Genomic DNA, 72,089 nt, shown 5'->3' on the forward strand with positions numbered 1-72,089 from the left:
GATATAAAGGAAGACATGGATATGGTGTAGTATACCAAATAGGTTGGAAAAGAATCATATGTATTTGAAAATCAGAAATGGGGTATACGGTAGAAGGTAAACAAATAATGACATGGGTATACCCTAAAGGGGGGAAGTGGATAAGAGAAATACAAGCGTGAGATGAAACCAACTGATATTACAATATGTTAATGTGAATACTTAAACTTCGAGTGAGACTCTATGCTGGAACGAGTCAATAATATCTAAAAGCCAGCAAAGGGCGGATAGAAGCCAAGATGATACCTGAGACAGTGCTGAGAATTATTGGTAAAGACCTCGAATGGTATGAAATCATAGAATGGGTGCATACAAAAGAGATGAATATGACAAGAGAATAAGAATGAGTAATTTAAAGGTATTATAAAGGACAACAAGGCTATACCTGACTAAAGGTTAAGATGTCGAAAAACAATTATTGGCAAGTAATATTATGCCATACATGTAGCAAAGAAGAAAAGATATGGAATATCTCCCACGGTAGAATATGAGGGAACTTTAAGGGTAAACAAAGGCAGCAAAACAAGTGTGACCAAAACAGACTACAAGTGGGTGTTAGTACAATGACACATGTAGAGCAGAGTAAGCCAAGAGCAAGAAAGACTATGATTAGAATTGACGCACTTTCTACAAATTATACAAGAATAGTTATGCAACCTATGAATATTGGTATGCTAAGAGTGAGATAGAGTGGTTACTCAAATATGATGGGTGGTAAGAGAACTAGAAAGAAGATCTGAGTAAAAGTGCAGTAGAACATGCCTAGAGTGTTACAAGTTGGATTAAGAGAAATTATGCAATAGCTTAAACAAAGTTGAGTATCAGAAGCTTGATAGCCTATTACAGGGGATGGACATCCCGACTCAGAAATGGAAAGCAATTAATATGGATTATAGTATAGGATGACCTCGCATTCTACGGAAATATGAGTTCATATGGGTTATGGTAGATAGGTTGACAGAATCAACCCATTTTCTTCTAGTTAGGAAGACATATTCAGCTGAGGGTTATGTGAGATAATATATCAAGGAAACAGTAAGATTTCATGAAGTTACCACGTCTATTATCTTAGACAGGAAATTTCAATTTAAAGCTAACTGTTGGAGATCATTCCAGAAGGGATTGGGAACACAGGTGAATCTTAGTACGGCATTTCTCCCTACGATTAATGGACAGGCCCAGATTTGATCCAGTAAGTTATTTATAAAGTAAAGCTTATTCAGAAAAAACTATTAATAGCCCAGAGTCGACAAAAGTCATATGCAGATAATCGACACCGACACGTAGAGGTTGAAGTTAGAGATTGGGAGTTCTTGAAAGCCTCACCAATGAAAGAAGAAATGAGATGCAGAAAGAAAGGGAAACTTATCCCAAGATACATTGTCCCTTACCAAATTATTTGTAAGGTAGGCAAGATTACCTATGAGGTGGACCTACCATCTAATGTGGAAGTGATATATCTAGTCGTTTATGTGTTAATGGTCCGCAAATATATAGGTGACCCTTTCAAAATCTTCCTCGTGGAGGAGGTCCATATAACAGAGGAGTTATCCTACGAGGGACAACCTATCTCCATCTTGTATTGTCAAATTAGAAGGTTGCAAACCAAGGACGTGGCTTCCATTAAAGTATTAAGGGTGAAATAAGAATAGAAAAGGATGACCTGGAAACCAAAAGGGAGATGGGGAAGAGATATTTGTACGTGTTCCCTATGTCCACAGGAAGTATAAAATCCTAAATTAGTTGTGTCGATGAATAGAAGTCCTATGGATGACAAATATTACAGAGAATTCTTAAAAGTCCTCGTAAGACCTGATGAGACGAGTTAACATTCAAAGATGAATGTTCTAGAGGGGGAAGGATGTTATGCCCCGTACTTTTATACTTCGGAATGTTTTCTTATGTTTCTTAAAAGTTGCCATGTGACCCTAATTATCTATAACGTTATCAAATAACTTTAAGGAAGGGAGGATGTGATGCCCTATAATAGTGAAGGTTGGAAATAGGGTTATAAGGATTTGAAAGGAATTGGAGGCCAAGTAATGAGTAGTTGTAATCAACCTACTTGCATAATCTACCGACTTGAATGTTATACATGATTAAGCTACTTGAGTACATATCGAGCTTACGTAGCAAAGATTACATATGTTTTTAAAGATGAGATTACAAACCCATAGAATAAGAATACGGAGATGTAGCACCTACTTGGACTAAATAGGTGATGCACCTACTTGGACCAAGTAGGTGACACACCTACTTAGGGTAGACCCTATGCTTCTATATGGCAACTTTGGATTGGATGCATGAGTGAGGTGGCACCCTAGGGGTTAGACATGTATCACCCCTATGGGCTTCCACGTGTCACCTCCTAAGGAGGTGTATATATGTATGTTGTGATGACTATTAAGTCATTCTTCATACAAAATTAAAGCCAAAAAAAGAAAAGAAACCCTAGAACAAGAGAGAGAGCTATGACCAAGCATGGCTGCCAAAGTAAGCCCTCGATTTTGCTCCATGAATTAATTATCTAAGGTATCCCTCGGGTAAATTAAGGTATTTAACAATGTAAATTTCTCGTTGGGGCAGCAAGAAAGTGCAACGAACAGTCCACCAATTTTTAGCCGCTTTAAGGAGCTTTCAAGGTCAATTTTCAGCAAGGTATGGCGTGATTATCTTCTCGCACATTGTAGTAAAGGTTTAAGCATGTTATGGATGTGTAAATATGATTTGGAAACGTGAAAATATGCATGTTACTATTGAAGAAGGTTGCAAGTCGTATAGGGACTGTTTGACGTATTCTAGTTGGCTTAAAGTTTAACCAGTGTTGTTGTTATTGTGGTGTCATATTTGGAGGTGGGTTTTAATGTTGTAGGGCTAGAAACATTTTGAAATACGGGTATAAGTGCTTCTGATTGCATCCACGTTATGCTCCATTTCGTGTGGTTAAGATTTTGGGAAATAAAGATTAAAAACCTTATTTTGGTGTTGTGGTTTTGGGCGAGTTATTTGGAGCTTGTATTGCGTTGTATAGAGGTGTTATAATTGTGTATAGATGCTGATTGTTGTTGTTGTTGGTGTGTCTGTACTCCTAGGAGATTACTTGGAAATTCAGATAGGGCAAGTTAAGTGAGTGGGCTTGGAATTTTTGAAAGAAAAAAATAGACAAGAGAGGCCCAACCATAAGAAGTGGCCATTAACCACAAAAAAAACCCAAGCCCATGTAGTTCATCTATGAGATGAATAAATAAAAAAAGAGCTACCTAAGTCATAAAATTGCCTAGAACTCTCTAGATAATTTGAGAAAGGTGAAGAGCAAAAGAAAGAAGAAAAAACAAAGAAGAGAAAATCGGCCAAGGCTACCAAAATTTTGGTCCTTGAAATCTTGTCCCAAAAATAATTTTCTTTTAGTATTCTTACTAATTCAAGGGTCCTCTACAACGTGGTGTAGTTATTTCGGAGGATAGGGTGCTTGTTTCATCAATTTAGCATCTTTGTCAAGTGAAGGAGTTGTGAGGAAAACGTAAGAATTAATCTCATATTAATATGTTGTGAATGTTTGTTTCCATTATAGAGTGTAGAGATGGGTAGACTTTATGGAAACATGAAAGTTTGTATGGTGTTATAGCGCTATGTATACATGTTCTTATATGGGAAAGATTAATTAAAATTTTCTTGTAGTATTCTAGTGTAGTTATTGTGAAATTTATATTGGAAAATGGAAGTTGAATGAACTTGGTTGAAGTTGGAAAAGTGAAATGGATTGTAGTGAATTATGTTTTTTTAGTATGATTTCATAATATTTTGGAAATAAAATGGTTAAAGTGTGGAGTGTTGTTATTGATTATGAACTTGAAAGAAGAAACTGAATTATAATAGCTTTAATGCATATATGGAGATTTTGGGTGAAATATGGAAGTGGAGAATATTGTATAGCTTGCTTGGAATATTCTTGGCCTATGTTTGAATGAGTTTAAATAATATATGAACATGGAAATATTCATATTGACTTAAACGTGCAAAGTTAGATTGGAAGTTGTTGCACTATTTGAAAAGGAAATCAATTTATGTTATGGTGCATTGTAAATGGATTGTTGATGTTATTGGTGTTGTTGTTGGCATGATTGTTGACATTATGGCCGAGTTGAAATCTCGGGGATGTTGAATTTATAGGGGAGGTGCTGCTCAAATTTTTGTAGGCAAGTGAAGGTTTAAAAATTGAACTCTTAAATGTTCATAACTTACATTTTGTAATTGTGACCATTTGTAGATTTTGGAGAAAATGGGATTTGAGTTTGAGTGAGCGGAAGAAGCGGATATGGTATGTAAAGCTTTACCTTTCCTTCCCTTGGAATGTCTTAGGTGTAATATTTTTGGATACGAGCCTCGGCGATGACTCTACTCTTTGGAATCTACGCCTTAAGTTGTCCCTTTTTCATTCAATAGAATTGAATTAAATAGTTATGAATAGTTGGACAAATTGCCTAAACCTCTAGAACTTGTACAAATAGAACCCGACTATCTTAACACTCTCAAGAGTAATATTATAAAGCTTAACACACATAATTTGTGTGCACCACCTCATTCGACTGAGGTGGGCCCACTATTCTCGAACTTTTCTTTGTTATTCCATTTGACTTATGTTGAGTAGAATTGAAAATATTAAACAACTATTATTTTAATTAGTCTATTTAGCTCCATAATATATTTTAAAATATGGAGATGATTTTAGATAGATTATTTTGACATAGACTAACGTGACATCAGAAAGACATGTTCTATGATTATTGTTCAATTTCGTTTATGTGATTTGTCATCAAAATTATGCTATTGAGTCTTTGTAAATATTTTGTATTTCATATTGCATTTAGTTTCTCACTACTCCGCTCGTACATACTATTATGATATCGTTCGCCAAAACCCGGGCCGGCTTTGTAATCGGGCGCCCTTTAATACACTCGACAGTATGATGTGTTACGGGTTCCAAGACCTCGCCATAGGGCCGAGTACTATCTATGGTGTCATGATGTGATATGAAATATGATATGTTATGATGATATGACCTGTTGTGATGATATGATGTGTTCGAGATTTATACGGGGATTTAGAACCTTTTAGAGTATGATATGCTGCGGTACCAGCGTCAGGGTGGTGACCACGTTCCTAAGCCTTATGCATGATTTTTATTTACATTATGTACATATATTTTTAGTACAGATTTTGATGTCCTGGTTTGGTATGGGCTCCTTGCACCTTTCCGTTTAGCTACTATTTATATTCTTTATACTGGTGCTTTACATATTCAATACACATTTCGTACTGACCCTCTTTCTTTGGGGGCTGTATTTCATGCTCGTAGGTACAGACGTTCGTGACCCGTTAGCGTAGGCTACCTACCTTCTGCTACTACAGAGTACTTCTTTGACTCAGAGCCGCACTTCGGTATATAGCTTACCTATGTACATACTTTTATATATCTAACCATTTGGGTATGGTAGGGCCTTGTCACATCATATACTTCCGTTATGTTCTGTAGAGACTTGTAGACATAGGTGTGGGTCATTGGTCGTGTATATTCATTCTCTTATGACTTGTATCTTAATGTGGTCCATTTTGTTATAACGGCCAAAATGGCCCATATGTTTGTATATATGCACGTATCTGGTGACGCACCTTCAATCGCCCTTTTTTAGTTTGATATGTTATTTTCTGCACACGCAACTCATAAATGTAATGATCGCCTACTGTTTTGATTGCAACAAATATTAAATTGAATTATTCTGTAGTATGACGATATGGTATGTGAGTTTGGGTATCCAAATAGGATGCTAGTCGTGGCCCACGGGGCTGGGTCATGACAAAAGTGGTATCAGAGCAGTTTATCCTCATAATGTCTACAGGTTATGTCTAGTCGAGTCCTGTATATCGGTGTGTTGTGCACCACATTTGTAAATAAGAGGCTAGAGGACATTTAGGATGTTATCTTTTTTTCTTATCTTAGATCGTGCGATAGAGCCGTCTATCAGGATAATCTCTCCCTAACAGACTATTATGTGTGCGGCCCTACCTACAAAAGAAGCTTGTTTCTGACCTCTTTCTTGTAGGTGGGTACAGGCGGTGGTGGAAAATGAAGAGACCAGCGCTAGATAGTATAGGAGGTGCGGAGAAAGCCCCCAAGGTACACATGGGACCTTAGGCTGCAGGACCAAGCAGACAGAGCCCAGTTATTTGATTAAGACTGATCCTTCTGAAGAACCTGATTATGTTATAGAGACCGATCCCTTAGAACACCCAACAACAGGTTCCCCGGAGCATCTGGTGAGCAAGGAAGTGGTTTTGGAAGCCACGCCGATGGTTCTTATGATAGAGCACTATGTCAGGCCAGCTCCTACAGTAAGTGTTACGATATATTCTATCCCTTTATCTTGGTCGTCGGTGAACTAGGAGTTACCTGGCTATCGATGTCTTTTGGATTCCTACAAGGAAGATGATCAAGGACAGACAAGCAAATGACATCCAGATAGAGATGGAGCATACTTTACCTCCTAGGTCACCGGGTTGAGCTGGGGACTGATCGATCACAGGTATAGGGGAGTGATAAGTATAGTTTTTGCTGGCTATATGGGGCAAGTTGTCATTTTTGTTTCGGCCTAATATAGGAAGCCCTATGCGGCTGGGATATGAGATGTTATAAATGTATGTATATATTGGCCCTATGAGGCATTGTGAATATGATATGAGATGATATGGATGTATATATACATTGGCCTTGCATGGCATTGTTGGTATTTTCTGAGTGCAGGTTTGGGACAGTAAGAAATATAGAGGAAACTTTGTCGAAATTTTCAAGAAAATAAAGAATGAACTATAAGTGTATCATACGGCTTGGAAGTTGATACCAAGTACCCCTATTAAGATAAACTGAAGCTATAGGGGTACCTTCCGTGTTGTTGGTAAGGGGGGCCCCATGTTTACTTAGGAAGTGTTATGTTGGAGGAAAAATCCTGTTGGAGGGAAAGGTATCCAATAATTGGATTCCACTTTAATAGGAAAAGTACAAAACCCTCAACCATTAGTGGTGAATGAGATAAGTTGTTCACGACTCAAGAATGAACCATTGGTGGAGACCTTAAAGGAAGGAGACGATCATACCAGCACTAACGCACCAGATTTCATCAGAACTCTGAAGTTAAGCATGCTTGGGCGAGAATAGTACTAGGATGGGTGACCTCCTGGGAAGTGAAAGGGGAAAAGAAACACAAGAATCCATACCTATTCCCTATACCTACAGGTAATCCCAACCTTTGGAATTTTGATATTGAGTGGTCAATAGAAGTATATGTTATTGCAGTGGAACTGGAAAAAAAGTAGGAAAGGGAGAGGGTAATTGCCCGACAATCCACTCACAACGGAATGCCGAAAATAATCTTTAAAGCTTTGGATTACTACGGGATAATGGTAGAGGAGTGTCGATAAACTCTAGTTGGCTGATTCTTACGAACTCGGCAACAAATTAACAAAATTCGGTCTCAATTCAGAGAAAAAATTTACATCAAAGGCTCCTCCAAAATCGGGGTATATGACAACTATAATGTTTTCATAGATATTGCCAATGAAGATGACTTCAAAGCTAGTTGATTCAAATGGTTTATAGATATTGATGATATGCAAGTGTGGTTAAAAAAGTGGTCCCCAGACTTCAAGCCAGAAGAGGACCTCCCTGTTGCTCCAGTGTGGGTGCTACTTCCAGGTTTGCCCTTTCACGTGCATAATTGGCATTGCATTAAACTAATTTTAAGTTTAGTCGAGATGCCCCTTACACTCGATGCAACGATGAATAGTCGTACTAGACCAAGTATGGCTAAAATTAGGGTGGAGATCGACTTACTTAAAGCTCTACCTCAAAGTGTGTGGGTTGGTGTAGAGCATGATAATTCACTGTTTACAAGGTATGTGCAAAAATTGGAATATGAAGGTGTGCCTAAATACTGTAGACATTGCAAGAAAATGGGTCACTACATATCTATTTATCGTGTGATTGATAGAACCAAAATTAACAATGAGGCAGGGAAACAAAATGATATACATAATGATGTGCCTGGGGAACCAAATGACGAGAAAAAAAAATGGAGACACTAGCATGAACAATTCTGTCAATAATGACAAGGAAGATATTCAGAACAACAATAGTTAGGAGGAACTAAATGAGGAGGAGAAGAAGTATGATGCTTATTTGGAGCAATGAAAAAAATCCTATATTATTCCATGTTAATACGGTCCCTTCGATATAAGACCAAAACAAAGTCAAGAAAAGAAAAGGCAAGGCCAAGAAGAAGAAGATGCCTAAGAAGAAAAATATAATTCTTGTTAAGGCTCTAACAGCTCCCAACAACATTAAGAGACATAAAAGAAACAAAACTAATCATGAGGAGGAACAATGCAAAAAACTGACAATATGAATGTGGAAGAACGACAAATTGATACTAGAAGTTTGGAACAAGGAAAAGCATGTGAGCAAGATAGTCAAACTGTGCAATCACATGTGAGTGAAACTCAAATTGAAATAGAAAAGAATATGGAAGGAGTGGAAACTAGGTTCACTGAATAATATAAAGAGCATGAATTAGAAAAAGGAGACATACAGTCTGAAAGCTTTCCATCAGAGATCAAGAAGGCTAAACCTATTAACCTTTTTGTGGAGATCAATTGTGATAAAAAGGAGGAAAAACAACAAAATATGGTTGTTCACTCAATGGAATCTATAACCATGGACAACAGAAAGAAAAACAACAGCCAGGGAAACAAATATACCTATAGTAACGAAACCAGGGGAAGAAAGAAAGAAAAACAATCAAGGAAGACTGCAAGCTCTATCGAAGGAGTCGATGGAAAGCAGATCTACCAATTATGTTTTACACCAAAATAGTGCTCAAAGCATGAGCAAAGTTCAATACTACGACATGAGAAGCAAAGGAAGACCTACAAACAGGAGATCAGATTCCCATAAAAAAAGAAAAAGACAAAGCGCCCCACCTCTCTATATCCATGATTAATGCAATATTTTGGAATATAAGGGGGATCTGGTCACGAAAATCTTATTACATACTTAAACAACTTGTCAACATCAATAGAGTGGCCTTTGTAGCAATCTATGAGCCCTTTATAGATATGAACAAGATCAGTGGTTACAAAAAATATTTTGGATTCCACTACTGTCAGGCCAACTCCAATGGCCAGATTTTGTATTTCTAGAAGAATGTTGATATCACTAAGATTGTCACTAACTCTAATCAATAAATTACTCTTAAGCTTAGAGACACATGTAGTGATGAGCGTATTTTTATCACTGTAGTGTATGCTAATCCAGAGGAAAGAGAGGAATTGTGAGAAAGTATTGTAAATACTAGAAACTATGTGGATGGCCCATGGGGTATGAGAAGAGACTTTAATGTTATAATAGATTCGGAAGAAAATATTGGTGGGGTACCTCACAGAATGAGAAAAAGTATGGACTTTATCAGTTGTATGAATCTTGTGGATTAAGTGACATTGGATTTACGGGTCCAGAATTCAATTGGTGTAACCACAGGAGACCTAGCAAAAGGATATGGATGAGATTATATAGAATTTTGATCAGTTATGAATGGGCTCAAAAATTCCAAAAGAATAATGTAAGACACTTGTCCAGATATGGTTCTAATCATAGACAATTGCTCCTGAAATTCTATAATGATCAGGACAAACATGTTAAGTACTTCAAGTTTTTAAATTTTTGGGTAGACCAACCTGACTTTATGGATATTGTTCAAAACTCTTTGAATGAAAGTGTCAAGGGAAACCCTATGTGGATATTGTAGACTAAATTAAGGAGACTCAGCAAAGCTCTTAGCCATATGGTCTGTATAAGATCTTGAGGAAGGTTTTGGTTCACATTCGAGGATGGATGTTCTAAAGGGGGGAGAATTTTATAACCCGTATTTTGTACACTTGGACATTTGGGATAATTATAATAAGTTAAGGATAATGCTATGTTTTGATTTTTTTTGATACATAAGTTGGTTATAAAATTTTGGATGTGAAAATATTAGAAAAGACCAAGGGAAAAATTAGAATTGCAAAAACTTAGTTTCATGAATTAAAAATATGGGCTAAGTGAGTGGGCTTGGAATTTTTAGAAGAAAAAAAAAGAGACAAGAGAGGCCCAACCATAAGAAGTGGCCATGGCCCCAAAAAAATAACCCAAGACCATGTAGTTCATCTATGAGATGAATAAATAAAAAGAGTCACCTAAGTCATAAAATAGCCTAAAATTCTCTAGACAATTTGAGAAAGGTGAAGAGCAAAACAAAGAAGAGAAAATCAGCCAAGGCTACAAAAATTTTGGTCCTTGAAATCTTATCCCAAAAATTATTTTCTTCTAGTATTCCCACTAATTCAAGGGTCCTCTAAAATGCGGTGTAGTTATTTTGGAGGATAGGGTACTTGTTTCATCAATTTAGCACCTTGGTCAAGTGAAGGAGTTGTGAAGAAAAGGTAAGAATTAATCCCATTTTATGTTGTGAATGTTTGTTTCCGTTGTAGAGTGTAGAGATGGGTAGACTTTATGGAAACATGAAAGTTTGTATGGTGGTATAGCGCCATGCATACATGTTCTTATATGGAAAAGATTTATTAAATTTTTCTTGTAGTATTCTAGTAGTAGTTATTGTGAAATTTATATTGGAAAATGGAAGTTGAATGAACTTGGTTGAAGTTGGAAAAGTGAAATGGATTGTAGGGAATTATGTTTTTTTTAGTATGATTTCATAATATTATGGAAATAAAATGGTTAAAGTGTGGAGTGTTGTTATTGATTATGAACTTGAAAGAAGAAAGTGCATTATAATAGTTTTATTGCATATATGGAGATTTTGAGTGAAATATGGAATTGGTGAATATTGTATAGCTTCCTTGGAATATTCTTGGCCTATGTTTGAATGAGCTTAAATAATATATGAACATGGAAATATTCATATTGACTTGAAAGTGCAAAGTTAGATTGGAAGTTGTTACACTATTTGGAAAGAAAATCAATTTATGTTATTGTGCGTTGTAAATGGATTGTTGATGTTATTGGTGTTGTTGTTGGCATGGTTGTTGACATTGTGGTCGAGTTGAAATCTCAGAGATGTTGAATTTATAGGGGAGGTGCTGCCCAAATTTTTGTAGGCAAGTGAAGGTTTAAAAATTGTACTCTTAAATGTTCATAACTTAGATTTGGTAATTGTGACCATTTGTAGATTTTAGAGAAAATGGGATTTGAGTTTGAGTGAGCGGAAGAAGCGGATAAGGTATGTAAAGCTTTACCTTTCCTTCCCTTGGCATGTCTTAGGTGTAATATTTTTGGATACGAGCCTCGGGGATGACTCTACTCTTCGGAATCTATGCCTAAAGTTATCCCTTTTTCATTCAATAGAATTGAATTAAATATTTATGAATAGTTGGAAAAATTGCCTAAACCATTAGAACTTGTACAAATAGAATCCGACTATCTTAACACTCTCAAATGTAATATCATAAAGCTTAACGCACATAATTTGTGTGCACCACGTCATTCGACCGAGGAGGACCCACTATTCCCGAACTTTTCTTTGTTATTTCATTTGACTTAGTTGAGTAGAATTCAAAATATTAAATGACTATTATTTTAATTAGTCCGTTAAGCTCCATAGTATATTTTGAAATATGGAGATGATTTCAGATAGATTATTTTGACATAGACTAACGTGACATCAGAAAGACATGTTCTATGATTATTGTTCAATTTCGTTTATGTGATTTGTCATCAAAATTATGCTATTGAGTCTTTGTAAATATTTTGTATTTCATATTGCATTTAGTTTCTCACTACACCGCTCGTACATACTATTATGATATCGTTCGCCAAAACCCGGGCTGGCTTTGTAATCGTGCGCCCTATAATACACTCGACAGTATGATGTGTTACGGGTTCCGAGACCTCGCCATAGGGCCTAGTACTATCTGTGGTGTCATGATGTGATATGAAATATGATATTTTATGATGATATGACCTGTTGTGATGATATGATGTGTTCGGGATTTGTACGAGGATTTGGAACCTTCTGGAGTATGATATGCTGTGGTACCAACATCGGGGTGCTGACCACGTTCCTGAGCCTTATGTATAATTTTTATTTGCATTATGTATATATGTTTTTAGTATAAATTTTGATGTCCTAGTTTGGTATGGTCTCCTTGCTCTTTTCCGTTTAGCTACTGCTTATATTCTTTATACTGGTGCTTTGCATATTCAGTATACATTTCGTACTGACCTCCTTTCTTTGAGGGCTGCATTTCATGCCCATAGGTACAGATGTTTGTGACCCGTCAGTGTAGGCTACCCACCTTCTGCTACTATAGAATGCTCCTTGGACTCAGAGCCGTACTTCGGTATATGGCTTACCTATGTACATACTCTTGTATATCTGACTATTTGGGTACGGTAGGGCCCTGTCCCATCATATACTTCCATTATGTTCTGTAGAAACCTGTAGACATAGGTGTGGGTCATGGGTCGTGTATGTTCGTTCGTTTATGACTTGTATCTTAATGCAGTCCCTTTTGTTATAACGGCCAAAATGGCCCATATGTTTGTATATATGTACATATCTAGTGACGTGCCTTCCATCTCCTATTTTTTGTTTGATATGTTATTTTCTGCACACGCGACTCATTAATGTAATGATCGCCTACTGTTCTGATTGGAACAAATATTAAATTGAATTATTCTGTAGTATGATAATATGGTATGTGAGTTCATTTGGGTATCCAAATAGGATGCTTGTCGCGGCCCACGGGGCTAGGTCGTGAAATACATAATGCCTATCTCTTCTTTCTTTTAGAATATCTTAAATGTAAATGAAAAGCTATATGATATAACTTTAGAGGTAGTTCCAATTATAAGTTCTGAGTATAACTTGTGACTCGTGTTCACTTCTGAATGTTAAAAGTCATAAAGTAGTTCAGCTACTACTCTCGAGTCTTCTATATGTGAAATAGTAATTGGATGCATAGAAAGCATGAACTATAATTCTTATTCACTTCTTGATATTAATTCTCTCAAGTAGTTGAAATTCTACCCTCGAGTCTCCTACGTGTTGAGTAATGATTGAATGCACAAGCTCCTATTCCTAAGGGTCTCTACGAAGAATAACGTCTCTAACTCCATAAGCTGTTTAGCTTTGTCTCGATACATGTCTATGATTCCTGAGACTCTAGCTGATATGATTCCTATTGACATTTAGAGTGTACCTGAGATGATTACTACTCTAGTCTTTAAGTGACGGTTTGCTTGACTGTTTCATTGAGTCTCGAATGATGATTTAAATTACATATGGTTACTCACTACTGTACTCGTGCATACTGTAACAAATCTTCCTCCGAGTCTGATAAGGGGGCCGAAAATGTTATCATACCCAGCTTTACTACTTTTTCATAGAGTCCCGGGATAGGGTATGTGAGGATGGTATGATGCAACATACGATGATGTAATACCATATGTGATGATACGATGATATGATGATATGGTGGCATGATAATATGATAATTCACTAAGTCCCGGGCCGGATATATATGATAATATATGCGATTATATGATGCCATATATGATGGTATGATGCCGTGTACGATGATATGATGAAATAATGACACTGAGTCCCTCATTGGAGGGACGGGTACGTTATGATATATATGATGCCACATACAATGATGTGATGCCGTATATGATGAGATGATAAGATGATGACACAATGATGGCATCGAGTCCTATGATGGGCTTGGTGCAATATAAATATACACTACTCTCTTCACCGAGTCCCTCACTAAAGGGCCGAATATAGTAGGTAGACATGCATATGAAAATATAGTGATACAGTTGTAACACCAAGTCCTACAGCGGGCCGAGAATAGTATGTGAGGATGATATACATGCCCTCATTTCGTAAGATGCAGGTATAGTGATTTGCTAACGTTTATACTTGTTTCATGCATCCCTATTTCAGCTATTGTCTCAGTTATGATATGTTATGCTTTATATACTCAGTACATATATCGTAATGACCCCCCTTTCTTTGGGGGGATGTGTTTCATGCCCGCAGGTATAGGTACGTATTCTGGGGATCTATCAACTTAGGATTTCCAGTCAGCGGTTTTCGGAAGTGTTCCATTGTGCTAGAGCCTAGCTTTTTGGTACCAGTCCTTCTATGTATATATTTGTTTGTTTAGGGGTACAACGGAGGCCCTGTCCCACTATATGTTGCCATTACGATTCTTAGAGGTTTGTAGACATGTTTATGTGGGTTGTTCGTAAGTTTGTGCATTTGTGCTTATACGATGCATTGTAAATATTATTATGTTATGGCAGATTTGTCGGCGTGCGTGCCCTTTAATGATATGGTACGAATGAAAGAGGCTATATGTACATGAAAATATGTTGACCCATTGGAGTTTTTGTGTGTAGTATCACATTATACATAGCTCAACTTGACTACAGTTGATAGATACATATACGGGGTTCCAGGTCAGAACTCAATCGCGGCCTACGGGGTTGGGTCATGACACTATGCGCATAAACAAAATATGTTACCCCACTGATTTTGACATTTCAGATTAAATAGCGTAGTCAAAATTTTCATTCGAGGTCATCTCGATAAAACGTGGATCCCATACCCAAGTATTAAATTAAATCAAAAACTATAAAAAGGGCTCGAAATAAGACCAGAAGTCTCAGGATACATGCGTTACTATAACAGTCCAAAATATTCTAACTTAAATCAGTCCTGAAGAACCCAGAAAAGAATTCAGAGGAGTCTTTATGGGTGTCTCATGCCTTGAGTCTACACTCTAGGCGTGACCGACAATCAGAAACCATTGCTGATTTCCTAGAGTACCTTTAGCCTAACTAACTCACTAGCGGAAGAGATAAATCATAACATGTAACTCATGATAAGCGTACAGTTTTAAAATTTACTTCTCATAAAAAAGTCTTAAAACATATTCTTAATATAATAAATCTCAATGTTTTTAAAATTTGAATTTAAATGAATAAAATTAAACAAAACTATGTCTGACTAGTCCATGAAATCTCTAAGTCTAACTCTGAAATAGCTACCTAGACAGGCCCACAACTAGCTCAAAACTAATAGTAATACTGAAATGAAAGACTGAAATAAAGACAAGAGCACCTCTGAGTGGAAAGAAGTCTCACCAAAGCTTGATGAAAATTCGATATTTAATGATGCGTCTATTGAAGATCTCTATCACCTGTATCTGCATCATAAAATAATGTAGCGCCAAATAGCATCAGTATATGAAATGTATGGTATGTAAAATTGCTCAAAAGAAACATACTCATAGATACTCAATTCAAATCTGAAAATAGACCAACTCTATAAAGCATGCAATATATGTAAAATAGTGCTTTAAAATATATGAATACAATGATGATACATTAGTTATGAAATATGTGATGATACAATGAACTACTGTTATTGCCATAGCTATCTAATACCTTGTCAGGGTAAGGTATGCAACTCATCTATGGATCTATTAACAAGTCCTCTTTTGGGACTATAAGGAGTTGTCCGAATGAATGTCACGATCCATTCCTATGCCGGTGACATAGTTTATGTGGTTCGAGTTATTCTATACTCTTACCCAAATCGGTGCTCAATACTACTCCCAAAATATAATTTACTATGCTCATATCTCAAGGGAGTGTATTTACTCAATTAATTCATTTAGTCTCTTTTTGACTTAGCTCGAAACTCAACTCTTCTCAACTGATCTCTTCTCTTTAAAAAGTAGATATAATCTCAACTAAGTGAATGAATTTTAAAACATAAGTTTACTTGTCAACTCAATCTCAAAAATAGATGTTTAAATGTAAAAATATTCATGCTCAAAATAATAATTAAGAGACTTCTCAAACTCAACCCATTTATATTCAATAATACCCATGCTCATAATAGTAATTTAGAGACTTTTCAAGCTCAACTCATGCTCAAACACTTTCTCAAATAAATGATAAAAATAATTATTCTTTAAACTCAAAATAATACATAAAATAAACAATGCACAAATCAACTAGGGTTCATATGAATGCAAATATGAACACACATCTCAACAACTCAATAGAATTTAAATATATACAAGAACTCAATAGAATTTATATAAATAACTCAAGAATTCAATTTATCAAAATCGAAACTCAATATCAAACTCAACTTTACTGAATAAATATGTAGGGCACGAGGACAAACATAACCCAATGTTATGATAGCCTCACATACCTGAAATGAAGGTTATTAATAACTTGAAGATCTTTCTTGAAACTCTTGAACTCTAGATCATTTTCTTTCTAATTCTTGCTCTCAAAAGATTCTAAGTGTTAACTTATGGGGTATTGATAAGGACTAATTTTAGTCTCAAAATGGCTTGGGTTAAGTTTGGGAAAGGTGGGAAAAGTCAAAAATACTCCTACTTAAAACTGGACTCTGGCTAACCATGGACCGTTCTACAAACTGTAGAAATCTTTATGGGACGTAGAAGGCCCCTCGTGGAAATGATGGCACAAAAATTTTCTCACTGGAAATTGAAAAGTCAAAATCTATGGACCCTTCTACGGGTTGGAGACCTCTTTATGGGTCATAATATGGCCTCGTGGAAGCACACTGGGAAGGTCCCTTGAGGATGGGCCTACCGAACCCTCTACTGCCCGTAGACCCCTCACCGGTTCATAGAATGCTTTGTGGAGTTGTACTTTAATAGGGGTTCCTTAGGGTGGGTCTATGTAACCTTTTATAGTCCATAAGCCCTCTCATGGGTTGTGAACATGGATCGTCAAAGAAGACTTGGGACTAACCATTGGGTCCCCTTCTACGGATGATCCACATGATTCGTAGAACATTCTATAGGCTGTAGAAGCTATCATAAAAGGTCCTCAGAACAAAGATTTTTGCTAAGTGCTGGGAGCGAGTTCTTATGAGTATCTTCTATGGCACATGGAGCACTCCACAGATCATGAAGTATGCCCGTGGAACCTTCATAGTTTACTTTTCTTAGTTTTTTATCCTGGTTCACGAACTTAATGTAAGCTAGAATGCTATGAAGTAATCCAAGGTACCACCTACGGCTCATAGAAAGTTCTATGGTCCGTAGGGGGTACTCATAGTCCCCTCCCAAACTTAGTGAAAATTAGAGTTACTAAGACTCTTCTACGAGTGGCTTTGATGGCCCGTAGGAAGTGCCCATAAAAGGGACCCTAAGGCCTAGACCCACACTCATTCCATGAACCCATCCTTACATCCTGTAGAAATGTCTACAATCCCTAGAGGGGATTTGTATACCCAACCTTGAAATTCTAGTAGATACTAGAATGTGCACTAAGTTCCATGAGCTGCCCATAAGAAGGTCTACAACCTGTAGAAGGGTCCGTAGACCCCTAATCCTTAAAAGACTCAGTACTACCCACAAGCATTTTTCAGAACTCATCAAAGGGTCTATGACCCATAGAAGGGGTCCGTAGACCCAACATGATAATTTCCAGTAAGGTCCAATTTTGGATCCAGTTCCTATGAGAGGGCTCCTACCACCCATAGAAGTTCCTATGAACTGTAGAAGAGACCTGTAGACGACCACTGACTATTTTAATGAAGGATAGTTTGGTTTTTTCCCACCCTTATCAAACCAAAACTTTTATGTTTTAGGAATAAAATAAGTCCTTTATTAGTGTCCTACGTGCCTTTTTTATTATTAACACTTCCAACACTTAGTGCAAGGATTTGAGAGGAGAAAAAACTAGGATTCAAATGAAGTATTTGCATTCTTCAAGTTTCACCAAGATCATTGTTCTTCCAGATATGTGAGACTAATAATAGCGTTGAACTGATTCTGTTCTACGCCCTACATATAAATTCCGTTCTTTTGAGTTCAAGTTTGAGTTTAATTCTTATTATATCGAGTTTACAATTAAGTTAGGATATTTTTTATGGAGTTCTCTATATATTATTTAGTATTTGGTTATTCCTATAATTCAATTCTTGAAGTTACTGTTAATGCCTATATTTCCATAAACCCTAGTTGAGTATTTATTATGATTTTCACTATGCATTGTTTTAAGTTAAAGAATGATATATTTTTATATCTTGATTGAGAAAAGAGTTTTGGGCATATTATATCCCTTGAGTGATAATACTTCACATTACTGAGTTTATGTAGGACAATTGTCAAGTCTAAATGAGTTAGAGTGATTATATATTTAATTATTTTTAAGACAGAGTTGAGAAACAAAATTTATATTTTATACATTTACTAAGATTGAGAAGTATAACTATTTAAAAAAGAATGTAGTGAGTTTGAGAAGAGTTGAGTTAATCTGAATAAAGTTCAACTAAATGAGATATTATTTTGAGTATTGTCACTCAACTGAGTATATGAGCATTATTGCATATTTTTGGGAGTAGTATTGAACACCTATTTGGGTAAGAGTTTAGATAACTCAAGACCTATAATCTTTATAGCCAACATATAATAAGATCGTGTCATTGGTTCAGGCAACTCCTCACTTTAGTCCCTATAGGGGATTTATATGGATCCAGGAGATGAGTTTGCATCCCATAGCTTGGAAAGGTATTGGACATCTCTAGAAAAAAAGAGCAGTTTGTTGTGTCATCACAAGACTCATATTGATGGTTGTCAGTTAAAGAAACTTTCCACTAAGAGAAAATATGATATTATTTTGAGTTGCATTACTTATCTAATTTTATGGTAAAGATGTGAAGTTTTCATTACACTTACATGCTTTACATTTAGTCACTTATTTCTAGTATCATTTTTCAGTTGAGTATTCAGTGAGTTGTTTCCTTTCAGCTATTTTACATACCGTACATTCCATAAACTGTTATCTTTCGATGCTACATCATTTTATGATTTAGATACACGTGTTAGAAATCCTCAATGGGCGCATCATTGAAGATCACATCCATCCAGCTTTTGGTGAGAACTCCTTACTTTTGAAGGAACTCTTTTAGTTTAGTTATTCTTTATTTTTATAGTCCTTTTGAGGTAGTTGCAGACTGTTCCAGTACTTATCTTATGAGTTTTAGATGTTCATATATGGAGATAGAGTTGAGTCAGTTATACCCTTTAGAGTCTGCTTTTACATAATATTTTATTATATATTTTGAGATTTATTTAGAGATGCATGAGTTTAATTTAACACATTTTAAATGCTCACTTTTATGATTCTATTGCTATTGAGTTGTATCTTCTGCTTAGTAGTTAGCCAGGACAATAATGGTTTTTGAGTTCCTGCCATACCTAGGGTTTAGACTCAGAGTGTGACAAACTTGTTATTAGAGCATAAATTTGAAGAATCCTAGAATGTCTACGAAACCAATTCTAGTAGAGTCCTCCTTATCAGTGTGAAGTGCACCGCATCTATTATAGGGAGGATATAAGACTTTAGAAATTATCTCACTTTTTTCCTACTCTATATTTATACGATAGAGTTTAACTCTATAAAACTTCTTTCTAACTCTGCGTTACATGTTTTTAGATCATGCCTCAAAAATTAACCATCAGTCAGAGGAACATCGCCATAATAAGATCCCACTGACTACTATGCCTCCATCATCTAGAATGTAGACAAGGAACATATCTCGAGTAGCTAAACATGAGAACTGCAATGGAACACAAGCGGTTCCACAGACACCTACTGCCTAGCCTACCATCACTTTTGAGTCTAAGTATAGAGGGGCTATCACTATGCTCACTCTATTAATGGCGGTCCAATCTGGTTGTTAGAGAACTCTAGTCCCTCGCTCTAGTTCTAAAGAGCCTTAAGCTACTACAAGGATTTGAGACTTCTTGAGGATGAACCCAATGGTCTTCACAAGGTCCAAGGTTAAAGAGGATCCCTAGAACTTCATAGATGAAATATGGAACATCCTTAAGGCTATGCATGTGATTGAGATTGAGCGAGTTGAGCTTGTTTCCTATCAACTCAAATATGTGGCCAATATTTGGTCCAACTAGTGAAAGGAGAGTTGTGGTAAGGATGTAGAGCCTTCTTTTTGGGATGAGTTCAAGAGTGCATTCCTCGACTACTTATTTCTTGGAGAGCAAAGGAAGAAAAGGTTGAAGAGTTTGTAAATTTGAAACAAGAGGGGTTGACGGTTAAAAAGTACAACCTTAAGTTTATCTTGCTATCTAGGTATGCTTGAGAGATGGTTCTTGATGTGATATCTAAGATGAAGAAGTTTGTCTCTGGTCTAGGCAAACACGTGATGAAAGAAGGCAAGGCTACTTTTATGATTTATGACATAGACACCTCCAACGTTATGGTGTATGCACAACAGGTTGAGGAGGATAAAATGAGAGATAGGGAGGAGCACCAGTATAAAAAAGAAATGGCTGCAGGTAATGAGACTAACCACTAGAAGAGTGGTAATGAAAATCGACATTTCTTTTAGAGGAGATATTCTAGCTATGGACCATCATCAGTAAGTGCCCTGACATCAAACAACAGGAATGTTGGGTTGTAGATCATTTCATATTCATTTCATGCCTATTAGAACCTCATTTGAAGTCAAATGTTCCCAAAGGGGAGATATTGTAATACCCCAAAATTGTCTAGCTAAGATGAAATTAGGAAAGTGCAGAAAGGTTGTTGACTCCTGCAACTTTCACTTTCATGAAAGGTATTTACTGATCTTATAAGCTTTCACAGTCTGTGGAAACCAATTTGAAGTGTACTTCAAAAATAGAAATTTCCAAGACCAAGTTTACGGGAGGTTTTATAGTCCGTATAAGTTTTCATGGACCGTAGACCTGCCCGTAGACCAAACTTGAGAAAGGTGAGAAACTTTGTTTGTATAGGATGGGGGTTTCTATTGATCGTATAACTTTTCACAAATCATATGTCTTGTCGTAACCTCAAAAACTTTGATTTCCACAAATTTCGCGGGATCTTATATGAGTCGTATTAATTTCTACGGACTACAAAATAGTCTGTAGAGTTGAACTTCAAAAATATAGAAATTTGCCTTTGAATTCTACAGACCCTTTCACGGTATGTAGATAATTGCACTGGCCGTAAAGGGCACCCATAGAACCTGTCCGACAGACTTTTATTAGGGGTCTTTTAATCTCTTTTACAATTATAATTCTATACTTAGTCATTTTGGCCTATTCTAAGTGGTTATAAATGAATCCTAAAGATCCTAACCTCCCTATTAACTCATTCTCCAAAATTTAGTTTCTTCTCCCTTAAGTCTTATTTCTCAAGAAACATAGGGCTTTAAGATTTTAAGTCTCCATTGAAGATCAAAGTTAGGATTTCATTTAAGGTATGTGGTAACTTCATCTATGGTTTTTTCTCCACCAATTGAGTCCTAGAGAAACTTATATTTCTCAAGTTATGATTCCTCCCCAATTTTAGGTTTTTTTTTATTTCATATGGGTTCTTGTTGGATTTTATTTTTTTCCTCCATCAATGATCTTATTATATGTGAATTTCTTTTAATTCAATGATTTTAATGATATTTTCATCATCCCATTATTATGTCGAAAAATAGATGGGGTTTAAAATTGATTTAGAAATAAACCAATTTAAAAGGAGTCGCCACTTAATTTTTTATATGAATTAAGAAAACTTTAATTTAAAAGACTTTACCAGAAATAAGTCTTAAAATTTTAGAGAAAAAAGTACGAGATTCATATTACTATTTTAAAAAAAATTTAGCACTTAAAATAACCGCTAAAATGCGATTGTCTAATAACATAAATCATTTGACTATTTAGAAAATATTTAAAGAAAAGACACTTGAGTTCGTTTTGACAAAAGTAGTTTTTTGAAAATACTTCAAAATATTTTGAAAGTAGAATTTGTGGTCAAAATGATCAAGAAAAGAAAATAATATATATATATATATATATATATATATATAGTGTGTGTATCATTTAGCTAAAATTATTTTTTAAAGGATAAATTAGTCATAAGAACTCCTTTTTAGGGAGATTTAATAAGTTAAACCTAACTACAATTAACATCTAAGCAAAATAAATAAAATAAATACATAAATAAATTATTACAGCCCAAATTAAATATAAATGAATAAAGTAATGAAACTCTGGCCAAATACGTAGTTTTTGTACGCCTGGATTAAGTTGTTGGGCCGCCTGTATTTTGGATCTTTGGCTCATTTCACTTTGTATGCCGCTGCTTTATATCAGTGTATATTTCAAATTTTCCCCATTGTATTTCATATATATTAGATATACAGACTGTATATTAGTCCATTTTATTGCTCCAACACCCGCAAACCAGATATGGGAACCTATACACCGAGTTTCGTTGACGAGGTTAACTTGGTGATAAAAATTTAACCTCCGTGGCTAATCCCTAGAATGCATAAAAAGTCCACAATGACTCGGACGGCATCAGATGTAACAAAATAAAATCACATTTGTTAAGTAACATGTTATAGAATTATTCTAACACATTTTAAGAGAATGAAAAATCACTAAAGCACTCAATATATTCGAATCTAGTAAAATATAAATGATACTTGATTATTATAAATCTAATTAATTAATGAAACCAACTAGGTGTTTCAATCAACAACTATTTAGAATATAATAATGAAAATAAACCATACAGACAATTATTAAATTTACACAACAAGAAGTAGGAGCACTAAGATACCATAAACATGTTTGGCATTAAATTAATCACATGATAGAAGTATTAACACTCTATAATAATAAAATAGTTCAAACACAGTGCTAACATTATCAGATATCATATTTAAAACCAAGTTCAATTTCATTATAAATAGTAAATTATTTAGTAAGTTTAGCATTACAATAACTAAGAAACAATCACAACTTAGCTATCAAAAGATTTACAGTAAACGGGTGCTTAAATATTTATCATCCCAATCTTCACATATTGTTTAAATAATCTAAAAAGGATATATTTGACCATTACTTCTTCAACTTAGCAAGCAAATAGAAGTAGGAAGAATAAAAAAATAAAAAAAGGAAGAATGATAGTTTATATATTTTGATTAAGATATCTTCTAATATTCTGGACTACTACAGTGATAATCAAAAGATGCATATCGTCAAAAGATGAGAAACCGAACAAAAATCAAATAAATCATAATCGACAAATTACACTTCAGCAGCAAAAAAAAAATAATAACTTTATTAATACAAAGGTCAACTTTAATTGCAGAAAAGCAGAACGAAAACATAATGTTGAACTAAACTAGGAAGTTGACAATGAAAAACATCAACATAATCACATAGCTAAGAGCTTCACAAAATCAAAACTATCATGCCAAACGGGAAAAGGAGTCAGAAGAAGAAAAACACTGCCATAAAGAGAGCAAAGGGGTTACCTCTTTTGGAGCAGGAAATGAGACGAGAGATGAAAGTTTGTTCTTTCACCATGAGTAGAAATTTATCGGAGAGTATTAATACGAACTGAAAAACTCCAGATTTAAAATTCTTTCGACTCGAGAAAAAAAAACTTTTTGGAAGATTTTCCTTGCTATTCCAGCGAAATCCCCTCATTGGAATGTTGTTGTTCTCCTCCCTCCGCATTTGTAGTCAGCCCAATATTTATTGTTGAGTGAGTTTTTTTATATTGCCATGTGTATGGTGTCAAGTTGTAGGCGTGTTGTTGGAATTAAAAAGTAGGAGAATTTAAAATTATTGCTGGAAAATTGATGTGTAGTAGTATGTTAATATTATATATATATATATATATAGAGAGAGAGAGAGAGAGAGGGGGGGAGACAAAGATGATGGGTTTAATTTAAAGAAAGGCACATGATGGTTGGTTGCTGGAAAGTATAGGAATTGGTGTTGGGACACGTGGTATGGGTAGTTGAGTAGATGATGGGCATAATGTATATATTAGTCATTTTCAATTAGGTAATGGTGGCACGTATCTACTTTATTTAGATTTGTTCTTTGTATTAATATATTATTTATATTTATATTAGCACTCAAATGGGAGAAACATATATAGCTTTCATGCATCACATTTTGTAGTGTCAGATTGAGATATAAATAAAAGTTTTAAGCATTTTATTTATACTTTCTAGAAAGTTTCAAATTATATCTCTTATTTACTTTTAATTCAAATCTATATTGTATAGCGTGTGAATTGGACAACTGTGAACTAATTTACATGTATTCCTTCTATTTATTTTACTTTTTCACTATATTAAAAATAATTATTTATACTTACTTATTCAATTTAAAAAATCAAGAGGTAATTTTCACTTAATTGTATCCTTATTAATTATATATATAGTCAATTTCTCAATGTATTTTTATAAAAATATTGAATTTATTATATTTATTATTTTAGTATTTTACTAAAGTAATTATTTCCAATTATTTAAAATCGAAAAAGTTTGATAACTAATTTATATTGTGGGTGATCAAAATTGGGTGTCAACAACATGTCCCTTTCTTTGGATAGGGTCGATGAAAGAGAGCCTAGATAAAGAAAATTGACAAACCTAATTTTGACCTATTTCATCTTAGTCTTTCTAGATAGGGGGTTGGTATGGCTTTTGGCATTATGGTCGGACCTCAGTATAGAGTTTCCTACATATTTCAAGCTATATGAGGACTCAGGTCACTTGTAGTTCAGAACTCTTGATTTGGTGCACAAAATTTGTAAGAATTTAAATCAATCTCGATATCAAATTATGGAGAGACTAGGGTGCTCGGGGAATGAGATTAAGAATTATTGTTGGAATACAGTCGAGTTTCAAGTCCATCTATATATCCCTAAACTTGGGAATCAGACTTCTTGTAGTTCGACTCAATCGGTTGAAAAAGAAATATCTTATGCTAAGATAACCTTCGGTTGGGAGAAATGACCAACAAATCCAGTGCAAAAAATAGGCTAGCAACTTCTTATCCATGAATGTGGCGTGATTCACACTCATAAGTAAGAACTTATACGGATATAATTTCCAAAGCTCTTAGTGTGTTGTCATTCAGATTAAAGAGTTGCTTTTGGTGATAGATGAAGTTTTCTAGATTGGAAATCAAAACTGACGAATCTCAAAGAAATACCCACATGCCTTCTGATAGGGGTGTGGTTTTATTGTGGTGGAAGCCATTCTTCAACGCGTGTCCTAAGAGTTTGATATTTCTCTTTAGACTATGTCCTAGCTCGTTGCTAAGAAAAAGTTTCACGTTGTGCTGCATCCTATTTGATGTCACTCATACCTGTGATTTTCTTGAGAATTCATCCTCTTGGATGCTCTCGACAAAAATTAAGATAAAACGTATTAGTAGAAACAATATAACTCAAATAAAGGGCAACGTTGTTACTATGTTGGCATGTCAACCTCCTCCGATTTTGACGTAGAGCAAGCAAAACATATTTCTCAAGTTGATGTGATTTATAATATATTCCTCAACTGCAAACTTCTTTCAATTTGATGTAATATGCGATGAGTTGATATTATGCAATATGATGACAATTTTATATGATAAGATGATGGGTTGATATGATGCAATATGATGATGAGTTGATATGACGCTATATGATGATGAGTTGATATGATAATGGACCTCTCAGCAACTATATGATAATGATGATGGCCCTCTCGATAATGATATGATAATGATAGTGGACCTCTCGACAATGATATGATGATGGCCCTCTTGGTAATGATAAGATAATGACCCTCTCGACAATTACCCCTTTCGGTAATATAATGTGAATGGCCCTCTTGACAATAATATTACCATTTCTGGTAATATAATATGAATAGTATAATATGAATGGCTCTCTTGGCAATCATATTACCACTTTCGGTAATATAATATGAATGGTATAATATAAACGGACCTCTTGGCAATAATATTACCATTTTTGATAATATAATATGAATAATATAATATGAATGACCCTCTTGGCAATGATATGATAATGGCCATCTCGGCAATTACCCCATCCGGTAATATAATATGAATGGACCTCTTGGAAATAATATTACCATTTCTAGTAATATAATATGATGACCCTCTTGGAGATGATATTACCACTTTCGATAATATAATATGAATGACCCTCTTAGCAATAATATTACAACTTCTGGTAATATAATATGAATGACCCTCTTGGCAATGATATTATAATGGTGATGATGTCTTGTTGATAGGATGATGATGCTTCATTAGTAGGAATGATAATTCTCCATGGATAGGATGATGACCGTTATCTTTCAGATGTTGATATTTGATCGATTTTTGGCATGATATCAGATATTTTTTCTAGTTGTACTTCAATCCCTCATAGGTATTTGATGCGACTTATGTATGACCATTAAACGTCTTTGACGCTGGAAAATATGATCTGATGTCATTATAGACACTTGCCTGCTTTGAAAGTAGCTCTTTCGCTTGCTTCTGTCCTAATAAGGGAAAAAGGTAATAAACACATTGTCGTTCTAACTAATGACTGAGAAAAAAATCTTAAAGAAAATTCTTGAGAATGCATACAAAGTGCCTGACCACTTCGACATTAATGTGCGAATATCACAGATTATGGTTGACCCAGAATTTGGATGAGGCATTGTTGCCTGTATTTTGAATGACTTCTTTTCATTTGATGCATCCTAATGAATTTCCTTTTTCACGACAAGTTATCACTTTTGAAGAACCTTTGTTTTTTGACTTCTTTTGTATTTGCTGAACAGAGGAATATAATGATCCTTTAGAAATCTGCATCCACAGAAAATTTATTGGTTTTGAATGAATTGATCTGTGTTGACTTCTCCATTTGTTCTCCCCATGTTTTTCTATCTTTGGTTTCTTTCTCTAATTCCCCACTTCATGGTGGATATAAGACAAAAATATATTTATGCAAAATATATTTATTGTATTAAAAGCTTTTAAGAAAGATGAGTTTTTGAAAGCAATTTGGAAAGGGTCACTGCCCGATGTCATGTCATGCATAACTTAGATAATTGTCCTTTGTTCAAAGCTTTAAGCATGTCTGATAGCTCGTTAGGAGAGTTTTGAGAATCCTTGAGGGTTGAAGTTGGAGAGTGCTGATATAGCTGAAAATTTTTGTAGTTGACTCTGAACTGCGATGGTGCTGGAGATTATTGAGGTTGACATTAAACTTCTAATAATGCTGGGGATCATTTAAATTCAGTCTTGAACTTTCGAAGATGATCAAACCTTCAGATGATGCTGAAGATCATTTGTAGTTAGCTTTAAATTTCTAATCATATTGAAAATTTTCAAAACTACATTTAGATGTCTAATACTGCTTGATAAATTTTTGAGGTCGTCCTCTAAAATTTCTGTTCCAATTAGATGTCTTGGTGAATATCAAACCACCAATAAGATATTTGCAAATTTTTTTAGACCTTTTCAAAAATTCTGTCCTCGTTGCTTTTCTGATGCCTCTTAGTCTTGACTCTTCTGTAGAAAGATCTTCTTTGAAATTTTTGAGTCTCTCTAAAAAATTTCTATCCCAATTTCTATCATAAATAGAGAACTTACGGGAGATACGACCAAACCATTGTGGCACCTACATATCCCATTGAGGCAGGAATCAGGTCAAACGTAGTTCCCCTCTCGGGAGATAAATGAGAAGTGGGAGATTTTTAATAGAAAAATGATGGAGGCCGATATAGTCCACCTACGTATCTCATTTTTGAGAATTCAGGTCCGACGTAGTTCAAAAAACAAAAAGGGATATTGAAAATAGATAAAGGGGTGACCGAAGCCGACATAGGCCTCCAATGTATATCATTCTTGAGAATTCAGGTCAGACGTAGTTCATTACAAAGAAGAGGGTTAATTTAAAACAAACAAGCATAAATATGATTACAAGCAAACGACACAATTATAGGTAAAATGATGGAAGAAAACTTTGAACCTTTAAAAGTAGTAGCTGTTGGCGGTATCTGAGTTGATTGGTTTCGGCCACTCTTGACCATCCATTTTGGAAAATATTAAGGCACCTCCAGATAATACTTTGCGAATCATGTATAGTCCTTGCCAATTTGGTGCGAACTTTCCTTTATACTCATCTTGATGTAGAAAAATGCATTTGAGAACCAACTAACCAACTTCAAACATTTCTTGTCTCACTCGCTTGTTAAAAGAACGAATCATTCTCTGTTGGTACAATTGACCATGAAAAACGGCGGTCATTCTCTTTTCATCAATCAAAGCTAAATGTTCAATTCAATTACAAACCCAATTTTCTTTGCTCAATTCAGCTTCCTGAATGATTCTCAATGAAGGTATTTCCACTTCGGCAGGAATTACGGCTTCTGTCCCGTATACTAGCAAGTATGGGGTTGGTCCGATTGATGTTCTGACAGTCGTCGATTAACCTAAAAAAATGTATGGGAATATCTTATGCCACCCTCTGTGATTGTCAATTATTTTCCTCATGATCTTTTTGATGTTTTTGTTGGCAGCTTCTACGGCTCCATTCATTTGAGGACGATACGTGGTTGAGTTTCGGTGACTAATCTTGAATTGTTCACATATCTCCTTCATCAAATGGCTATTGAGATTTTCTCCATTATTAGTGATGATGGAATCTAGTGTTCGAAATCTACATATCAAATTATTATTGATGAAGTCTGCTACTACCTTCTTCGTAACTGATTAATACGAGGCTGCTTCCACCCACTTGGTGAAGTAATCAATGGCAACTAGAATTAACCTATGTCCATTAGAGGCGGCTGGCTCTATTGGACCAATGATATCCATACCCCAAGCCACAAATGGACAAGGAGAACTCATAACATTGAGTTCGTGAAGAGGTACTCGAATCAAATCTCCATGCACTTGACATCAATGATATTTTTGCACATACTTACAACAATCATGCTCCATGATCATCCAAAAATAGCCGGCTCAAAGGATCTTCTTTACCAAAGTAAGCCCATTCATATAAGTTCCACAAATTCCTGTGTGAATCTGTTCGAAAAGCTTCATAGCTTCAACGACATTGATGCATATGAGAAGTCCCATATTTCGAGTCCTCTTATAAAGGGTTTCTCCACTCGGAAATAAATTGTTACACATTCAATGGATTGCTTTCTTTTGATTTAAATTTGGATTTTTTGGATAAGTTCTAGTTTCTAGATAATTCTTTATGTCAAAATACCAAGGGCTTCCATCTGGTTCTGCTTCGACATGTGAATAATGAGCAGGTTCTTTTTTCAAATATATCTCTAGCGGGTCAATGTAATTTATATCTGGATGCTTGATCATTGAGGAAAGAGTAGCAAGTGCATCACCAAACTCATTCTGCAATCTTGAAGTATGCCTAAATTCAACCTTACGGAAACTTCTACATAACCTTTGCACTAAATTCACGTATGGTGCACTCTTCGAATTCTTCATGGCCCACTCACCTTGAACCTAATGAATTAACAAATATGAATCTCCAATCACCAGCAACTCTTGAATTTTCCTATCAATAGCCATCTTTAGGCCCATGATGCATGCTTTATACTCAGCCATATTGTTCGTGCAACTAAATCGGAGTTTGGCCGCCATAGGATAATGTTGGCCAGATTCTGATATTAGGATTGCTCCAATTCCATTTCATTCGTGATTCACTTCCCTGTCAAAAAATACCCTCCAACTAGGATATGACTCAGAGATATATTCACCTACAAATGATACCTCTTCATCGGGAAAATAAGTTCTGAGCGGCTTATACGCTTCGTCCACTAGATTTTCTGTGAGATGATCCGCTAAGTCTTGTGCTTTTATCTCCTTTTTGGTCATATAAACAATATCAAACTCACTTAAAAGCATTTGCCATTTTGCCAACTTCTCGGTCGACATCGCTTTCTGAAAGATATACCTTAATGGATCCATCTTGAAAATGAGATATGTAGTATATGAAAACAAGTAATGTCTAAACTTTTGAGCAATCCAAGTTAAAGCATAACAAGTTTTCTCCAAAAGAGTATAACGACCCTCGTACAGAGTATACTTCTTGCTTAAGTAGTAGATTAACCGTTCCTTCTTCCCAGTCTCATCATATTGACCTAGAATACATCCAAATGCACTATTCAAGACAGACAAATATAGCAACAACGAAATTCCTTCCCTTGGAGGAATTAGCACCGATGGATTAGACAAGTAACTTTTGATAGCATCAAAAGCTGTTTGACACTCTTCTGTCCATTTTGTCAATGCATCTTTTTTCAGTACCTTAAAGATAGGGTCACAAATCAATATTGACTAAGTTATGAATCAGCTGATGTAGTTCAATCTTCCCAAGAAGCTCATCACTTCTTTCTTTGTCTTTGGTGGAGGCAATTCTTGAATCGCCTTGATTTTAACAGGATCAAGCTTGATACCCCTTTTACTGACTATAAACCCTAATAACTTGCTAGCTGGCACTCTAAAAACACATTTAGCAGGATTTAATTTCAAGTTGTACTTGCGCAGATGATCAAAGAACTTCTTCAAGTGCATCAAATAATCCGCACTCTCATAGGATTTGATAATGACATCATCCACCTACACTTCAATTTCCTTGTGAATCATATGAAAAATGGTCATCATGGCTCTCATGTAAGTGGCCCCAGCATTCTTGAGACCAAATGACATTACTCGATAATGATACATACCCCATAGTGTGATGAAAACTGTTTTTTCTGGATCTTCTTCATCCATAAAAATCCGGTGATAACACACATAGAAATCCACGAATGACTACATCTTATTCTTGGCACAATTATCAATGAGAATGTGGATATTTGGCAATGAGAAGTTATCTTTAGGGCTCGCTTTGTTCAGATCTCTATAATCAACTCAGATTCTGATCATTCCATCTTTCTTAGGCACTGGAACAATGTTGGCTAACCAAGTCTGATACTGTGTCACTTCCACAACTCTGAATTGAATTTGCTTGGTAACCTCTTCTTTGATCCTCAACATCAAAATTTGGCTTGAACTTTTGAGTTTTTTGTTTTACCAGACTGCATTCTAAATTGATTGGCAATTTATGAGAAATGATGTCTTTATTCTAACCTGACACATCATCATAAGACCAAGAAAATATATCGATGTACTCTCTAAACTGTTATACCCCATACCTTTATACTTTGGAACGTCTTCTTAAAGGTTTCCCTGTGACCCAAATTATCTATAATATTATCAAATAACTCTAAGAAAGGGAGGATGTGATGCCCCATAAGAGTGAAGATTGGAAATAGGGATATAAGGACTTGAAATGAGTTAGGGGCCAAAATAACAAGTCATGGGACTCGACTTACTTATGTAAGCTACCAACTTGGATGTCTTACATACTTAAGCTACTAGAGTACATGTTGAGCTTACGTAGTAGGGATTACATAAGTTCTTTAAGTGAGACGAGATTACGAACCCACAGAAGAGGTAGAAGGAGGCATAGCACCTACTCAGAAGCAAGTAGGTGATTCACCTACTTGGACAAAGAACGTGACACACCTACTAGAGGTGGGTCCCACATTGCCTGGTGGAAGGCTTGGAGTGGTGGCATGGATTGGTTGGTCCAATGAACTGGACACATGTCACCTTTAGGGGATGACACGTGTCATCCTCTAAGAAGGTATATATAGGTGTCTTTTGATGACTAAGTCATCATAAACTTACATTTACACTTAGAAAAATAAGATAGAATTGAGAGAAAGCTTGAGAGAACAAGCAAAGGGAGCTACGGGTTTGGTCTCAAGAAAAGGTAAGACACGATTTCGTTCCCTGAATTAATTATTTAAGATATACTACAGTGATTTAACGGTGTTTAATAATGAAAATTTTCTATTTGGGGCAGCAAAAATGTGACACAAAAAGTCTACTAAGTTTCAGCACGTTAAGAGGACTTCCGAGGTAAATTTTGGCAAGTTTCAGACAAGGTAAGGTCTTCCCTTTCAAAATTGGGGTTAATAATGTTATTATGGAGTGTATTATATGTGTTAAATGATGTTTGAAGTAAGAAAAATGTATAAGTGTGCTGGACGTTGTAAGCGAACGAAATTGAAGTCGTTCTAGCGGAGTTAAAATTGTTAAGGTTGTATAGTGTTGTTGTGATTGTGGCGTTTTCTTTGTAGATGGTTTTATGGCATGTTGAAGGGTTGGAATGTGGGTCAAAAGAGGTGTGGGTTCTTCTAATTTCATCTACCTAACCCTCCATTCTGCGTGCTTAAAGATGTTATGAATTAATGATTGAAAACCTTATTTTGGTATCATAGTTTTAAGCGAGTTGTTTGGAGTTTCTATTGCATAATATTGAAGTGGTTTACTTGTATACGAGCTGATTATTGTTGTGTTGTTTGTATTTAGTGTTTGAGGATGTAATTGGAAATTCGGATAAGGCAAGTTATAGGGGAAGTGTTGCCCGATTTCTGTTAACCCTTTTGCCGATTAATAAACTACTTGAGAAAGGCACCTAGGGAAATGATTCCTATGAAAGGTTAGTGATGGTTTGAGAAGATGGAAATTTTAAGGTCACACATTTTAGTATTACCTTTGTGTTAAATAGGTTCAGAAGGCGATGAAGCAAGAGTGGTTACGATTACTCGATAAAAGGTATGTAATTCTTATCTCTTCCTTTTTTTTGGCATGTCTTCAAGTTGAGTAATGAATGATATGAGATTGAGGGTAAATCTACTCATAAATTCCATGCATAAATCACAGATCTTATTCACTCCTTGATGAAAGCACTCTTACAGTAATTGAACTAGGGCTTCTCAAGCCTTCCATATGTTAGGAAGTGATGAGTATGTAAAGCCATCCCTCCTTTCTCTTGGCATGTCTTAGTTTTAAGTATGATGTGCATATGAAATATGGGGACAAATCTACTCACGAAGCTCAGAATATGATTCACGACTCCTACCTACTTCTTGAAGTGAGAGCTCCTATGCAAATTGAGTTAGTGTCTCTCACTGTCTCCTAGATTATGAAAGGCAGAGAGTATGTAAAGCTTAACTCTTCTTCTCGCTTGGCATGTATTAGATATAAGTGGTTAGTGTATGAACTATGGGGACAATTCCATTCTTAGAACCCCGAGCATGATTCGTACATCTTATTTACTTCTTGACATTAGAACTCCTACGATAGTTGAGTTATTGTCTTGTAAGTCTTTTATGTGATGAAAAGTATTATACGTGAAGCCTATCCCTCCCTTCTCTTGAAATAGCTTAATATAAGTGAAACGATATGTGATATGAGTTAGATATAGTTCCATTTATATATTCTGGATGTGATTCATGACTTGTAGTCACTTTTGAATGATAAGGGCCTTGAAGTAGTTGAAATACAACCCTTGAGCCTTGTATAGGCTGAATAGTGATGGGATGTGTAAGCTCCTATACCTAGGAGCTCTTGAACATACTTTATGTTCATACCTGAGAGATGTTTAATAGGTTACAAAGTTTTACGTGCACGCATATGTATTATGATATTTATGGATCAGGCCGAACATACCTTTGCATATTTTGCTATACAAGGATCGAGCCATACGTTCCATAGAATGTTATATTATATAGGGATCGGGACGTCGTACCTTGGCATTATTATATGAGATACAGATCAGGCCGTCGTTCTTTGACATTATTACAGGATATGTGGATTAGGCCGTCATTCCTCGACATGTACTTGCTATATATATGGATTGGGTTGTATGTTCCACAGTGCTAATGGCATACATATGCCTATCATGATGTATTTGTAACACCGATTCCCCCAGCGGGATGGGTACAGGGTTCATAAAGGTATACATGCATTTAATTTATAAGATGCAGGTATTGTAGTTTGGTGAATAATATGCTTGTCCCCTACACCCCTATGTTAGTTGTGCCCTTGTTATGATGTTTTATACTTTACATACTCCGTACATATGTCGTACTGACCCCCCTTCTTTGGGGGAAGGGAGAGAGTGCATTTCATGCCCGCAGGTACAGATACAGGTTTTGGGAGTCCGCCAGCTTAGGATTTTGCTCAGCCAATTTGGAAGAAGCTCCATTGTATTGGAGCCTAGTTTTTGGTACTAGTCCTAGGTGTACGTATTACTTTCATTTATTTGAAGGTACGACGGGGGCCTTGTCCTGCCATATTTCATCATCACTACTCAATAGAGGTTTGTAGACATGTATATGTGGGTTGTATGTGTAAGTTTTGTTCAGCTAGGTCTACATGATATATTATACAAGTATGTGTTATAAAATCTTTATCGTCTTGCGTGCTCTTTCATGTTATGATACGAATAAAAGAGGCTACAGATATATGAAATGCTATGACCCATTGAGGTTCTCGTGTATGCTATCATATTGTTTGTAGTCCGGTTTGATTATACCTGACTTATGTACATACGGGGGTCCAGGTTGGACCCCAGTCACGGCCTACGGGGTTAGGTCATGACATAAACAAACTGATAAGTTCCTTCCTCTGAGCCTTTGTTAAATGAACACTGATTCTGATTTCCTTGGTACACTCCTCATCCCCTAGATTCACAACCTCAGTTTCCTTTTTATTTGGCTTATATTGTTCTTCAAATTTTTTAATCCCTCGGCGAGGTGTTTGGATACCGTAGCTTCTTCATCATAATCCTCCAACTCATCACCATCTATCTCATTTTGCTCATTTAACTTGTAACTGTAATGACCCTCAAGGTCATTTTTTGAAATTTTTGTAAAATGACCATTTTACCCCTCTCTTTAGATGCCCCGAGTCATTTCTAATTGTTACCAGGTGTTGATTTTTAGAAAATCCTATGAAAAGTTAAGTTCTTGGAAATTTTGAGTTTCATAAGCTTTAAGTGTTAAAAAGTGGTATTTGGGGTCAATTGGAGCTACGGGTTTCAGAATGGAATTCCGTCGATTCCAGTAGCTCTGAAATGTTGAAATAGGCTTAGGAGACTTTACGGAATCAGTTTTGGAGCTGTAACGAAGATTTGAGGCCTTGAGTTGAGAATTTGAGGAACTTTAAGCCAAGGTTTGACTTTGGTCAACTTTTGGAGTTCCGATGCTCGGAATGGAATTCCGACAACTCCGTTGGATTCAGGAGATGGTTTTTGGTCTAGAATAAGTATTGGTTGAATTTTTAGAGGTCCCGAGTCCATTTTGGTATTTTAAAGGCCTAAGTTAGTTTAGTTGCGACTTTTTGAGTTTTGGGCTAACGAAATCTCGAATTCAAATTCTGATGGTTCCATCAGCTCCGGAATGACCAAATTAGGCTAGTAGCACTGTTGGAATGACTATCGAGTCAATTGATACGAGTTTGGGGCTATTTGGCGCTTTTGACTTTGAAACTTAGCCTATAGTTGACTTTGGTCAACATTCTTGGAAAATGCGCTCGAATAAAAATTCTGACAGTGCGGTTAGTTCCGGAATGTCAATTTTGGTCAGGAACGACCTTTCGTTCGCTTCCCGAGGCTCCCGAGCTAATATCGAGACCCGTTGTGGAAAATGACTTTTGGGTGTGGGGCCCACTTTTTATTAAAATGATCTCGTATGGAAATTCTGAATGCGCCATTGAGTCTGGAATGTCGAATTTAGTGGGGTAGCATATTTGGTTTATTTTTATCTGATTCCGAACGAATTCCGAAGGTTCGTTCGGAGACTTTAAATTGTGGCTAAACCAGAAAATCTGCAGCAACAGTGCAGAAAATTTTCAGATTTTCTCCTCAACTTTGAACCCTCATTTCTTGAGTTCTAGAGCTCCAAATTGGGTGATTCAAAAGGCAAAATTGTGAGGTTTTTCGTGGAGAATGCATTGGAGAAACTGAAAACTGATTTGGAGTATTCGATTCTGGTAAAAATCGTGATTTTATTTGCAGCAGTATCCATTTTCGGAATGGATTTTTGAAGAACTTTGACAAGTTATATATTGACCAATATAAATCCGATTTGGGTGATTCCAGAGGCTATCTTGCGTGGAAATTTAAGGAGAACATCGTGGAAGTTTCAGAATCTATTTTTGGCACGTCGTTCGAGGTAATAAATTGATTTTAAGCAGCAGATTTAGTCATTTTCGGAATGAAATTTTGTTGAAAATTGAAAGAGTGTATCTTGGTCAATATAACTCCGTTTTGAGTGATTCTTGAGGCTAGATTGTGGGGTTTTTCGCAAGGAACGTCATGGTATAATTTGTTTTGATTGACAGTATTTCTTTTTTGAGAAATCGACGTGTAAGGAGGCTGCCTTATATCGTTTTCTTAGTTTAAAAATGTGGGAATTGATTTTTGATCGTCTTACGTAATTTCCCACCCCGAATTATGTTATAAATCTGATTTGTGTGCTTGGGGTGACGTGTAGAACCTGTTTTGGGGGTCAAATCTGGAATTTCGTATGTGGGCCCCACAATTCCCGTTTTCGACCCCAAAATTGGTCCATTTCCAAAAATTATGAAATTAGTGTCTAAACGACCGTATCGACGTTGTGGTTCTATTTTTGACAGCTTGGCAGCGTTCCGAGGCCATTCGAAAGGGAAAAGCTCCAGCACAGTGATTTGGAGCCCGCGTGTTTGGCCTACAGGTAGGCTACGGTTTACCTTTCTTTAGATTGAGCCGAAATGTGTGAAAGCATGTTGAAATAGTTGGAATTTGGGTTGGGTAGTTTGATTGTATATCTTAGGCGTTAGAAATTATGCTTTAGGCTTATTATCGGGTTTTCGGATATTTAGAAGCATGTGTATCTTGTCGTTATTTGTTAAGTTTTATAAGTAGAGTTGAATGAGCATGTTATTGATACAGTGGGGTATGTTGGCCTTAGTATAGGATGTAAACTTGCTTTAGATGTCCCGGCGTCGCTCCGGTAGACTTAGATCCTTGTAGAATGGTGTAGCGGGCTAGTGCCTAGTAGTTTGGCCTTAGCTAGGCGTTACTCTTGCTCTTAAAAATACCATCATCCATAACTCGATATAATCATGACTTTTGTGAGGCGTCGGCAGCACTAGATTTCGTGATCGTTGACTTTGGCTCCGGTTTTAGTTTTGGCGGCATATTGGTTGACTCATTGGAAAGGAGATTCTCGGTACTATTATTGTTTAGTTGGAAAGGAGAATATTCGGCACCATAAGATAAAATATCTGTGAGTATCCGGGTACCCAGTACCGGCCTCCATTCTGAATTATCGAGGAGCATCCGGGTACCCAGCCCCGGCCTCCGTCGACTTGGTAGTATGACGAGCATCTTGGTATCCAGTCCTGGCCTCGATCATATCGATGTGTTACGACGAGCATCCGGGTACCCAGTCCCGGCCTCGACCGTACTTATATATTATGGCAAGAATCCGGGTACCCAGTCCTGGCCTTGACCACTTTGAATATTCGGGTGAGCCTCTGGGTCCCAGTCCCAGCCTCGACCCCTAAGTCACCACTAGATCGATTGACTCTTAGAGATTCTGGGTTTGGAAATGATATAATACTTCGGCTCCTAACATCGCAGATTCTTGGTTCCTAGCCTTGGTAGTTGTAGCTATTCTGTGTACTCGGCGGGCTTATGGGGGTTCGTCCGAGTTTTTATTTAACTTGCGCACGAGTGTCCCGGTTGGGCTTATGGGGGGCTCAGTTGGGTATAGTTAGCTGTAGTTTTCATAGGTAGTATTTTTTTTTCCTTTTGATGCTTATGTTGACTCCTATTTAGGCTATTCTTCTTTTTCATATTGTTTTTACCTTTTCTGCTCAGTCGGCCTATGATGCCTACTGGGTACCTGTTGTCTTGGTACTCATACTACACTCTGCATCTACTTTCGTGATGCAGGACCGAGCACCAGCTATCGCCGTGGATAAATCGAGCCTGTTGCAGTCAACTTCGGAGACTAGGGTGAGTACTTGGCGTTTTTAGATCATTCTTGTCTCCTTCAGCATGGATGGCCCGTCTTTTGCCTTCTGAGACTAGCCAGTTGTTTTATATCTTTTTGGTCCACTTTCGGGACTTGTACTCGTATTTTATTTTGTAGCAGCTTTGTACTTGTGACTTCCAGGTTCTGGGAGGGATCTTTAGTTGTTTAAAACATGTTTTGGTTTACTTCCGCTTATTCATTCTGTTTACTTTTATATTTCAATGCTCTTATATAGTTTTTGCCTTCAAACACATTACTTGAAGTTCCGGGTTAACAGGTTGGCTTACCTACTAGAGGGTTATAGTAGGTGCCATCATGACCTACGAAATTGGGTCGTGACAAGTTGGTATCAGAGCCCTAGGTTTGTTGGTCTCACTTGTACAGAGCTAACGTCTAGTAGAGTCTCGCGGATAGGTGCGGAGACGTCCGTAACTTATCTTCGGGAGGCTACAGGATGTCATTAGGAACATTCTCTATGTTGTATCATTTCGTGCAGTGTTGTGTCTTATTGATTCTGTGAAATCTCATTTGTTCCACTCACTCTTTCACAGGAATGGTTCGTACGCGCGGTACCACCGGTAATGATAACGCACCAAGGCCCGACATGCCTAGAGGTCGTCCTCGTGGGACAGGTAGGAGAGCAGCACCAGCTCCCAACCCAGAGATAGAGCCAGAGCTGGTAGAGGATCATCAGGACGCTCCTATTCCTACTCAGCCAGAGGTACCACCACCACCAGCACAGCCTCCAGCTGCACCAGTTATGACCCCTGCACTACAGGCAGCGATTGTGCAGCTCCTCACGGCTATTGGAGTTGTACCACAGGCCCCGACCCCAGTATCAGGCATACTAGCACCGCGGGATCCGCTTGTTCAGCCAGTACCTGAGGTTCAACTGCCTCCACCAGTTGTTGCACCCCCGCCAGCAGTTCCAGAGGGTATGATGTCATTACAGGATCAGAAGATGTTAGGGATATTTCAGAGGCTATCGCCCCCGATATTTTCTGGAGCCACTGGCGAGGATGCCATGGAGTTCTTGACTACCTGTCAAGAGCAGCTCCATTCCTTGGGTCTTGTGGAGTCCAGAGGCGCCGACTTCACTGCTCACCAGTTTAGAGGGGCAGCCAGACAGTGGTGGCGCTCTTATTTGCAGTCCAGACCAGCTGGGTCACCACCATTGACATGGGCCCAGTTCTCAGAGGCTTACTTAGCTCGATACATCCCTAGGAGTGTTCGGGACCGACTTCGGGATCAGTTTACTCGGTTGGAGCAGGGCCACATGACGATTGCAGAGTACGAGGCTAGATTTCATCAGCTTTCCCGACATGCCACTATGATTCTACCTACTGAGGAGGAGCGGGTACGATGTTTTGTGCGTGGATTAAGACCTTACCTGAGATTGGGGACCGAGCACCTTGTTTCTGCGGGCCGCTCTTTTCTGGATGTGGTGGATCATGCCCGCACGATCGAAATTATTCATCGCCAAGCCCAAGGGGGAAGCGATAAGAGACCCAGGCATCAGGGTAGCTTCAGTGGGTCACATTCTAGAGGCCATGATAGTTATGACAGGCCCCGCCAGCGGTTTCAGCAGGATAGGTACCAGCAGGGTCAATCCAGCCGGCCGATTCAGGCCGCTCTACCAGCAGTTGAGAGTAGTCAGCCCCGTTCGGGGGGTTCCATCGCAGGGTAGAGCTTGAGGGGATTGAGTCCACTTTCTTCCTACCGTGGACGAGTTATCACGGGTCGCTCAGCTTCAGGATGTTTCGATTGTGGCTCACTAGAGCACTAGGCTAGGGAGTGTCCCGGCTAGGCTAGACCGTTGGCAGTAGTACCACCTCCACCAGGAGGTATAGATCGGGGTCACGACCGTGGCGATGGTCAGCAGGGTATTCGGGGAGGTTCCCGAGGAGGCAGGTCAGGTGGTAGGGTGAATGTTCGTGGGGGAGGCCGACAGGGCCACTTCTATGCTGCTCCGGCGAGGGCAGAGGCTGAGGCATCAGATGATGTTATCACAGGTACTATCCTTATTTGTCAGCAGACTGCTTCAGCTTTATTTGATCCAGGTTCCACGTATTCCTATGTGTCTATATATTTTGCTCCACGTTTGGGTATTCCTTATGAGTCACTTGAGGTCCCATTACATGTTTCGACCTCCGTAGGGGATTCTTTAGTAGTGGATCAGGTTTGTAGATCCTGTGTGGTGATTATTCAGGGGCATGAAACTCGGGCAGATCTTATTTTACTTGATATGCTGGACTTCGATGTTATTCTAGGCATGGATTGGCTATCCCCTCATCATGCGGTTTTGGACTGTTATGCCAAGACCATTACATTAGCCATGCCTGGTATTCCCCCGATCTTGTGGCAGGGTATTTATAGTCGCTCACCGATTGGGATCATATCTTTTATGCGGGCCCGGCGGCTAGTTAGGTCCGGGTGCTTGACGTACTTAGCATATGTCTGTGATGTGTCCAGCGAGGCTTCTACTATTGATTCAGTCCCTGTGGTTAGGGAGTATACTGATGTCTTCCCCACTGACCTACCTGGTCTACCCCCAGAGAGAGATATTGACTTTGCCATAGATTTGGAGTCGGGAACTAAGCCTATTTCTATACCACCTTATCGTATGGCCCCTGTAGAGCTCAAGGAGCTCAGCGTGCAGCTTGAGGATCTTCTAGGTAAGGGATTTATTCGCCCGAGTGTGTCGCCGTGGGGTGCGCCTGTCTTATTTGTTAAGAAGAAGGATGGGACTATGCGGATGTGTGTTGATTACAGGCAGTTGAATAAGGTGACGGTGAAAAACCGTTACCCCATGCCCCGTATCGATGATCTATTTGATCAGCTTCAGGGTGCGATCATGTTTTCTAAGATTGACTTGAGGTCTGGCTACCATCAGTTGCAGATTAGAGCAGCTGACATTCCTAAGACTGCTTTTCGCACTCGCTATGGCCACTATGAGTTTCTTGTGATGTCGTTTGGGCTTACTAATGCCCCCGCAGCTTTTATGGACCTTATGACTCGAGTATTCAGACCTTATATTGACTCCTTCGTGATTGTATTCATCGATGACATACTGGTATACTCAAGGAGTAGAAAGGAGCACGAGCAACACTTGAGGGTTGTGCTCCAGACTTTGAGAGATCAGCAGCTTTATGCTAAATTCTCAAAATGCGAGTTTTGGTTGGAGTCTGTGGCATTTCTGGGACATGTGGTGTCTAGAGAGGGTATCAGAGTGGATCCAGCGAAGATTGAGGCTATTCGTGGTTGGGCTAGGCCCACATATGTTACGGAGATTCGGAGTTTTGTTGGATTGGCTGGGTATTATATACGATTCATTGAGGGTTTCTCTACCATTGCAGCCCCATTGACCCGTTTGACCCGCCAGGATGTTCCCTTTGTGTGGTCCGAGGAGTGTGAGTCGAGCTTTCGAAAGCTTAAGGATTTGCTTACCACCACTCCTGTTCTGACTCTACCAGTTGACGGAGAGATCTTTTCGGTATATTGTGATGCTTCTGGTGTAGGTCTTGGGTGTGTACTAATGCAGCATGGCCGGGTTATTGCTTATGCTTCCAGACAATTGAAAGTGCACGAGCGCAACTACCCCACCCATGACTTGGAACTAGCGGCGGTAGTTTTCGCGCTCAAGATATGGATGCACTACTTATATGGAGTCCATTGCGAGATATATACAGATCACCGTAGCTTACAGTACATTATGAGTCAAAAAGATCTTAATTCTAGACAGCGGCGTTGGATTGAGCTACTAGCCGATTATGACATCTCTATTCTTTACCACCCGGGCAAGGCAAATGTAGTAGCGGATGCCTTGAGCCGGAAGACGGAGAGTATGGGTAGTTTAGCTTACTTGTCTGCTGCAAAGCGACCCTTAGCCTTGGACATCCAGTATTTGGCTAATCGGATGGTCAGGTTGGAAATCTTAGATTCCGGACCGATTTTGGCTTTTGTGGGAGCACGATCGTCTTTATTGGACCAGATTCGTGGTCAACAGTTTGAGGATGGAGAATTGGTAAAGCTTCGAGAGTTAGTATTACGAGGCGAGGGTGGCCAGGCTTCTATAGATTCGGATGACATACTACGGTTCGATGGTCGCCTTTGTGTTCCCAGAGTTGGAGACTTCATTCAGTTGATCCTTCACGAGGCCCACGATTCTAAATATTCTATCCATCCAGGCACCGCGAAGATGTATCGAGATTTGAGACAACATTACTGGTGGAGCGGTATGAAGAGAGATATAGCTGAGTATGTATCCCATTGTTTAAGTTGCCAGCAGGTTAAGGCGGAGCATCAAAGGCCTGGTGGAGTCTTTCAGAGATTACCCATTCCCGAGTGGAAATGGGAACGAATTACCATGGACTTCATGATGGGATTGCCTCGATCATCCAGGGGTAATGATGGTATTTGGGTCATCATTGATCGATTGACCAAGTCAGCGCATTTCTTACCAGTACGGTCCACTTTTACTGCAGATCGTCTAGCTCGAATCTATATTCAGGAGGTGGTCCGTCTGCACGGGGTACCGATATCCATTATATCAGATAGGGGATCTCAATTTACTTCCAATTTCTGGAGGTCCTTTCAGAGAGAGTTGGGCACTCGGGTTGATCTTAGTACGGCATTTCATCCACAAACCGACGGTCAGTCAGAGCGTACTATTCAGGTTTTGGAGGATATGTTGCGAGCTTGTGTATTAGAGTTCAAGGGTCATTGGGAGCAGTACTTAGCTTTGGCAGAGTTTGCGTACAACAACAGCTACCACTCTAGCATTCAGATGGCCCCGTTTGAAGCCTTATATGGTAGGCGTTGTCGTACTCCGGTTGGTTGGTTTGAGTCTTCAGAGCCTAGGCCGCACAGTACCGATTTACTTCAGGATGCCATAGCCAAAGTTCGGGTTATTCAGGATAGGTTAAGGACAGCTCAGAGTAGGCACCAGAGTTATGCTGATCGCAGGCGTCGGCCCTTGCGCTTCGAGGTAGGAGATCAGGTGTTCTTGCGGGTGTCGCCCTTGAAGGGCGTAATGAGATTCGGCAGGCGGGGTAAGCTTAGCCCTAGGTATATCGGGCCGTTTGAGATTCTGAGGAGAGTTGGAGAGGTTGCTTATGAGTTGGCTTTGCCACCAGCATTTTCAGCTATACACCCTGTTTTTCACGTTTCTATGTTACGCCGGTACATTCCAGATGAGTCTCATGTGCTTCAGTATGACTCTGTTAAGTTGGATGATCGCCTGACTTTTGTTGAGGAGCCAGTTGCTATTCTAGCCAGAGATGTTCGCCAGCTTCGGTCTAAGTCCATCCCTGTGATTAAGGTCCAGTGGCGCCATCGTCCGATCGAGGAGGCTACATGGGAGACCGAACAGGAGATGCGGGAGAAATTCCCCAACTTATTGGACCCTCCAGGTATACTCTTTCCCTTACTTTCGCGGACGAAAGTTCTTTTAGTAGTGGATATTGTAATGACCCTCAAGGTCATTTTTTGAAATTTTTGTAAAATGACCATTTTACCCCTCTCTTTAGATGCCCCGAGTCATTTCTAATTGTTACCAGGTGTTGATTTTTAGAAAATCCTATGAAAAGTTAAGTTCTTGAAAATTTTGAGTTTCATAAGCTTTAAGTGTTAAAAAGTGGTATTTGGGGTCAATTGGAGCTACGGGTTTCAGAATGGAATTCCGTCGATTCCAGCAGCTCTGAAATGTTGAAATAGGCTTAGGAGACTTTACGGAATCAGTTTTGGAGCTGTAACGAAGATTTGAGGCCTTGAGTTGAGAATTTGAGGAACTTTAAGCCAAGGTTTGACTTTGGTCAACTTTTGGAGTTCCGATGCTCGGAATGGAATTCCGACAACTCCGTTGGATTCAGGAGATGGTTTTTGGTCTAGAATAAGTATTGGTTGAATTTTTAGAGGTCCCGAGTCCATTTTGGTATTTTAAAGGCCTAAGTTAGTTTAGTTGCGACTTTTTGAGTTTTGGGCTAACGAAATCTCGAATTCAAATTCTGATGGTTCCATCAGCTCCGGAATGACCAAATTAGGCTAGTAGCACTGTTGGAATGACTATCGAGTCAATTGATACGAGTTTGGGGCTATTTGGCGCTTTTGACTTTGAAACTTAGCCTATAGTTGACTTTGGTCAACATTCTTGGAAAATGCGCTCGAATAAAAATTCTGACAGTGCGGTTAGTTCCGGAATGTCAATTTTGGTCAGGAACGACCTTTCGTTCGCTTCCCGAGGCTCCCGAGCTAATATCGAGACCCGTTGTGGAAAATGACTTTTGGGTGTGGGGCCCACTTTTTATTAAAATGATCTCGTATGGAAATTCTGAATGCGCCATTGAGTCTGGAATGTCGAATTTAGTGGGGTAGCATATTTGGTTTATTTTTATCTGATTCCGAACGAATTCCGAAGGTTCGTTCGGAGACTTTAAATTGTGGCTAAACCAGAAAATCTGCAGCAACAGTGCAGAAAATTTTCAGATTTTCTCCTCAACTTTGAACCCTCATTTCTTGAGTTCTAGAGCTCCAAATTGGGTGATTCAAAAGGCAAAATTGTGAGGTTTTTCGTGGAGAATGCATTGGAGAAACTGAAAACTGATTTGGAGTATTCGATTCTGGTAAAAATCGTGATTTTATTTGCAGCAGTATCCATTTTCGGAATGGATTTTTGAAGAACTTTGACAAGTTATATATTGACCAATATAAATCCGATTTGGGTGATTCCAGAGGCTATCTTGCGTGGAAATTTAAGGAGAACATCGTGGAAGTTTCAGAATCTATTTTTGGCACGTCGTTCGAGGTAATAAATTGATTTTAAGCAGCAGATTTAGTCATTTTCGGAATGAAATTTTGTTGAAAATTGAAAGAGTGTATCTTGGTCAATATAACTCCGTTTTGAGTGATTCTTGAGGCTAGATTGTGGGGTTTTTCGCAAGGAACGTCATGGTATAATTTGTTTTGATTGACAGTATTTCGTTTTTGAGAAATCGACGTGTAAGGAGGCTGCCTTATATCGTTTTCTTAGTTTAAAAATGTGGGAATTGATTTTTGATCGTCTTACGTAATTTCCCACCCCGAATTATGTTATAAATCTGATTTGTGTGCTTGGGGTGACGTGTAGAACCTGTTTTGGGGGTCAAATCTGGAATTTCGTATGTGGGCCCCACAATTCCCGTTTTCGACCCCAAAATTGGTCCATTTCCAAAAATTATGAAATTAGTGTCTAAACGACCGTATCGACGTTGTGGTTCTATTTTTGACAGCTTGGCAGCGTTCCGAGGCCATTCGAAAGGGAAAAGCTCCAGCACAGTGATTTGGAGCCCGCGTGTTTGGCCTACAGGTAGGCTACGGTTTACCTTTCTTTAGATTGAGCCGAAATGTGTGAAAGCATGTTGAAATAGTTGGAATTTGGGTTGGGTAGTTTGATTGTATATCTTAGGCGTTAGAAATTATGCTTTAGGCTTATTATCGGGTTTTCGGATATTTAGAAGCATGTGTATCTTGTCGTTATTTGTTAAGTTTTATAAGTAGAGTTGAATGAGCATGTTATTGATACAGTGGGGTATGTTGGCCTTAGTATAGGATGTAAACTTGCTTTAGATGTCCCGGCGTCGCTCCGGTAGACTTAGATCCTTGTAGAATGGTGTAGCGGGCTAGTGCCTAGTAGTTTGGCCTTAGCTAGGCGTTACTCTTGCTCTTAAAAATACCATCATCCATAACTCGATATAATCATGACTTTTGTGAGGCGTCGGCAGCACTAGATTTCGTGATCGTTGACTTTGGCTCCGGTTTTAGTTTTGGCGGCATATTGGTTGACTCATTGGAAAGGAGATTCTCGGTACTATTATTGTTTAGTTGGAAAGGAGAATATTCGGCACCATAAGATAAAATATCTGTGAGTATCCGGGTACCCAGTACCGGCCTCCATTCTGAATTATCGAGGAGCATCCGGGTACCCAGCCCCGGCCTCCGTCGACTTGGTAGTATGACGAGCATCTTGGTATCCAGTCCTGGCCTCGATCATATCGATGTGTTACGACGAGCATCCGGGTACCCAGTCCCGGCCTCGACCGTACTTATATATTATGGCAAGCATCCGGGTACCCAGTCCTGGCCTTGACCACTTTGAATATTCGGGTGAGCCTCTGGGTCCCAGTCCCAGCCTCGACCCCTAAGTCACCACTAGATCGATTGACTCTTAGAGATTCTGGGTTTGGAAATGATATAATACTTCGGCTCCTAACATCGCAGATTCTTGGTTCCTAGCCTTGGTAGTTGTAGCTATTCTGTGTACTCGGCGGGCTTATGGGGGTTCGTCCGAGTTTTTATTTAACTTGCGCACGAGTGTCCCGGTTGGGCTTATGGGGGGCTCAGTTGGGTATAGTTAGCTGTAGTTTTCATAGGTAGTATTTTTTTTCCTTTTGATGCTTATGTTGACTCCTATTTAGGCTATTCTTCTTTTTCATATTGTTTTTACCTTTTCTGCTCAGTCGGCCTATGATGCCTACTGGGTACCTGTTGTCTTGGTACTCATACTACACTCTGCATCTACTTTCGTGATGCAGGACCGAGCACCAGCTATCGCCGTGGATAAATCGAGCCTGTTGCAGTCAACTTCGGAGACTAGGGTGAGTACTTGGCGTTTTTAGATCATTCTTGTCTCCTTCAGCATGGATGGCCCGTCTTTTGCCTTCTGAGACTAGCCAGTTGTTTTATATCTTTTTGGTCCACTTTCGGGACTTGTACTCGTATTTTATTTTGTAGCAGCTTTGTACTTGTGACTTCCAGGTTCTGGGAGGGATCTTTAGTTGTTTAAAACATGTTTTGGTTTACTTCCGCTTATTCATTCTGTTTACTTTTATATTTCAATGCTCTTATATAGTTTTTGCCTTCAAACACATTACTTGAAGTTCCGGGTTAACAGGTTGGCTTACCTACTAGAGGGTTATAGTAGGTGCCATCATGACCTACGAAATTGGGTCGTGACAGTAACATGACATGATATTGGCAGGTTTTATGTTATTTTTACTAAAATCATAAGCAAACAAAGTCAGATAAGTAAAATATAGACCGGTAAGAAAATAATGAGTAAATTTTCGCAATAGAGGAGGTCCTCATTTAAACCAAAAGAAATATAAACTTTGGCCATGACTTTGGGTTAATCTTCCTTTTCTCAAATATCAAAAGGGGAATTTAAAGCATAACTAGACAGAAATAACATAAAGGGTGGGTCTCAGAACTCCTCCAGACTACCACTGATTTAAAAGAAAATATATAATATGTCTTTATCTACCAAGACAATCAGGGCACTAGGAGCGGCATAGATGTCCAATTTGATAATTGCTGCCTCTGGCTCAGCATCATAAATTCTCGATAGCCTTGTTTCTTCCTCTAAGATTGTGTCAACTTCCTAAAAAAGATCCAAGATTCCTTCCTCAAGATCGCTATTGTTGACATGTTCCCACACTAGATATGACAGATACAAGTGAGGTATTGGCCTTACCAACAACTAATCAACAATCCTGCTTGTCATATTTGTCTCATCGTCTTCCGTGGAGACATATCCCAAACCATACTTCAATTCTCTATCGAGAATTTGAATAGGCTCAACGATTCCTTGAAAGTACTTTCCCAATCCAAAACTTGGCTCAAAACCGCTTCAAAGCATAACAATGGCTATCATTTTATAAATATAAGGCATAGGAGGTTATGGAGCCAAATCATCGCTAGTGGCATTTACCAAATCCACTATGTAGAAGTCAGTACCTCTAGTAATATCATCAAAAATTGGCGTGCAACCATTTGAATAACCTCCTTCACCATAAAGAACCACCTCACGATTATCCTTCACAAACTTTATTATATGATGGAGAGTAGAGGGCATGGCTCCAGTCATGTGGATCTATGGTCTTCCTAATAGTAGGTTATAGCTGTTGGTGATGTCCATCACCTAGAACTCTACAACGAAGTCAGTGGGACCTACCTGGATACCCAAGTTCATAGCTCCTAATATATCTCTTTGACTCCCATCGAAAGCTCTACCATTAACTTGGTTCTGTCGAACTTTTCTCAAATCAAAGTTTAACTGTTTGAGAGTCGACAAAGGACAAATATTAAGACCTAATCTATCATCGATCAATACATGATTCATGATCTTATCCCGACACTTAATAGTGATATGAAGAGCGTTGTTATGCACCAGACCTTTAAAAAACAACTCTTCATCGGTAAAACTGATGTAGTGTCCTTGAATGACTTGACTCACCATAGCAGCCAGATTATCTCCATTTGTACCCATAGGTACATAAGTGTCATCAAAAGCTTTCATCAAAGCATGTACATGCTAGTGTTAGCTCATCAATAATGCCCACACTAAGATTTGGGCAGGTACTTTCTCTAGATGTTTTACTATAGAATACTCTTTTGGCTGCATCTTCTGCCAAAACTCTCCAGTCTCAGCTTCACTGATTGGTCTCTTTTGTTTGTCTCTCTTATGCCATCCTTGAGCCAGTTCTTTTGGGGTATAACACCTACCAGACCTTTTCATTCCCTGAATTGCTATAGTTTCTATTACAAACTTTTTCCGATTAGGGATTTCTCTTGGTACCAAAGCAATAACCTTTTGAGGTGTCAAATCACAAATTCTGGTTTCTCATCTATGCTCAGAAAAGCCACGTCTTTTTCGAGACTGTTAGGATAGGCTGGGACTATAGCCTTTGCTAAATACCAATCCTCTTCCATCTTAACTATATTGATATCAACCCTGTCACGATTCGGCAAAGGATTACTATTGATATTAGGAGCGGCAGTTTGGAGAGTGACGACCTTACGATCAATCAAATCCTGATTCTTATGCATCAAATTGATACAAGTTTTGATGTCATGCCCGATATTGTTGGAATGATAAGCACATGTTCTATCAACTCTGAAGAACTGAGAGATTGTATCATCTGGTTTAGGTGTAATGGGATGAACAATGCCTGCATCTCTTAATCTTTTAAACAACTAAGTCTGACCTTCCACCAGATGAGTAAAAGTCCTAGTGGGCTTATTTTCAAAATTGGGTTGAGAAAAGTTGTAGTTATTTTACGGGGGTAGGGGCACATGACGATAACTCAAATGATTTTGGTGGGAAGGTGCGGGAGTTTGAAATCTTGGATATGGTTAGGTTTGGTAATTTGGTTGTGGAGTCTGGTAGTTTGGCAGGGTACTTTGGTATTGTGGAGCTGTGTATTTAGAAGGTGGAGTTTGATAACTTTGAGGTGAGTCTTTGTAATTTGGGGGTAGAGTTTGGTAACTAGAAGGTGGGGTTTAGTAATTTGGTTGGGTATAGTAAACTTGGTATGAACTTTGTAGAGCTCACGGATGGGCCTTGAAAGGCGCAGACTTCCTCGGGTTGCTGTTGGTGAATCTCTTCCCTTCTAGTGTATAGACGATGGCAGATACATCTTCTCTTTTCTTCTTTAACAGTCCCAAAGACCCGGTAGAGGAGGTTACATGGGCTACCTTTCCAGTCTAGAGCCCATCCTCGATAGTCTCACCTACCTTGACTATCTTGGTAAATTTTGCTCCAACGGGCAACATTAATCTCTCATAATATTTGGGCTCCTGCATGCATACAAATACTTCGACAATCTCTTTCTCTGTCATGGGAGATCGAACTCTAACGGCCTCTTTCCTCCATTTGTATTCATACTCACGATAACTTTCAATTGATTTCTGCTTGATTTTCTCCAAAGAATATCAATCGGGAACAATCTCCACGTTGTACACAAACCTCTTGATAAAATCTTTGGCAAGAGTATTCCAACTACACCACTATTTTATTTCTTGGGTTCTGAACCATTCCAAGGTCTCTCCACTTAAAATTCGGCTAAAGAGTCTCATTAGCGAAGATTTGTTATTCACAACTCCTACCAGTTGATCACAATACTCTCTCAGATGAGCCAAAGGATTTCCGATTCCGCCGAAAGTATCAAATTTTGGCACTTTGAACCCCTTGGGAAGGTCCAAATTCGGGTGGATACATAAATTTTTATAATTTAATCTTGCAATATCCGAAATGTAATGAAACTCCTTCATAGCTTTCATGATCTCCTCTTTCATATTCCATTTGGTTGTCTCTTTCTTCTCCCTCCACTCTCTTTCTTGTTCCTCATAGTGATCAAGTTCGGAACCATTGGCGTATGGTTCATTTGGGATTGGGATTTGGAAAGTTGTCTTTTGAGGCAAGGGAGGGGTAAATGAGGGATTTTGTGTGTTTTGAGGAGCTTGGTAATTTTGGGAAAATGTCTGACGGTTAGTATGCTGATTTTGATGATGGGGAAAGGTTTGTGGATTATTAACATTTTGGCTTTGTGGAGGAGGACAAGCTTGAGGGTTGGTATTTTGTGATGTGGGGGGGAAGGTTGGAGGGTCAATATTTTAAGGGTGAGGTGGTGTTTGGAAGGAAGTGGAAGCATGATGAGGATTTGAGGTAGTGAGGTCAATAATGAAGGTATTTTGAGCGGGGTTTAAGAATAGGTTTTGAACGTATTCGGTACTTGAATTTGGAGAAGGGAAATGGAATGGAGGCCTTCCCTCACCTAGAACTGGCATGTTGGCAGCAATAGCCAGATTTGACAATTCTCAATTGTTTTTGTATCTCAACTCTCATCTAGATCATTTATTGCACCGACAATGCAATTAACTTATTTTGTTCAGCGGCGATAGGGTATGTTACGATAATCTCTGTCAAACAAGTGTTCTCATCACTGCCAGTCATTTTTCTTTTCCCTACTAACAGATTTTGATCGGGGAAGGAATTGTTGGAAGCTTTTGATCTCTTGAAATAAGGGTGCTTGACCAGTTTATCAACATAGATCAATTCTAAATACCTAGCTAAGAGAAAAACAACTCAACCACAAATATGTTATTCTTTGTTCATAACATGTAATGCAAAATATCACATATAATAAGACAAATAAATACATAAGACACATAAACAATTATTGCGTGTCCTAAATAAATAGGTTGCCCTTTTATGCCAAAGGATAGGCCTAGCGGATTTGAAAGATGTATGTGAACATTTAAACTATTCCATTACCCCCAAGATAATTCTGCATAAATAATATAGACTTCCTTCCAAGAGGGAAAAAAATGAAATGAAACCTAGGGTTTTAAGAGAAATTTAAAAAGCAAAAGATGCCCACACAGGGGTTATTTTAGAAAAGTGCATCAAAATAAAATACGTAAAGGAAAACCCACTCAGGGGCATATAACTGAAAATACATGGAATGAAACCCACGCAGGGTCGAAACTACCAGGATACTCCTGATGGTCTTTCTTCCCCTCAACTCTTCTTTGTTTGACCCATGGCTTGACGGAGGGTATATTGAGCCATTAACCAATAACCATCATACAACACCCCTTCTCCTCCCAAGTTTGAGACCTTGTGTTCTCTTTATGCACTTCCATCCAAGTATCCAAATCTCTCAGATTGCCCCTCAAGTCTGACAATTCTTAGGTTAGGCTTTCTATAGTGTATTGATGGGTTTCTATAGTATGTGTGTGCTCCTCTTATTTTTTGTTCCCCGTTCTTCATTCTTGACTTGTTCCAATTCTATCTTTCCTTTTGACTCTTTATCTTTAATACTACAATAAATGTTTGGAACTAAAAATGAAAGACCTTTAACATTGTTGCTTAGCCACCTTATGCATCCTTCCACCTATTCAGCATTGAATCGATCTTCGGCAAGAGTACCTTTAACCAATTTTAGGGGATTATTTTATTCTCTCAATATATTCCCCGCATTTGGGACTTTTTCATCTTTGTGGTCGAACACATAAATATTGGGATGCCTTGTTGGAGGTATGATCTTCTTGATATATAGGAAATACAAAGGGGAAATTTTAAAATATACACTAATATAAAGCAGCCGTATACAAAGAGAATTGGGCCAAAGACCCAAAATACAGGTGGCCCAACAACTTAGTCTAAGCGTACAGACTGTATATCAGTCCATTTTATTGCTCCGACACCCGCAAACCAGCTACGAAAACCTATTCACCGACTTTCGTTTACGAGGTTGACTTGATGATAAAAATTTAACCTCCGTGGCTAATCCCAAGAATGCATAGAAAGTCCACAAGGACTCGGATGACATCGCATGTAACAAAATAAAATCACATTTGTTAAGTAACATGGTATAGAATTATTCTAACACATTTTAAGAGAATGAAAAATCACTAAACCACTCAATATATTCGAATATAGTAAAATATAAATGATACTTGATTATTATAAATCCAATTAATTAATGAAACCAACTGGGTGTTTCGATCAACAACTATTTGGAATATAATAATGAAAATAGACCATACTATTACATTTACACTACAAGAAGTAGGAGCACTAAGATACCATAAACATGTTTGGCATTAAATTAATCACATGAGAGAAGTATTAACACTATGTAATAATAAAATGGTTCAAACACAGAGCTAACATTATCAGATACCATATTTCAAGCCAAGTTCAATTTCATTATAAATAGTAAATCATTCAGTAAGTTGAACATTACAATAACTAACAAACAATCACAAATTAGCTATCAAACGATTCACAGTAAATGGGTCCTTAAATAGTTATCATCCCAATCTTTACAATATTTTTAAATAATCTAAAAAATGATATATTTGACTATTACTTCTTCAACTTAGAAAGAAATTAGAAGTAGGAAGAATAAAAAAAAAGGGAAGACTGATAGTTTATATATTTTGATTAAGATATCCTCTAAATTTATGGACTACTACAGTGATATTCAAAAGATGCATATCGTCAAAAGATGAGAAATCGAAAAAAATCAAATAAATCATAATCGATAAATTACACTTCAACATCAAAAAAAACAATAACTTTATTAACACAAAGGTCAACTTCAATTGCAGAAAAGTAGAACTAAAACATAATGTTGAACTAAACCCGGAAGTTGACAACGAACAACATCAACATAATCACATAGCTAAGAGCTTCACAAAATCAAAAATATCATGCCAAACGAGAAAAGGAAAAGAAGAAGAAAAACACTGCCATAAAGAGAGCAAAGGGGTTACCTCTTTTGGAGCAGGAACTGAGACGAGAGATGAAAGCTTATCCTTTCACTATGAATAGAACTTTATCGTAGAGTATTAATACGAACAGAAAAACTTTAGATTTAAAATCCTTTCGACTCTAGAAAAATAAAAGTTCTATAAATTCGGGAGATTTTTCTTGCTTTTCCAGTGAAATCCACCCTCAAAATGTTGCTGTTCTCCTCCCTCCGCATTTATAGTCATCCCAATATTTATTGAGTGGATTTTTTTTATTTTTTTTATTGCCATGTGTACGGTGTCAAGTTGTAGGCATGTTGTTGGAACTAAAAAGTGGGAGAATTCAAAATAATTATTGAAAAATTGACGTGTAGTAGTATGTTATAAGTATTATTTTAAGTGGAAAATGGGTGATTAGGTAGTGTGTACCATGTTATATATATATATATATATATATATATATATATATATATATATTGGAAGACAAAGATGATGGGTTTAATTTTAAAAAAGGCACGTGATGGTTGGTTGCTGGAAAGTATAGGAATTGGTGTTGGAACACGTGGGAATGAGTGAGATAGGTTAGGGGTATAGCAAATTGTAGGTATGGATAATTGAGTAAATGATGGGCATAATGTATATATTAGTCATTTTCAATTAGGTAATGGTGGCACGTATCTACTTTATTTAGATTTGTTCTTTTTATTAATATATTATTTATATTTATATTAGCACTCAAATGGGAGAAACATATATAGCTGTCATGCATCATATTTTGTAGTGTCAGATTGAGACTTAAATAAAAGTTTTAATTATTTTATTTATACTTTCTAGAAAGTTTCAAATTATATCTCCTATTTACTTTTAATTCAAATCTATATTGTATAGAGTGTGAAATGGACAACTGTGAACTAATTTACATGTATTCCTTCTATTTATTTTAATTTTTCATATATTAAAAATAATTATTTATACCAACTTATTCAATTTAAAAAAATCAAGAGGTAATTGTCACTTAATTGTATCCTTATTAATTATATATATAGTCAATTTCTCAATGTATTTTTATAAAAATATTGAATTTATTATATTTAATATTTTAGTATGTTACTAAAGTAATTATTTACAATTGTTTAAAATTTAAAAAGTTCGATAACTAATTTACATTGTGGGTGGTCAAAATTGAGTGTCAACACCCATGCCATGCAAGAATTTCATGAAAAATAATTATGCTATGCAAGCTTTATGAACTCAGATTTTCATTAATAATGATTCTTTCATATAAAGTATCAATCACTTTATAAGAGTGTCATGGTTTAGATGCTTTCAGATAAAGTGTCTCTCAAATTATGTTATGTATCATGATTTCAAGAAGCAACTCTTATGGTTATTAGATTTTTTCATGAATGATTCAGTATTATCAGACTCTTACTGTTTCCTAAGATGATGCATGTTTTTTGTTGGAAGTTTACTTAGCACCGAGTGGACCTAGGGATTAAGGATCACAAGGTTAGTACAAGCAAGATACCTTTAGTATCAATCGGTTTGTCCTAGGACTACATGCCACCATAGGGTTGTTCCAATTGGACATTAGCTTAGGATCTATATTAGTTTATGACTCATGCCTTTAGGGCTTGGCAAGCATATTTGGCCCTTTTGGTGGGGGCAATAATCCATATTCCATGTTGTAGCTCATATGGTTATATGTCAGTTAATGGTACCTCTTACACTTATATATGTTTTTTAAGAATATTGCATGACCTTATACTATGTTTTCAGAATCAGATCATCAGTCTCATGTTATGTTTACTTAGTCATTAAATTATTATATTTTCGAACTTATCATGTTATTATATCATATTTATGCATTTTTTCATACTCAGTATATTCCAAGAACTGACCGCATACTTTTTAGTATATATTATTTTATAATATAGGTTCTGAAGCTCCTTATCCACCTCGTGTTTAGTGCCATTTCAAATCTAACTCGAGAACTTAGTTGGTGAATCCTCATGGTTCAAGGACATACAATTTATTATTTGTTATGTTCATTCATATTTTACTTCAATTTTTAGATTTTGGAGTTAGCTAGGGACATGTCTTCAAATTTTCCTTATTATGATATGAAACTCTTTAGACTGTTCATTATTTACTTTTGCTTTTCAGTTGTTGAATGTAAATCTTAGTATTATTCCATGCAATGAGGTTAGCTTGGGGCCATGTATGGTTCTAAGAACCGTGTCGCGATTAGGGGGTAGTCTCGGATCATGATAGCAGAATGGTGAGATTGAGCCCATAATCTAGACCCCTAGTCCCTATGATGGGTCTTGCGCTGCTGATCAAGTCCAAGAAGAACTCATCTAGTATTAGGATTTTGACTCTACTATTATAAATAAATTATTAAGATGATATTTTTAGGGTTACACATTATTTTTTGGTAGTTACAAATTATTACTAGAATAGAGTTTTCATCATTTTGATCTTTTTAGGGTTAATTACTTCTTTCGTAGATGATTATTGTGGAAAGAACAAGATAGTTTTGCAGGAGCTGCATTAATCAAATATTTTATTTACTTTCTTTTTTGTTTATATTTATTAGTTTTATAAATTACTTTTGTTATTATTTATATCTAATTATGAGTAGCTAAACTCATAAAAAGGGTTATAGAACTTAGAGTAAGTATAAGGATAATGAATTATTTATATTAAAATCTTCTTATGAATGGGTGATCATTGTGTATTAAGTTTGTTTCGTAAATCTTGGTTTCTTAATTATTACAAAAGAATAACAAATTACATGTATTTTGACTTTCTTGAAAAAAAAAGTTATGTTTAGGAAAAAGAATCATTAACAGAGATTTGGAGCTACCAATCTCCATCTTATAGATTGAGTTTGAGATAGGATATCCAACCTAAGAAATTTGGTGAATGAAAAACTTAATTTGACACCCAAGCACAAAGACTTAGGGTGATATTCACTTAATTTTGCCGAGAGGCTTTAGGAAAGTAATAGACTCCTCAATTTTGCATAATGAACAAACCTAAATGAGTTGATAGTAAATTATATGTTTGAATTCCAATATCTGAGAATTGTAACCTTAATTCATCTTTTATTCATTATTACAACTTCAGTAGTATAAATTACTTAATGATTCTCCCTTTAAACCCTTACTCTAATAGTAATTACTAATTTGAATTTCAGTAGCAATTAAAAAGATCTCTCACCATGATCTTAATGGGATTCGATCCTAACTTTATTGGGTTATTATATTTTGGCATCAACCGCTAATTTAATCTCAATTGATCTAGAAATTGAGTTTTTTTAGGAATGTAAAGTTGTATTTCACAATGGATGATGAGAAAATCAGAGAGCAGTAGTTGAGGTTGTTGCTGCAGTAGCTACTGCAAAAATGGTCCATGTTGGAGTCATTCCACCTCAACTGCTAACTAAAAATGTAAAATTCAACATCACCGGCATGATGTTTCACTTATTGGGAATTAAAGGATTATTGAATGGTCTACCTCTAAAGAGCTAAACAAACATTTAGAAGACTTTACTTGGATGTGTTTAACATACAACCTCCCAAGTATCTCTCTAGAAGGTATATGTTTGACATTGTTCCCATTCTTCTGAGAGGGGAAACAACTACATGGTTTGGAAAGTTATCAAAAACATTCATCTCTGTATAGGTAGAGTTCACAGAAGCATTTTTGGAGAGGTTGTTCCCTCCAAGTAAGTGTATTTAACTTAAAATAGAATATATGCTATCTCTTGTACTAACAAAAGGTCGAATCAATAGATATGAGTATGCAATAGATGTGTGATGATTTAGCAAGCATGACGAAAATGGTGAACTTTCACTCCACCATAATAAGCAGATAGAAACTCAAATTAACGATATTTCATCATTGTTGGAATGAATATTGAAAGAAAAGTATCCATGCAATCTCAAAAAGAACAACAATTGCATGACAATGACTACAAGAAGAAGTGAACGAGTGATAACAATGAAGTAATGTCTTATGATACACCATGGAGAGTTAAAATATATGTAGACTTGATTCAAAATAATGATGAAAATATAATAAATAGTCTGGCCATAAATTTTGAATCTAGTGATAAAAAGAAGGAAAAATAGAAAAATAAAACTTCTTATGAGAAAGAAGAGCAAATTTTCCAATATAAGAACACTCCATTAATACTATGACTAAACCAAAATATTCCCCTCCATTCCCACAAAGACTGATGAAGAAGAAAGAAGATTGTAAGTTCAAAAAGTTTATCTCAATTCTTAAATAACTATCAATCAACATCCCTTTAGTTGATGTTTGGAACAAATGTTAGGTTATGCCAAGTTCATGAAAGGCCTAGTTACAAAAATGAGAGCATTGAGTTTCGACACCACAAAAGGCACATACTATTATAATGCAATTATATCAACCCCGTTAGTTCAAAAAAGGAGGATCCGGGAGCATTTATCTTTCAATACATTATCAGAACAATGCAATTCAAAAAATCTTTATGTGACCATAGTACAAGTATAAATCTTATGCCTCTTGCAATATTGAAAAAATTGGGGTTTATAAATCCAAGACCAACTACAATGCGACTATTGATGGTGGATATAATAGTGAGTAAACCCATAGGTATTCTTTATGATGTACTTGTGAAGGTGGAAAAATTTATTTTTTGTAAGAACTTCATTTTCCTAGATTTTGAGGTGTATTTTAAAGTCCCTATCATTTTAGGGCAACATGTTTCTACCATTGGTAATGCGCTAGTTGATTTTGAGAGTTGGGAGCTCCGCCTCAGACTAAACAATAGGAAGTCATATTTAATCTTTGTAGATCTATGAAATAGGCAAAGAATAAGAGTTTCATCTCATTCATTAATATCATTTATGAGAAGACAAAGTTGAAGTTGAAAAAACGTTAGTAGTTGAAACATTGGCTGCAATGCTCATAAACTTTGATGGAAATCACATAGTAGATTATGAAGAAATAGTGAACGCTCTAACGAGAATGGTATCATATGCCTTTGTAACAAAAACGATTAATCTAAATATGAAAAGTAGGGAATTTCCCCGAGAAAAATCATCAATTGAAAAGGAACTAGTTATATAGCTTAAGCCTTTCCTATCTCACTTGAAATATGCATTCTTAGGTCCAAAAAACACGCTTCCAGTGTCATTTACACAACCTACTGGATCTTTGAGTTAAAGTATTATTATCAGTGTTAAGAGTCTATAAAAGTGATTTGGATTGGGATGTTGCAGATATTATGGACATACCCCCAGTTATTTGCACAAATAAAATTAAACTAGAATAAAACTGCAATCTGAGTATTGAATATCTGTGCAGATTAAATCCATCCATGCAAAAAGTCCTAATGAAAGAAATCATCAAATGGTTAGATGCAAGAGTTGTCTACTCATTTGTTGACAATAAGTAGGTGAGACCAGTTTAATGTATGCCAAAGAAGAGGAGCATAACTGTAGTCCCAAATAACAAGAAGGAATTGACACCCACATCCACTATAATAGGCTGGAGAGTATGCATGTAATCTAAGGTGTATTTATGCTTTCAAATATCTTATTTTATCCATATTAGGTTAAGTTCTGAGTGTAACCTTATGAATATACATGTGTTTATTAATTAAATGATATGATAAATTGATAGACTTGATTAAGATGATTTCAGTTCTAATGTCGCCCAAAATACACACTCTAATAAGGTTAAAACAGTCAATGCAAATACTGTAACCCAACTACGTTGAGGTTGAATCTCAGGGAGAGGGTAATAGAGTTTACTTATAATTTTCTATTGAGATTCACCAAATAACTATTATTGGAGAATTGGAGGTTTGTAATTATAATCTTATAACTACTTTAACTACTTAATTTTTATCAATAAAGAAGACAAATGTAATGACCCTCCAGGTCATGTTCTTCATTCTCTGATCTTTTTAGGATTTAGAGCTTTCCTGCAGTGACCCCAAGTTATTTATGACTTGCTGACATTGACAATTCAATCGCCTGGTTGTTAGTTTGGGTTTTCTGTCCGTTTTCCTATTTTGGAATATTTATAACTTGAAAAGTTGTCTTTGGTTATAACTTTAGGAAAATGACCTTAGAATGGAATTTTGACAGTTCCATCAACTTCAGAATGACCATATTAGGCTAGTAACATGATTGGCACGAGTACCGAGGCAATCAGTATGAGTTTAGGACCATTTGACGCTTTTGCCTTTAAAATTTAGCATATAGTTGACTTTAATCAACCTTCTTGGAAAATATGCTCGAATGAAAATTCTGATAGTATGGCTAGTTCTAGAATATCGAGTTTGGTCTAGAACGACCCTTCATAGAGGCTTTTGGTCTAATCCCGAGGCCCATTGTTGAATTTAGTATTAAATAGCCCTTGGGTGTGGGACCCACTTTTAGTCATAACAACCTCGTATAGAAATTTATACTGTGCCATTAAGTTTGGAACTTCAAATTTAGTGGGGTAGAATATCCACTTCGTGCGCACGGAATTCCAAATAATTTCTGAGCACCCCATCAAAATATTTGAACTTGAGAAATATCAGCTTTTTAGCTGATATCTGGTGTAAGTAGTTTTGATCTCTGTGATCGCGGGCCCTTGGCCGCGTTTGCAGAGGTTCTAAAATTTTCTCTCTATGTTTTTGGAGGAGAGAGCTTTGCCTCTACGTTCGCGGGCCATTAGCCGCGTTCGTAGAGCACTGTTGCCGTGTTTGCGAAGGCAGAGTCCTGGTCTTTTAATAAAAGACCAAGGACGATTTCAAGACTTCTTCCTCACCTTAAAATATAGATTTCTCCTTCATTATAAGCTCAAATTAGGTGATTCAAAGGTCTAAATTCCAGAGACTTTTGTGGAAAATCTAGCGGTGAGTCATAATCTTGAGGAGAAGCTTTGTGTGAGGTAAAATCTCATAATTAGCTATTGTTCTATTTTTTTTGGAGTGGGATTTTTTTGTATTTTTGGAGATAGTATCTTGATCATATGTACTCCATTTTTAGTGATTTTAAGGCTATATTGTGGGAATTTTTACAAGGAATGTCATTGTATAATTATTTGGATTGAGAGGGTGTTTGTGAGAAATAGCTGCCATTTTTCATCCTCTTTTAAATTATGGGAATTTGGTTTCCTGCTTGCCTTGTATCATTTTCCACCCTAAATTGTGTTATAATTTTGATACTTGATTATGGGTGCTGTTTAGAACCTATTTTTGGGGTCAATTCCGAAATTTCAGACATGCGTCAACACATAGTTTGCTTTAGACCCTGATATTGGCCCATATTTGAATCCTCTAATTTTAGTATTAAAATGATCGGATTGATGATGTGATTAATATTTTGTTAGCGTGGCAACGATTGGTGGCGATTTGGAGAATGAGAGTTTTATTATGGTAGATGCGAAGCGCGCGTAGTTGGCTTCGAGGTAGGAAATGGTCTCTTTCTCTTGACTAAACTCTATTAGACATCGTGTAGTATATTTTATATGTGAATTAGGTGCGTATTTACTGAGATTAGCACTCCCCTCATTTGATTCTATTTTTTTTCTGAGAGAGCTTTAGTCTAGAATAGTTCCATAATATCCTTAGATTAGGTTGTGGGCCTTGATTGTGGTGTTGACATAGCATTTATTATACTATTTAGGATCAATATTTATGACCTTAGTCTAGGTTTGAGCCTTAAGTGCTTTATCATGTGGTTGTTTCCCTCTTAGCTAGGCGTAGCTTTTGGTAGGGCTTATTATTGATAGGATACCTTTTATGCTAATGGTTGAGACCTCTAGGGCTCGTCTCTGTAGGTTTGGCTTAGCTGGGCTGGTTGGGAGCTGAGGTGGCTTATTTTTGGGTAAGGTGTCATACCTAGGGATATTTCTCCCCCTTTAGGATTTTCAATCCATACCTTGATTGTTTTTCTTTTTTTTTAGCGGTAGGCTTACGATTCCATCTTATCTATTACCTATTGAATGGGCCTGAGGCCATGCTTAAGGAGCGGTTGGATCCCAAGTTAGTCCTTTTCTTTCCGTGACAGTGTGGTTTAGTTTGATGTTACTATTTGTATTGTGTGGTTATTATTTGGATGTTGGTGATGACATGCATGCATTGATTGAGCATAGTCACTCATTTTGTGGAACGATCCCGGTATTGAAATCTAAATTTTCACTAATACTTTTGAGAAGTCTTTCTCTCATTTTCTACTTTTAAATTGGTTTTAATGAGAGTCGTACCACCTGAGATATTGGATACTGGTTCTGAGATCCATGAGGCATCAAGGACATGCTTCTTTTATACTGATAGTTTTAGAGGTAGCGTGGATGCACTTAGTTTTTATTGATATTTTGGGTGGCATTTCCCTTATTTTCGTTGGCTACTTTTGTGATACCTTACCTTGTACTAGATTATCTAGTACGACATCGTCCTTTTTACATCGGCTTGGATACTCACTCTTCAGTACCACTATGAGGATACCGTTTGCCATGTAAGACCTGGTTCTAGCCCAGGCGGTTTATACAGACTTCCCGCATCCCTTATGGTTCCCTCTGGCCAGTGCACCATTGAACTAGATGAGGGAGTCGCATAGATCCCATCTGGTAGGCCAGAGGCCGGGGTGTGTCTATACACTTGTCATTTTTAATCTTTGAGAGCCACTGGTGATGTCACTGGTTTTTACTACAGACTTTTTATTCATTTGCATCACCTATCACCAGCATGCTTGTATTGTGTGGTCCCCTATTTTTATGAGGGCGGGGGTATGTTTGTCCTTGATTGTACCTTTTGGGGGTATGGGCATTCAGTTGGTTATTGTCTGATTATACTTGTTCTTATCTCTAGTTGTACTTGTAGTTGGTACCTTTGGGTTGTTTTATAGTTGGTCTACGTGATATTTGAGTTTGATGGTGGTTGGTTCTTCCTATTAGGCTCAATCAAAATAGTTCGTAGGTGATTATGTTGTTAGAGTACCAGTTAGCACTGTATTTTCATTAGTAAAACACTATGACACCTTCTTCCTATTAATAGGTTGTGGGATTACGTTTCAGGTGCATTCTTGACTCTTTTCCTTTAACTAAGATCCCAGCCTTCTTGTCTTATTTCTTGTCCTTAATGTGATAATTCCTGATAAGTTACTTGTGCAATATTTACCTGATTATATGTTAATTATACTTGCTTTATCTGTGGAGCTCAGTCAGCCTATGCCTATTGAGTACTATTCTCTTAGTACCCTCCTAGTCATTTTCATTATTCTCCAATCTTTTCATTATTTAGAGCTTTCTTGCAACTACCCCAAGTCATTTATGACTTGCTGGCACTGACAGTTCAGTCGTTTGGTAGTTAGTTTGGGTTTTATGTCTGTTTCCCTGTTCTGGAATGTTTATAACTTAAAAAGTTGACTTCGGTCATAACTTCAGGAAAACAACCTCTGAACGAAATTCTGATGGTTCCATCAGCTCCAGAATAACCAAAGTAGGCTAGTAGCATAGTCGGCATGAGTACCGAGGCAATCAGTACATGTTTAGGACTATTTGGTGCTTTTGCCTTTAAAAGTTTGCCAATAGTTGACTTTGGTCAACCTTCTTGGAAAACCCACTTGGATGAAAATTCTGACAAAGCGGCTAGTTCTGAAATATCGAGTTTGGTCTAGAAAGACCCTTCGTTTGCTTTTGATCTAATCTGAGGCCCATTATGGAAATTGGCTCAAAATGGCCCTTGAGTGTAGAATCTACTTTCAGTTGTAATGACCTCGTATAAAAATTTTGACTGCTATATTGAGTTCGGAATATCGAATTTAGGGGGTAGTATATCTCATTTGCGCTCACGGGATTGCAAATGAATTTAGAACAACCTATCAAAATATTTAAACTTGAGAAATATCAAATGTTTAGCTGATATCTGATGAAAGGAGTTTTGTTCTCCCTGATCGTGGACACTAGGCTCTTTCGCTGAGGTCCTAGAAGTTTCTCCCTGTGATCGTGGAGCCTTGGCCGTGTTCGTGGAGGCTTAAGCCTTTAGCTCTGCATTCGCGGGGACTTGGCCGCTTTTGCGGAGGTGTAAGAGATTTGCCTCCACATTCACAGGCCTCTGGCCACTTTCACGAAGGCCAAGCTACTTGGCCTCCATGTTTGCGGAGCACTATTGCCGCGTTTGCGAAGGCAAAGTCCTGGTCTTTTAATAAAAGACCAAGGACAATTACAACACTTCTTCCTCACCTTCAAAATAGATTTCTCCTTCATCACAAGCTCAAATTAGGTGATTCAAATGTCTAAATTCAAGAGAATTTTGTGGGAATTCCAGCGGTGAGATCAGAATCTTGAGGAGAAGCTTTGTGTGAGGTAGAATCTCGTAATTATCTATTGTCCTAGTTATTTTTGGAGTTGGATTATGTTGAATTTGTGGAGATTGTTTCTTGATCATATGTACTCCAATTTTAGTGATTTTTGAGGCTAAATTGTGGTGTTTTTCACAAGGAACATCATGGTATAATTTGTTTGGATTGAGAGGATGTCGTTTATGCGAAATAGCTGCATAAATAAGGTGCCATTTTTATCCTCTTTAGCTTAAATTATGGGAATTTTGTTGCATGCTCATCTTGCATTTTTTTCCACCCTAATTGTGTTATAATTTTGACACTTGAGTATGGGGTGCTATTTAGAACCTATTTTGGGGTGAATTCTGGAATTCCCAATGTGGGTCCCACGTTGTCCACTTTAGACCCAAAATTGGCCCATATCCAAATTCGATAATTTTAGTATCAAAATGATCGCATTGACAATATGATTAATATTTTGTTAGTGTGGCGGCGATTGGAGGCAATTCAAAGGCGGAGAGCTTCATTATGGTGGATATAGAGCGCACATGGTTGGTTTCGAAGTAGGCTACAATCTCCTTCTTTTGACTGAAATCAATTAGATATCGTGTAGTATATTTTACATGTGACTTAGGTTAGTATTTGCCGATATTAGCATTCCCCTCATCTGATTCTATTTTCTTGTTCCCGCATGAGCTTTAGACTAGAATAGTCCTGTAATATCCTTAGATTAGGTTGTGGGCCTTTGTTGTGTTGTTGACTTAGCATTTATTATCCTATTTAGGATCAATATTGATGGCCTTAGGCTAGGTTTGGGACTTAGGCGCTTTATCATGTGGTTGTTACCCTCTTATCTAGGTGTAGCTTTTGCTAGGGATTATTTTGGATAGGATACCCTTTGCTAGGGCTTATTTTGGATAGGATACCCTTTTATGCATGTGCTTGATATCTTTAGGGATCTTCGTAGCCGTAGGTTTGTCTTAGCTCTGGTTGGGAGTTGAGGTGGATTATTTTGGGGTAAGGCATCGTACCTAAGGATATTTCTCCCCCTTTATGATTTCAGGCCATGCCTTGATTGTTTCACTTTTATTTAGCGGTAGGCTTATGACGCAATCTTATCTATTACCTATTGATTGGGCCCAAGGCCATGCTCGAGGAGTAATTGGATCTCAGGTTAGTCCTTTTTTTCCCCTGACAGTGTAGTTTAATTCGATGTTATTGTGTAACACCTCTTAAAAACATTGTATATGATGTTCCAATTCTCGATGAAAATGATATCGTTTTTGGATTTTGGGCATAACTTCTAATAGGATGGTCCAAATTAGGTGATTCAAATTTCTAAATAACCCAAACATCATTACCTACAACTTTTGTGAAGACCATATTTTATGTTTTAGAGGTTAAGTAGGTCAAATAAATTAATTATTGCAAGACTTAGTGCTATGATGAAATAGAGTGTTTGTAGAAGAAAAATCATATCTCATTGTAGATTACCCCAAACCGGTTTATTCTTGAACGAAATGAAATTAGACTTCTAGAGAAATAATTCATATGAAGATACCAAATCCTAATGAGGAAGTTATTTTTTCAAACGCAGCTCTGAAAAAAGATATTTCATTAAAAAAAGGTTCATCTCACCAACCATGGAAAGATCTAGATCCATTTGACATCACCCATGATATCAATAGTCCTCCATTTTATATCGCCCATGATATCACAATCTTCCATTAATTTTTTAGATTTTTCTTTATAATTATTTTAATTATTGTTAGGTCCCTCCTTCACACTTATAAATACCCACCTTATTTCATCATTTTGTTCCTGAAGTTTTCTCAAGCAACTCTTTTCTCTATACACTCCTTTTTTCATTATCAAAATATATTTTTAGTTCTTAGTAGTGTAGAAATACTATTTTGGTAATTCATATACTCTGGGTAGTAAACAAAATACTCCGGTGAGGAGAAAATGCTAGAATTCAATAGTGTTTATTAAGTCCTTCGATTCTGAGTAACGCTTCGGATTACAAATATGTAAGGCTTCAATGAGAGTATTCCTTCCACTCTCATGCCTAAAGTACTTTGATTATATGATACATTATATTTATTTTCTTTAAGCTTTACTCTAAGTTATGTGGGTGTTTATCCATGGGTTCTTCCACCCATGTAGTCCAAAACTCTTTCAACTAAATCTCTTGATTTCAAGTAATATTTTCTTGTGGGCAATTCTTATTTTTACTTAATAGCATGAATCATGATTAAACTAATGATTATTGGTCTATTTTGATGGAAAATGATTTCATATGTATGAATTGATGGTTTGCAAGTATTTTCTCTCTTTAGTTCTTTAAAGGTTCTTGAAATTCATGGTGGGTTGTTTAAAACATGATTTTTACTTGATGGATTTCAAAGTATTTATGTATAATTTCATTTACAATTATGTTTGAAAGTTGAAGTGATTTGAACCCACCTAGTTTTACTATATTTTTAATGAAGTTTGACTTGAAAGCTTTGACTCTAAATGAAAATTTATGAAAGCAATGTCTATAATCAAAAGAGAGTCTTATGAAATAAAAAAATGATGAAATGATATGAATGATGGATTCTTTATGCAATAAGGATAATCCTTGCATATTTGAATAACCAAATGTTTTAATGAGATATTCCACCGAATATGATGTTTTAAATTCTCAAGCTATATGCTATGAATATTTTGAAGTATTAAACTATTCCGTGGGATTGAGTTGGCACCGAACGGAGAATTGAGGTGGGATTCGGTAAGGGAATCCTAGTTGCAACCCTTTGTCTCATTAACTATGTGTCAACATAGGAGCCCTTGTAGGCTTAGGCTAATGGATCCATGAAAGCCCTTAAAGTTAAAGTTAAAGAAATGAATGAAGTTGACGGAGTTCTACCCCGCATGTAGTCTCCCCAGTCAATGTAGGGGGTTATGTTGGATTCTATTTAATAGTTCGCATGGTCTTAAATGTCGGTTATGGTCATTTTCCCACAAAATCAATGTTTTAAAGGATATCTATATGATTGATTATGCATGCATTGCATTATATTTTATATTACATAAATGTTTTAATCTTTCCTCAATGTTCATGCATGCTTCCATATTTAGTACATTCAAAGTATTAATGCATACTCTTTTGCCTATATGATATCAGCATATAGGGACCGGTGCTCCTCCTCCTTCTCTTCCACGTGGCTAGTAGAGATTTTCCTTTGAAAACTACTTTTGGTGAGTTCCCATGTTCTGGAACAATACTCATTTATCTTTCTAGCTTATGATATGTTGAGATCTTTAGACACTTACTATGACATTTCTTTCTATTATGATTGAGGGTGAGCTAGGGACTTGTCGTAGCCCCGTTAAATCTAAAAGTTAGAGGTATTGTTGGACATATGTAAGTTGAAGATTTATTATTATGACTTCTGCTTGTTTATTTATTATCATTACCTATGAAAGGCTAAAAGAATGCTAAGAGGCTTGTTTAGGTACTTTTGGGTTCCTCATTCACCATGTCATGTTTAGACCCTAGGTTGGGTCATGACATACTATTTGTATTGTGTGGTTCTTGTTTCAATGCAGGTTATGACATGCTTGTATTGATTGAGTGTATTCACTCATTTTGTGATACGATCCCGGTATTGACATCAGAATTTTCACTACTATTTTTGAGAAATCATTCTCTCATTTTCTAATTTTAAACTAGTTTTAAAGAGAGTCGTACCACCTAGGATATTGGATACTGGTTTTGAGATCTATGAGGCATTATGGATGTTCTCCTTTTATACAGAAAATTTTAGAGGCATCTAGGAAATGCTCAGCTTTTTTATTGATATCAAGCGTGGCGTCGCCCTTTTATATGTTGGATTCATCCAAGATGCCTTAGCCTGTACTTGATTATCCAATGCGGCATCACCCTTTCTACATCGGCTTAGATGCTTACACTCCAGTACCATTACGGGGATACTATTTATCTATGTAAAACCTGGTTTGGGCATAGACAGTGTATATGGATTCCCACCTGGATAGTGCACAACTAAACTTGATGAGGGAATCACATGATTCCCACCTGAGAGGCCAGGGTCTGGGGTGGATCTATACACTTGTTGTTGTTGATCTCTAAGAGCCATCGATGATGTAACTATTTTTTACTAGTGCATTAATTAGCATCGCCTATCACCAGCATACTTGTATGGTGTGGTCCCATAGTTTTATGGGGGTAGGGGGTATGTTTGTCCTTGGTTGTACCTTCCAGGGATAGGGGCATCCGATCGGTTATTTTCTGAAAATACTTGTTCTTATCTTTGTATAACACCTCCTAAAAACATTGTTAATGGTGTTCCAATTCTCGACGAAAATGATATTACTTTTGTATTTTGGGCATAGCTTTTTATAGGATACTTCTAAGTTAGGTGATTCGAATTTGTGAAAAATCCCAACATCATTACCTACAACTTTTGTGAGACCATATCTTAAGAATCAGAGGCTAAGTATGTTAAATAAATTACTCTTTGCAAAATCTGGTGCTTTGACAAAATAGAGTGTTTATAGAAAACAAAAACGTATCTCACTATAGTTTGATACCATTCAGTCAATTCTTAAATGACATAAAAGGAGACTTCTAGAGCTACAATTCATATGAGACGCCAAAACCTAATTAGGAAGTTATCTTGTTCAAACGTAGCTCCGAGAAAAGGTATTCCATAAAAAAAGATTCATCTCACCTACCATAAATGATCTAGATCCATTCGACATAATCCATGACATCAATAGTCCTCTATTTGACATCACCCATGACATCATAATCCTCTATTAAATTTTCAGATTGTTCTTTACAATTATTTTAAATATTGTTAGGTCCCTTCTTCACACCTATAACAACCCACCTTATTTCATCATTTTGTTCATCAAGCTTTCTCAAGAAACTCTTCTCTCAATACACTTCTTTACTCAATCTCAAAATATAGTTTTAGTTCTTAGTAGTATATAAATACTATTCCAGCAATTCATATACTCCGGGTAGTATAGAAAACACTCTGTCAAGGAAAAAAGGCTAGGATTCAAGGGTGTTCATTAATTCTTTTGATTCTGAGTGAAGCTTCGGATTTCAGGTATCTAAGGCTTCAATGAGAGTATTTCTTCCACTGTCATGCCTAAAGTATTTTGATTATATGATAAATTATATTTTTTTACCCAATTCTCTTCAAGTTTTAATCTAAGGTATGTGGATGTTTATCCGTGGGTTCTTCCACCTATGTAGTTTAAAACGCTTTCAACTAAATCTATTGATTTCAAGTAATATTTTATTATAGGTAATTCTTATTTCTACTTAATAGCATGAATTATGATTATTGGTCTATTTTGATGCAAAATGATTTCATATGTATGAATTGATGATTTTTTTTTGAACGAAAGCCACCAAAACAAATTTGGCAGTGATTTATTAGAATAAAAGATCCATACAAACTATTCTCAGAAGATAAAGAAAAGCAGAAAATTAAAGTGATGATCTACAGCCAAACTACCAAGTACCAAGTTGAATTATCTGCTGCGACCTCCAGCCTTACCTTAATACCATTTCGGACACCAACAAGCTCTCACCAGGTGCTATGGTTCAAAGTTAAAAAAATAATAATTCAGGCTTGAAAGTTGTAGTAGAAATTCTCTATGTTCACTCAGTTGTAGCTGTCGTTATGTTGAAGATTTGTCGTCGAATCAGCTTCGAAGTTCTTATTTTTCTCCTGAATTGTTGTGATGCCTAACTATTTGCTGCAGCTCTCCTGGTAGTTGTTAATCTCCGGGTATGTGGTGATCTTTAGCTTGCCTAATCCTCAGATATGGTATTTGGAACTTTTCTGTGTTTAGCATCTTCCTTGCTGTCACAGGAAGTGAACAAAAATTATCAAAGTGATGGTTACCTGCAAAATCAAGAGCATAGTTTGTTAAGAAATCAGCCAACCCATTTCCTTCTCTCAAGACATGTTCTACCCTCACTTCCTTATCCCTCCTCAGTCTGGAGATATCATTTGTGATCATTGATATGCTCCATGGAGTCTCCCACTGTCCAGTCAAAATCATTTTCATTGTCATTGAGTCTGTTTCCAATACCACTGGTAGTAGTCTGTGTGTACCACAGTGCTGAAGTCCCTCATGTAATGCCCTCGCTTCTGCTATCAAATTTGATCCATCTGGTATCCTTCTTGCTGCTGCATACTGAAGGTCTCCTACTGCATTTCTAATACAAAATGCAATTGAGCTTGGTCCAGGGTTTCCCCTAGAAGCTCCATCAGAATTACATTTGTACCATCCCTGTTTAGGAAACTCCCATTTCACTATTCTAGTTACAAGTTTTGGCCTGTATGTTTCAAATTTTTGCAGTATTTGAGGTATGCATCTTGGTAAGTTTTCCTGCCCTTTGTAGCTCATTCGAGTCAATTGATATGTAATCATGTTTATCTCATAAATTACTTTATTGATGGACATCTTCCCTCCATGTAGCACTGTGTTCCTCCATTTCCATATCTGCCACATTGTGACCATTGGGATAGCTTTAAAGCTATTTCTTAACTTTGATGGAAACTCTAAATTCCACCATAGTTGAACTAGTTGCCTGAATTGCTGAAACGGTGCTGTGATGCCAACAACCGCTTTAAGATACTTCCATACTACTGTAGCAAATTTTCCTGTAACAAACAAGTGTTCCACTGATTCATGTTGTGGGGGATCACAGCAGTAGCATGTTGTCTCAGTTTCTATCCCTAAGATTCTTAATATGTCTCCAAGTGGAATTTTGTTTTTCCACAATCTCCAGAAAAAGAAGGATATCTTAAAAGGGACCCCTGATATCCATATATTGTTGTAAACATCTGACCTGCCTACTTTGCTCCTCAGTAATTCCCATGCTGTGCCTACTGTAAACTTGCCTGATGCTGTCATCATCCATCTTGGTATATCCCATTCTTCTTTTTGTTCATGAAAGTGTAAGTCTTCTTGGATATTTGCTACAATATCCCCAGGGAGCAGCTGCTATAGTTTTGGTAAGTTCCAACCTTGATGCATCATTATTTCTTTTACTTCTTGAACACCTTCATCTATTTGGAAATCTTCTGGTATGATGTGATATAGAGCTCCAAGTTTTGTCCAGTTGTCAAACCATAAATTTGCAGTTCCACTCCTTGGTTCCCACCATATTTCTTTCTCAATCTTATCTCTTGCCTCTATCATAGTTTTCCATACTTGAGATCCTCCCTTTCACTACACTGTCTGAGGATTGTGCCTTTTACAGTACTTGCAAGTAATTTCTTCATTTATCTCTTTAAAGGTTCTTGAAATTCATGGTGGGTTATTTAAAGCATAATTTTTAATTAGTGGATTTCAAAATGTTTATGCATAATTTCATTTACATACATGTTTGAAAGTTGAACTAATTTAAACCCACCTAGTTTTACTATATTTTCAATGAAGTTTGACTTGAAAGCGACTCCAAACAAATATTTATAAAAGCAAGGAATGATAAAATGCTTTGAATGATGGATTCTTTATGCTATAAGGACAATTCTTGCATATTTGAATCACTAAAGGTTTTAATAAGCTATTCCATCGATTGTGATTTTTTGAATTCTCAAGTTATATGCCATGACTATTTTGAAGTATTAAACCATTCCATAGAATTGACTTAGCACCGAATGGGGAATTAAGGTGGAATTCGGTAAGGGAGTTTTAGTAAAAACACCTTGTCTCATTAACTATGTGCCAACATAGGAGCCTTTGTAGGCTTAGGCTAATGGATCCATGAAATCCCTTAAAGTTAAAGTTAAAGAATGAATGTAATGTTGACGGATTTCTACCCTAGGCAAGTAGATTCCCTGGCCAACGTAGGGGGTTATGTTGGATTCCATGCAACAGCTCACAGGGTCTTAATGTCAATTATAGTCAACTTCCCACAAATGAATGTTTCAAATTTTATTTACATGATTACTCATGTATGTATATGTCTACGTATGTATTATTTAAATGATATCTACTTAATTACTTATGCATGCATTCATTTATGTGTTGTATCTTATAAATGTCCTAAATGTTTTACTTTTTAATGCATGACTACATACTTATTACATTCAAATTACTAACATATACTCTTTTGCCAACATGATATCACCATGTAGGGACAAGTATTCCTCCTTGTTATCCTCGACGTGGCTAGTTGAGATTTCATTTGAAGGCTGTTTTTTGTGAGTTTCTATATTCTGGAAATAATACTCCTTTATCTTTGTAGCTTATGATATGTTAAGATATTTAGACACTTACTATGGAATTTCTTTCTATTATGATTAAGGGTGAGTTAGGGATTTGTCTTAGCCCCGTTAAATCTAAAAACTAGAGGTATTGTTGGACATACATAAGTTAAAGATTTACTATTATGATTTTCACTTGTTTATTTATTATCATTACCTATGGAAGGCTAAAATAAATGATAAGAGGCTTGTTTGAGGTACTTTTGGGTTCCTCATTCGCCATGTCATATCTAGACCCTAGGTTTGGATTGTGACAAACTTAGTATCAAAGCCTGACATTTTGAATAGTCCTTGGAGTCCAACATACCGCGTCAAATAGGATCTTGTTCATGGTTATGTAGCACTCCATAACTATGTATAGGAGACTATGAGACGTTTAGAAAAGTTTTCACATTTTTCAAATTCATGTCGTGCCTTAGAGTGTCCTA

General features: G+C 37.0%; 3 long non-coding RNA genes and 1 pseudogene across 3 annotated transcripts; 3 read left to right on the top strand and 1 right to left on the bottom strand.

The window, feature by feature from the left end:
• Window positions 1–7,182: 7,182 nt before the first annotated feature.
• On the top strand, window positions 7,183–7,284 carry LOC129881218 (5S ribosomal RNA; annotated as a pseudogene).
• A 14,801-nt stretch (window positions 7,285–22,085) lies between these two features.
• On the bottom strand, window positions 22,086–23,809 carry LOC129880538 (uncharacterized). Its single transcript, XR_008765424.1, has 2 exons — window positions 23,502–23,809; window positions 22,086–22,498 (listed from the first exon to the last, which is right to left on the bottom strand). It is a non-coding gene; the product is annotated as an uncharacterized LOC129880538 (long non-coding RNA).
• Window positions 23,810–36,580: 12,771 nt separating this feature from the next.
• LOC129880539 (uncharacterized) lies at window positions 36,581–38,144 on the top strand. Its single transcript, XR_008765425.1, has 2 exons — window positions 36,581–36,641; window positions 37,868–38,144. It is a non-coding gene; the product is annotated as an uncharacterized LOC129880539 (long non-coding RNA).
• A 7,086-nt stretch (window positions 38,145–45,230) lies between these two features.
• LOC129880540 (uncharacterized) lies at window positions 45,231–46,793 on the top strand. Its single transcript, XR_008765426.1, has 2 exons — window positions 45,231–45,291; window positions 46,517–46,793. It is a non-coding gene; the product is annotated as an uncharacterized LOC129880540 (long non-coding RNA).
• The last annotated feature ends 25,296 nt before the right edge of the window (window positions 46,794–72,089 follow it).

The sequence above is a fragment of the Solanum dulcamara genome, chromosome 2, assembly GCF_947179165.1.
Source record: "Solanum dulcamara chromosome 2, daSolDulc1.2, whole genome shotgun sequence".
NCBI classification, from domain to species: Eukaryota; Viridiplantae; Streptophyta; class Magnoliopsida; order Solanales; family Solanaceae; genus Solanum; species Solanum dulcamara.